The sequence below is a fragment of the Chamaea fasciata genome, unplaced genomic scaffold, assembly GCF_029207755.1.
Source record: "Chamaea fasciata isolate MVZ Bird 193981 ecotype frontalis unplaced genomic scaffold, bChaFas1.0.hap1 SCAF_4, whole genome shotgun sequence".
Lineage (NCBI taxonomy): Eukaryota > Metazoa > Chordata > Aves > Passeriformes > Sylviidae > Chamaea > Chamaea fasciata.
In genome coordinates this window covers 23200681-23272769 of record NW_027094089.1, presented here as the reverse complement: position 1 = coordinate 23272769, position 72089 = coordinate 23200681, and the positions used below count along the sequence as shown (strand labels likewise).

The 72089-nt window shown below is 38.7% G+C and overlaps 1 long non-coding RNA gene across 1 annotated transcript; it reads left to right on the top strand.

Moving 5' to 3' along the window:
* Window positions 1-22663: 22663 nt before the first annotated feature.
* Window positions 22664-32231, top strand: LOC136288840 (uncharacterized). Its single transcript, XR_010720598.1, has 3 exons — window positions 22664-22724; window positions 22905-22991; window positions 32165-32231. It is a non-coding gene; the product is annotated as an uncharacterized lncRNA (long non-coding RNA).
* Window positions 32232-72089: the final 39858 nt, after the last annotated feature.

Here is a 72089-nt window from a genome sequence, read left to right as displayed (position 1 = left end):
ATGCCAGGCTCTGTAGAAACTCCCTCCTCACTCCCCTCATTCTTGTAATACCCAGCAATATCACTCACACCCTGTTTGGCAGCGTCTAGGGCAGAAGCCCATAGAAACAGGCCTGCCTCCCAAACTGCTCCTTTTCGTATGCATTGCGGTTCTTTTAGAGGAAAATGCTCTAATTCAGCCACCACAGGACAGGAATAATCTGAGACATCTTCACATGCAGGCATGACTTCATGAACCAGTTTTGTTGGGATGCTGGGACTGGTACCAGATCTTCACTCCATTCCACTGATTATGGCCACAACCAAAGGCCACAATCATTGAAAGTGCTGCTCCTTAAATTTCTTCTCACATCAGTTCCCTTTTTGAAAGCCTTGCTTGTCTGTTTTGCTCACTTACCAAAAATAGGTACAACTGAAGGAAAAGTTAGTACTAATACCCCTCCTGCACTGGCCATCCATGCCTTGTCTGACTTCTGTGACTTGCAGGGGGATTAAAGAGCCACGCTGTGGCTGGTAGTTTTGTCTCCAGCAAACTAAGGAGAAAAACAATATTGGCCTAAGAATGAGATCAGCTATTCCATTCCTTGGTCTAATAAATAAATAAATAAATAAGTAAATAATTTTATGTAATTGTTTTTGTTTGTTTTAAGTAATGATAAAGATTTTTTTCCCACTCTTTTTCTTTTTCTTTTTCTTTTTCTTTTTCTTTTTCTTTTTCTTTTTCTTTTTCTTTTTCTTTTTCTTTTTCTTTTTCTTTTTCTTTTTCTTTTTCTTTTTCTTTTTCTTTTTCTTTTTCTTTTTCTTTTTCTTTTTCTTTTTCTTTTCCTTTTTCTTTTCTTTTTCCTCTCTTCTTTTTCCTTTTTATTTTATTTTTGTTTCTGCTTTTTGAGGGTTTTTTTTGTTTGTTTGCTAGGTTTTTTTTTTTTTTTTGTCCACTCTTTCCCCCTTCCATTTTTCTTTTGTTTCTTTGTCTTTCTCTTTTCCATTTCTTAAAAATTAGGATATTACTCTTGTTCTGGAATATTCCCTTTGTGCAGATCCAGGAACACCCTGATTATTTCACCCAGCTTCAAGATGATGTGGAGGAACCCCACAGTCAGGATTCATTTCGAACAAAGGTTGATGTTGTTCCACAGTTGTGTACAGGACAGGAGTGAGGGTCCAGTTATGGTATATTGACCTATGGTATTCACAGAAAGACAGCAAGAAGATGCTGGATTGACTTGTGAGCGGGCAGAGGGGGATGTGAATTCCTTGGTAATGTATTCAGAGTGCAAAAAATCTTGTTACAGAGTCACTGATGTAATTGAAGCCCAGCTCATTTATTTATCTTAGGCTTTGCCTGCAGGTGTGCAGGCAAAGCAACTGGCAAACCAACAACAAACCTCTGTATTTCCCTACACGTGCAGGTAAGTGTTTATACCCTTGCCTCTTGAGAAGAGATTCAGCCTTGAAAATGAGTTAGTACTTGAAAAATCTTTTCAGGAGACCCTCACAGAGGACAGATGCTTTGATGCTTTCACTAACATTCTCACTCCTTCCCAGTTTCTGCGAGATCCTGTTTGTATTAAGTGGGTCTTCCAGTGATAAATTACCCATACTGCTCTGAATTCAAAGTAGCTGGCCTTTCTTCTGTACAGCTCCTGAAAAAGTGCCAAATTGCTCCACTTTACATAGCTTGACTATATTTAGTATGTGTTATACCATAAACTCTAATACGGCTTGTGAATCATGCCTTTTGTTCAAGAGATGCAGAGTATTTTCTCAATCAGAGGCATGTTAACATGCATTCACATCTCCTGGATTTCCACTTCATCTCATGTTGGGGTCGAAGAAAGCCTCAAGCTAAGGCCATGGGTAAAAATCCCCCTGGTCAGGGTGAGAGAAATCTCACCTGCAAGGCCTCATGGCAGCTTCCTATGTAGATTAGACTAGAAGGTTCTCTGTACCACTTGTTACCATTGATTACTTTTTGTAGCAATAATTTGCATGTACCTAGTCCTCTCTCCTGATTGGTTCCCTGCCCTCAGACTCCACTCTTATAAAAGTTACTGTTAACCCCCTGACCCTGGCAGTTTTGGTTCACTCCATACTCAGTTTGGTTTGCTGTTTGTTGTTTTGCTTCTTATTAAAGTGGTTCTTTTTTGCGTCCCAGATCATGCCAATCTCTCATTTATTTTGCCGCCAAAGAGACTTTCCCACCCGAAATTCCATGGTGTCACCTGGCCTTCCTATCTGGGCTCGGGCTGTCAAAATCTCTTTCTAAACCTTCAGTACTGTGTCCAACATAACAGCAGACACCAGTTCATGCTCAGTTCTAAATACAGGAGAAAACTCTAGTAAGAATTATTTATTGAAAGTATTACGATTATCGTGGCAGTCCTCATCCCCACAGTTTATTTTTCTATTCATTCAGAGGAGATAAGTGAGTACTTAAGATGTGAATTAGTTTTTTCATTGAACTGGGATAGTTTTTGAAGGCAATCACTACTTTCTGGTTTACCACTTGCTGTTTTGTGGTGTTTCATAATAAGAAGATTTCATTTTTGAAAAAAGAAGCAAAAAAAGTGTTTGAAAACATGAAAATTGGGGGATTTTTCACCGTAGTGTTTTCCTTTCCAATTACTTTAACATTTATTGGTGAAAAATGAATCATTTTGTGGGAATGTGTTCAGACTCCTATGGAACTCCAGTGGAAAGCAGGCAGCCTTTCTGTTTATTTAGACAATCGAACTGGACTTATTTCTTGGAGTATTTGGGAAATGTTGGCATAGTCATTGTGCTACTAAGCACCAACAAATTCCCTTGTCTTTAACTGGATGGTCCCAGAACCCAGTGATCCCAAATTAACCAGTTAGCATTTCAACAGTCTTGTAGATGTGGTCTGGGAATTCACAGTTTCTTACGCTTTAGTATTTAGAAGCTTTGAAAGTTTTAAAAATATGGAAGTTGTTTTGATTTCTGGAATCTGGAAATTTTCAGATGGCAGTTCAGTCATACTTGCATGACCTTGAGTAGGACTGTTCATGGAATATAGAGAGGTTTGGATTGGGGGGAGCTTTAAAGATTATCTAGTTCCTGTTACCCCGCTACAGGCAGGGAGACCTTCTGCCAGACCAGGGTGATCAGTGTGTCATCCAACCTGGCCCTGAATACTTCCAGGTATGATACATCCACAGCCTATCTAGGCACTGCCTGATCAGCCTCTCAATAAAGAATTCCCTCTTAATGTCCAACCTACATCTACCCTCTTTCAGTTAAAGCCACTTCTCCTTGCCCTATTACTGCATACCTCTGTAAAATGTCTCTCTTTGGCTTTTCTGTGAGCCTTTATGTACCTTTTAGGTACTGGGAGGCTGCTCTATGGTCACCCTGAAGCCTTCTCTTCTTCAGGCTGAGCAGCCCCAGCTTTCTCAGCCTGTCTTAATTTAAGTGCTCCAGCCTTCTCATCTTCTGGGTCTTCCTCTGCCCTTGCTCCAAGAGGTCCATGTCTTGTGCTTAGGACCACAGAGCTGGATGCAGTGCTACAGGTGGGGGATCGTGTGAGCAGAGAAGAGGGCAGAATTCTGCTGCCCACACTGCTCCGAGTGCAGCTCAGGATGCAGTTGGCTCCCTGGGCTGTGGGTGCACGTTGCCAGGTCGTGTCCAGCCTCTCTTCCACAAGCAGGACATCAGATTTGTTGAACTCTCCTTCCATGCTAGAAAGTTAGGTTCCCATTGACTCATTTTAAAACCTCATGCTAATTTGTAGACTCCAAGACTAAGCAATAAATGTTCGTGGGTTTCACATTTTTCAAAACTTGTCTCTGAGGTGTTTGCTTTACATGCTTAAGAAAAGCAGATTTTCAGAGAACATTTGAAATTTGAGGAAAATCCCTTATATATATAGAAACATTGAAGTGGTATATTCTATTAAAATAACAAACTGAGGCACATGGCTTCAAGAGCATCATCTTATGTAACTTTTTAGGATCATATATTGGCTATGAGCAAGAGAAGGTCTGGAAAGGTGGACCATATGGTGCAATAATTTGGGAACCAGCTTGCTTTTTTTTTGTATAAGAGGGAGAGCTAGTCCAGTTTAGCACATTTTACAGGTTTTACTGTTTGTGTGGAATTTGTGAAAGATCTTCCCAGAAATGGGTTCACAGACACAGATTCCCAAAGTGGCACATTTGGAAAGCACCTTGAAAATAATTACTGTGACACAATTAGAAGCTCTGCTAAGAAACTTAACAGCATATTTCAGCAGCTGGCAGTGTCTTCTGATATATTGGAAGTTCAAAACCTCAAAATTGTACTCACAGTGCGAAGCTGATCCTTTCCAGTTGCTCCCAACTTCTCTCTCTGAAGCATTACCATTAAAAGATCTAGGGCAGTTTCAGCACATCTGTGCTTATAATTTAACACCAAAAACCTCTCTATTATTCAAATTTTATCTTTAGCAGCTGAGGATATGCACAAATAGAAGCAGATGTCCTATGTGAAAAAATACTACCAGAAACGTAGGAACCAATCTAGATACTTTGGGAATCCATGTTTGCTCTCTTGAGTTTGGATGGTCCTGCTTTTTGCACAATAATATTAAAGGGAAATCGTGCTTGCCTTTGAGCCAGAAAATGTTACTGCACTTGGAGCCAATGCAAAAATGATGCTGCATTCAGGAGACACGCACACCTCTTTTAGAAAGTGAGACCTTTGTCTCTGGAGAGATGGCAATGTCAGGTTGCTGCTGCCTGGGAGAGGGACAGCTTAGACCTGCCAAACAGCCAACCCTTTGGGTGGCTCAGGAATTTCAGTGATGGGTTTGAAACAAAGCCCTGCTCCTTCTTTGGCTTGTAGCAGAGCCCACATGATGCATGAAACTACTGAAGATGAAGAAGATAAAATGTAAAAAGGCAAGGCCATTTAAGAGTCTACAAGTAAATGTTCCTGTAATTATCAAATAACTGTACAGTGTCAGAAGTTCCAGACGTCATGAGGAAGATATTAAAGATGACACAATTCAAAGAAGAATGACATATATTTTCCAAAATTTTATTCTTTTCCTCGGTCTGTATGGAGCTCAGCATGCATTTTTCCTCCCACTCTGTCTCGCCTCTTTCCTAATTTCCCCACTATATGTAAAAAGCATTAAAAAGTTAGGAATTCCTGGACATTACAGTTGGATGAATTAATGTCAAAGCTCTTTCTGTGGACTTCTATTTCTATATACAACCATGCCATCTTAGTGAGACATGAATTTTTCTGACTTACAATCTTCTTCCCACTAATCAGAAGGAGTCACTTATAAGTAAGTGTTTGCAAAGTGATGCTGAGCCTCTCTGTACATACAGGCCAGTGACCCAAGAGGGAAACTCAGTTTTCCAACAACCCTTAAATCAATGAGAAAATGGAAAAATTCTAAAGATTAAATATTGGTTGATCACTATCTTTGTGATCTGTGTGATGTATTAGATCAAAATATTAAATTATTTTTAAATCTGTGGGCAGGGATTTATTTTTGTTCATGCATTATCATGCTTATGGAGATTGCCAGCTTTGTCTTACATTTCTCATTCAATTGCCTGTATAAAGAGCTTCGTGCAAAACTGTGGTGAACTTCCTAACCTCCTTTATTCACAAGGATGAGATGCTTGGGAGATTAAATACAATTCCTTTTTATTTTAGTGCTAATCATAATGAAATGCAGATGTTTGATATTCCCCATTTTCATCAGTGACTCCATTTCACAAAGTTAGATCCAGCAGTAGAGCTGTTACAAGTATTAATGTATTTCCAAGGGCAATCCATTCCAAGTGCATTCGGTCTGAAAAAAAGTTTGTTTCCAGTTTGCTCACAAAAAAAAGCATGCAGTTGAAAAACTGTTCATATTTGTGTTGTATGGTCATTTGACCTTTCCCACCCATGCTTAACTAGAGTATCATTTTTAAATAAAAACCGTTTTTGCCTCATGTTGCTAATCCCAGATACTGTGAACTAAACAATAATGTATCAGCCCCTCAGAAATAGAGAGCTCACTCTTAATGGTCCTGAGAACAAAATACTCAGCTTTAACTAATGAAAATGGTTAAGAGTTTAGCTTATTTTCAAGTTAAATGGCTGTCAAGTTAAATGATAATCAAATTAAATGATATTTAGGCCCCTGATGCTTTTCCTATAAACCTCCTGATGGTTTGGTAACAGGCAGGAAGAGAAACTGGATCAGATTGATCTGGTAAAGCACTTTTCTTTATGGGAAAAATTAAACATCATTTAAAAACTATTATAACAGCAATTTGATTCTTAAGAGGAGGGACTCAAACACATTCTTGCACATCAGCAGTGTCAGGGCAATGTCCACATGTGTACTAGTCTGTGGCAATGCATAGGAATTTATATGAGCTTGGCATTCTTTCGTGAAGGCTGAGCTAATTGGAATTACTTCACCTCAGCCTGGGGCAGGGAGAATCCACATACATAGTTAACTCAGCCAGCAAACAGCAGCTTTGTGATGAGTGCCAGTGAAATCCAACTGCTGATGGCTGTTTTTCTACGCAGAGCCACAACAGAGCCAAAGTGTCCTTCCACCATGAGAGTTTACTTCTGAATCAACCATTAGAAAGAGATGACAACATTTGGCATAGGACCCTGATGAGACTTGAACTATAAAATACCTTATAACCAGGTTGTAGTGATGGCTTTGACCTGGGCTGCAGTGTCTTTATATAAAATTATTTCCTTTAATTGCATAGGATATTATTTGTAAACCCAAAACCCCAAACCTATGCCACTTTTGTGTTAAACAGCACTTATCTGGCAGAGCTCATTTGAGCTTGATTAGCATATGACAGCAGTTAACGCACAGCTATGACTGGTGACATGTAAAAGCACAAATGAGTTAGTATCAGATATTCCTGTTCTCCCTACAGCGTTTCTGTGTGGAGATGGGTTTAGCAGGACTTTAAATGTGCCTTGTAATCCTCAGCAAGTCCCTTGTAGTCTTCTTCCCTGGGCTTGCTGTTGGAGTGCTGTAGGCACAGAGCTTCCCTGGACCCTGCTGCCAGCATGGCACCTGCAGTGTCCCGAGCTCATGAAGGCTCCATGTTGCTGTTCCTGCTCCTAAGGATTCTGCACCATCACTGGGAACAGCACCATGAGCAACACTGCCAGAAAATCACAGTACTGCAGTCCCTGGGAAACGTGAACCTCATGCTCCCAACACAAAATGTACAATTTCCAGAGTGATGAGCAAAACTGCCACTGTCATGCATATGCATTTAAGAGGCTTTCAAGTCATAGGACAGATTTGCGGTGTTACAGTGTGTTAGTGAAGACAGCAGCTGAGTAATTTCATAACAAATATGTTGCAGGTAAAACACAGAAGAAGTCAAAGTGGCTTGTTATGTAAACCTTGGATTTTTCTTGCTTGTTGCTGGCCTGCTGTTACCCAGCTACTACCTGGTGAGAGAAACAATCACAAGTGACAGTGATTTCTTCCAGTGCATTAAATCATTATGCGTATTATAAATGTCAGTCTTCATTTAGATTCTGGGAAGCTGGTGATGGAATTGAAAGCTTATTATGTTTTCCTATCACCCACACCTAGATACACATGACCCAACCCAAACATGCATACTGTTTTGGTGAATTACTTGTCTTAAAAAGGATTCCTTTTAGCACATATCTGATGGTGTTTTTTCCTTACATCTACCAAATGAAAGATTATGCATCCTTGCTCTGAAATGCAAATGACATTTTTCCTTAATGTCTTTCTTGCCACAATGGCTGGGGTTAAGGAGCTTCAACACATACGCAGGAGGAATTTTGGGTTTGTTGATGTTTAATCAATACCTTAATTTGGAGTTTGCATAAGATTTGCTTTCTCTGTTGATTTTCCATAGTTTCTTGCATTTGTGGTATAGTTAATCTTACTAATATTAGAAATGTCTGGTACCGAAAAATGTTGAAAAATTGGAAAGAAAATCAAGAAATCTGCAGAAAGATAAATACACCTGAAGGCATGCAGATAATTATCATTTCTCAAAATTCAAATCGACATAAGCCCAGGTATTTTCCAAAATGAGGTGAAATGAAAAGTAGAAATACTCATCCTTAGTTTTTATGATAACAAGAAATTTGTTCCACATATTGCATTGCTATCTTAAACATATTGGCCAAGCTTACTACAACACATGCTGTCAGATGTAGATTTTCATTAGATTATTTTTTCTCTCTCCCTTTTTCCAACTTCATTTCAGAGTCTCTTTAAATTTAAGACTCTGGTTTCCCTTGGTTCAGCCAAGCCAGAAAAACTACTGCAGCTTTTTGTCTGTCTCTGGTATACAAAACACCCTAAAACATACATTACACATCTGAGTTATGTGAAAATGACCTGATATTGATGACTTGAATGTGCTTGGATTTTTCATTGAATTCTGTTTGCTAACAAGTAGATCTCTTAAATTTGCTTCCTAGACCAAACTCTGGGAAAAAAAGTCCATGTTTAAATTGGATGAAATCTGTAACTTTTCAGAATTCTCAGTTTGAAAGGTATGCTGCAAAATGTGGGGCACTTCCACAGAAAGAGAAACCCAAGAATACACTCTGTGATCTTTGCAAATTTTTTTTTTTGTAAGATAGAAAGTGAAAAGCAAAGTATTGTCAGGCAGTTGAGAAGTGTTATAATGACTTGGTAATATAAGCCTCAAAGTGCTTTAATATAGTTATAAAATGGATCTGTGTATCTGCAAAAAGAATAAGTAAAAAAGATAAAAAAATCACTAAATAATTTCCAAGTCTGCATCACAATGAGCTTATGTCATTCACTATAACTAAAAAGACATAATCACAGAATAATGATTCATCACTAGGCCATCAGAGTTCTTGAGTTTACAGGGCAGTTAGCAAAGTGAAAAAATGATAGAGGAATTTAGGTTTAGCAACTGCCCCACAAGAAAAAGCCTCCTCCTTCTTATCTAACGTTTTGGGTCATCAACTGTATAGCTCATCATACTTCAAAATCTGACCTACACATACTTTGGAGTAAAAAAAAAAAATTATATATATATATATATATATAATACTAAGCAACTTTATTCTGTCTCAGGAAATTTTATAGCTGAGTAAAACCCTGGTCATTCTTTTTCTTCAAAATGAATGTTACTTTTTTCTGTAGCAGAAGTCTTTTATCCCAGAAAACATTGTGTGTTTCAACACTTGGCATGAAAGTTTATGACCTGTTCTGTTCTACTTCATCATTGGTATACCATCTCTGAATCTTCTCATCCCTTTTAAGAATAAATACTGTGTCGGGAAAATTTCCCTGGTGTATACTTACTTTTATCTCTCAGGCCTTTCTCAAGGCTTTCTGAGGTTTTTCTTTCCTTGAGAAAAACTCTTTCCACTTAATTCCAGTGAAAGACCATTTCCCACATCACTCCTGTAATCTGTTTGATGTATTTGAGGCACATATATGTTCCAGACACTGCATTGTTGAAATCAATTTGCTGCCTGCTTAGTTTAATTGCTAATAACCCCTGTAATGCATTAAATAAAATTTTCACTGGTTCTAAAGAAGTAATAAAGAGATTGAAGTGCAAAGTGAGATACTTGGTGCCAAAGTCCTTCTCTAGACACTGTAATCACAACTGGTTTTAGTGTTGAACTTAATTGAAATTGAAACCAATGCAGGCTTTTCAAAGTAGAAAAATCACTGCAGTAATGACTGTGGGCAATTAGTATAAAAACGTGTGTTCCCTCTTGCTAAATGACATTTACTTCTTATGGTAACATCATTGCTCAGCTTCACAAGAAGATTTCTTAGCTACTTTTCTGCAATGCCACATCTACCCTTATGAGGAAGTACTGAAATATGAGTCTGCTTTCAGGGTACTAAAGATCTGGTATGATCAGTCACTTAGTGATAAGTAGTGGGAAGAATTTCAAGACCCTTCTCCTCTTTAGTTAGAGCTACTGGAATGAGAATACCAGTAATGGATCCACCATCCACCCTCTGTTATTTTGGTGTTTCTGATGGTATTCTTCTCAAAGAGGACAATTAAAGCCTACAAAATAACTGGACAAAATTTATATTTTTCAGGCTCATGATCTTTTAACAGAAGAGACAGCTGGCCATTGTGATTTTATTTTTTTCCTGAGAGAAGCCATCAAGCAGACCTAATGTCACTGTAAATCTTTCTGGATGGGTGGTCATCTTTATCTTCTGCTTAGGGCAGTGTCTGGTATGTGGGAGGCTATGGCTCTTAAGTACTGAGTCACTTAGGCTGTAAGAAAAGGTAAAGCTATTTGGCAGAAAAGGTGGGGAGTTAAGTGATATGAATGGTCTCACAGTGGGGATAGGACATCAACAAGAAGGGCACCCTTATCTTCTGACCAGTCCTCTGTGACTCAAACACTGGAAAGAAGCAGGTGTCATGCTGCAGCTGGGTTTGTGGTTCCACATCCCTCAGGTAGAAGGAGCAAAATGGAAGGCCCAGGGCCAGAACAAATCTGGTGTAGTTGTTGTTGTGCTGAATATATATGCTAGGAAGGACATGTAGCCATCCACATATAAGCAGATTTCTGACATTTTTTATAGTGGGTTCTATAAATAAGGGAGTTTAAAGAGATTTACTTATTTTTGTATATGTCCATTTTTGTATATGTCCAGGAACATAGTAAATATGGTACATTCCTGTGATAATTCTGATCATTGCCCAAAATTTCCCAGTTTTCTTGAGAAAGGGAAGGCTGCTACTTCCAATGTTAACAGCAGGAATATCTTGTAACTAATATGACAGCTGTGAGCCGAAGATGGAAGGTAAATATATTAAGAAATCAAGCGCTGACTTCACGAGGTAGAATAATGAGTCAACCCTATGAGGAATGAAGGTAATGAAATCCTTCCCTGCATCTTACTCAGGGAGTTGCTTAGAAGTGAAACTTGAAACTGTATGAAACTGACTTGGTTTATACTGCATTGCAGTACTTTATACTCTGAAAATCACTTCAGATTTCTCAAAACAGGACACAAAAAGCCTGTAGGAAAACTGTGTGGTTCCATGGCTCTTTCAACCAGCAGAGACCACAGCTGTGTGTCCAGTGGCTGCATGGAAGCACAGTGTGGCTCTGCTTGCCATGGTCTGGCCACCACAGAGCTGTGTCTGCACAGCCCGAGCCAGGAGGCCCTGCTGATAGACCACAGGGCTGTGTGCTGTGCCCAAACGAGTAATGAAAAAGGAGCCGGCAACTAGGCACAAATACAGAGCAATGAAATGCTTGCATAAGTTTGGGTGTGAGGCAGTGAGACAACCTCAATAATTTTCTTGTTCATGGGGTCCTACAACAGCATCTTCCAGTAATCTGCATCTGCTTTCTGGCACAGCTTTTTGGCACACTCTGCTTGCTTTTCTATTAATGAGGGATTTTTTTTCTGCTGAGACCAAAAGGCTCTACCTTTGATGAGACAATGATAACTGAAATAAGGTAAGCCCTTTGTCTTCCATAGTCAGAACAATCCTTGAAATTTTCATTGTCATAGCATGTCTCTGAGATTCATGTCTGCTGCCTCCTTCCAAAACCTTCATTAAATCTCAACAAACTCTAAAAACATGAAGAATGAGGGGTTAATTTCCCATATGTTGCTAATTTCCAGGGAAGTTGTGTACCTCTGAAGCTGTTTAGACTGTGCTCGGAAGGAAACCAGGCACTTTCATTTGGGAAAAAACAATTCATCCTAAAATAAGTTATCTGAAACAGGACGAGTGAATTGTGGGGTAAAAGCATCTGTTTTGTTCAGTTGACTACAGAAGGTTGCTGCCTCTTCAGTCTGACAGATGTTTGCAAGTGAAACCGACCTACTCTCAATCCCTCTGGATGCATCTGCATGAGAAGTGTAGGGAAACCTAACCTGTCTCCAAGGAAACCATATTTGATTTAAAATAGTATAAGATACTATCTTGTATTTCTGTGCCTGTTGTTTAAAGGATAGATAATCTCATCCAAATATTCCACTGAATTTATTTGGTTGGACACAGAACTGTACAAATTGACTTCACTGCAGGTGTACATAAACTGGGATTTTGTACCACTTGGGGAAGATTTACCAGCACAGGTTGGAAGTAGCTTGAGAAATCTTCACCAAGCATTTCACATGTAAGACATAAACCTGAATAACCTCTCACTCCCTTCATTAACTGTCCCTTCTCTGTAGGTGAGTTGGAGGAACATATCAAACCACATTTGATTCTCCTGAACCACCTTTTCTGATCAAGTGTTTGTTGCTATCCTTCAAACTGAGCCCAGGAGTTTGTTGGTGGTAGACTTCAGGGTTTTCATGGGTATCAGCTCTTTTTGCAAGAAGCAGAGGACCATTCTGAGCATTCCTTGACATCAGTGACATTATTTTCCTTTTTATTTCTAAGCAGATTACTTTCTTTTGGTCTCTTTTATTCTTGCAGTAGTTAATTTCTTCATAAATGACACATTAAGGACCTGCTGGCAGTCATTCCAGAAGCCCTGGTGAACAAACCATAGGGTCTTATTATATGCATACTTTCATAGATTTGGAATTTTTAATATTGGTCAGCTTATCCACTTAATTTTTCACCTATGCCAGTAGAGTGGGAAAATGAAATCTCAGAACTCAGTATTTAGTTGCATTAGGAATCATTTTAGTCTCTGGCTGGGCATGCTCACCGGGAGGGTCAAGTAGGGAAAAGACTTCAACTAACCCATTAGCTTCAGCTACATGCTCTCCATAATGCTCAGCACCACAGTCTGATGGTGTGCCAGGTCCCAGTGAATGGGTTCTTCTTTCCAGGCACATCCCAGGGGGTGGCTTTAACCTGAGAGGGGCTCCTGCATCTCTCCAGCTTTTGCTGCTTTCCAGGAGAAAGAGAGCTTAATAAGCATGGCTGTGGCATGACAGGCTAGACTTTGCCCCACCAGACCTCCCATGCTGCCTGCACGGGGATAGGTGAGTGGGATGTGTATTACCTCTTTCAGATGTTTCCCTTCTGAAAAGTGGTCCATAAGATGTGAGATATAAATTCTTTTCCTTCTTGGATGGTGTTATTGCTCATTTTTTAAATCTTACTAGACTGAATATATTTTTATATTCTTTTATTACCCCAGTGTCAGTTTGCTGAAGGAAAATGGCTAATGTACTCACATGTATGTGTACATAACTTAAAATACTCATTTGTAGATCAGTTATTTTCTAAAGAAGAGCATCTAAGACCTCAGCTATCAGTACAGGCACTTAGATTACTTTCTACAGAAACTGAATACACATAGTGACTTTCTGAAGGTTCAAATCATTTAATGCCTGCATTGAAGATAGTCCCCTAAAACAACCTCTGGTCCCTATTTTAAGAAAGTTTAATACATCTTAAAAACTTTCATCTGTTCTCAGTCTTTAATGTCTTTAATATCACTTAAACAAGAGTTCAGAACCTGATTCCCAGTATTGACCTCAGCATTTCTTGTTCTGCAAAGCAGAGAGGGAAAATAAAAGTGATGTTAGCACTCATGTATTGAACTCCTCACCTTCACTAGTGAAAAGCAGCATTTCAGATTATGCACGCCATTGCATTTCCCTTCTGTCATTAGAACTGAAGTTTTCTGCAGCAGCTGTTGACCTATACCTGAGTAGTGCTTGCACATCATGTCCTTCCTTGCATGTATGAATTTCATTGACAGTTCATATAAAGAAGAAAAGGTATAAACACACTCCCTGCTGGTAACTGACTTACTAGAAATATTTTTTTTCCAGTAATAATTCATCTTGTTGGTAGTTTTGTGTCAAATATTTGTTGTTCAGTTGCAGAAGGCTCTTATTGCCATGGCCTTCCCTGGCTCTTCTGTGTTCCTTCTTTTTCAGAAAAAAGTCATTATGAAAAGCATTTTGTACAATTTTTTGGCTGTAAGTTTAGCTCATAAGACATCACACACACAAAAGTTCTGCTGAGTTCTGCCCTTTGTTCACATGTATAGCTGTGAAGAGGACTTTGATTCCTGCATGGAGAAGCATAAGATTATATGATGTTCAGAGAGCACAGTGGCATAAAATGTAGGAAATCATCTAGTTATTTCCTTTACTAAGTACCAAATATTGTATTTGTTAGTCATTTAATTATGATTTCTGAAATGAATTTTTAATGATGGAGGGAGGACAACATTAGTCAGTAATTAGGGAAATGAGAGACCTGTATTTATTCAAATAAGCACAGCCCTTCTGTTTCCTGGATGGTAAAACATTATGGAAATATGATTTCATAAGGTATGCTAATTTATTTTGGAAATATGGGGAAGAATTGTCCAGCCAAACCTGAAAAAAAAATAAAATTGGCATTTTAGTGAGGCTACCTTATTCTGCTTACAGAAATTCTGCATCCTATAAAACACCTGCAATTTCAATTTTGACCATGATTCACTAGAGTACACGCTTTCTTTTTTAACCTGTAAACATGTTAAAAACACACACAGACAATTGAACAAATGGAATATAAAATGAAAGTTAACATTTCATTGAATTCAGATTTTTGAACAGTTAATATCATAATGGAATATATTCTAGTGAATTTTAAAAACTTTTTTTTGAACCAGATCTTTTCAGTTAAATGTCATCTTCATTGTTTTAGTTTATGACACTGTTATTAATTATCCTAGTGCAATTGTATTTTTATCCTATCCTAGTACCTAGTGCTCACAAGATGCATTTTATTTCTGTTTGATTCCTGTTGGTCGAAAGTCCCCATTACTTATAATCCTTGATTCTACAAAAATCACAGTTATCCTAATTCCTAAATAAAGTTAAAACAAAAGGAATTTTAAATTTTCTTGCTGCTATTGTTCTTACTCAAATAGGATGATAAAAATGATGTTACAGATAACTAAATGTGTCACTTATCTACAAGAAATTATCTCCATAAAAGGAGTATAGCACTGAGCTATAATTGTCTGCAAATATGCATGAGGAAAATCTACATAACCAAATCCATTCATTGGCAATCACAAGAAATGAGTCCAAGCGGAGCAGTCTCAAGAGCTTCATTATTTCTACACTGAATACAGAAACAGGAAATGAATGGCGTTGTTATATAAATGAGCGTAATGCCTTGGACAGAATGAAATTCACATGATCAGGCTGAACATTATACAAGTAGATCTACTGACTTCATAAATGACATACAGACGTAATTAGGATTTCCCAATCCTTGTTTATTAAACTGTCCACAAACTAGAGATCTTTAAAACAAAACCCCAAGTGGTGAGATGCAGTTTGGTGATACATATATGCAGTTTTATGCACATATTATAAAAAGTTATGTTCAAATTTTGGTTTTAAGTGGGACTTTTTAGACATTCTAGAAGAACTAAAGCATTTTTAAAACCCCACACATTGATTTTATGTAAGTTTAATTGTGTCATCTATACAAAATTTTTAAAGTAGATTTTGTAACAATATTTTTACCATGCTAAAATCGTCATGCACAAATAGAAAGACTACTAAATGAGGCAAATTGCAATTGACTCTATCTCTAATGAACTATTTTCTTTTTCAGTTTTTATTTATTTGTTTGGGTTTGGGGGGGGGTTGGGGGGGGCGGGGGGAGGGGGGAGGTTTTTTTGTAATTGTTAGATATTTTTGAAAATCCCAAAACTGTATTTTGGTAGTCCAGTCCACAGAAGAATTTCATCTATGAACTCCACAGAAAATGCATGTAAAGAAATAAATAATTGAAAGAGTAGTCAGATTTTCTGTCACATCTGACTTGGGAACAAACAGTACAAAGTGCTTTCTCATTCTGTGCAACACAAGGATTTAATAAAAAAGTGGAGTTGGCCAGTGAGTAGCGGTTCCGGTATATAAAACATTGATGTTTCAAAATTTGTTTTTATTCTGGGTTAGAATAGAAAAGAAATCATGCAAGCATTTTGAAAAGGAATTCTGTTGAAACACTCCTTTTTAAACTGAAAAGGACTGTTTCCTTAATTTCTTTTTCAATGAAAATGAGCCTTGAGTTGAAAACTGTAGTGATCCACTGTCACCTCTGCAAAGTGTGGGCTTTGGCAAAATATTATATTTCATTAAAAAAACCCGTAAAAGTATAGGTTATTGAATGTCCTACTAATTTCCAAGACAATGTAATCAGCAGAAGCTTAGTGATTATACTTATAGTAATCATTACATATTACAGCGTCTTGGCTTTGGATTTTAAACTAATGACTAAAAATTCTAAAATTTGAATCCTTTTTACTTTAAGAAAAGGGCAGACACCATCCAGGTAGCACAAACATAGTCTATTATTTCTGTTCAGTTATTTGGTCAAAATATGAAAGCTTTTGTCATCAATCTTTTCCACATGGGGATGATAGTACTCAAATGTAATGACAGTGTGATGAGAAGATGTTTATTTTATGACTTTCTTTAGTACTGCCTACCTTTTTAATAGACCAGAAGCTGTTAACCACATGAAGTTGGTCATGTAAACCTGCTCACCATTAAGTACATTTGCTCTGCACCCTTCTGTAGAGAAGAAACCTTTCTGCTAATATGTCCCAACAGTTTGAATGCTCTTCACGGAGCCATACAATTTTAGTCAGGCAGCATGTGTAATATTTTGTGTTTCTGATAATATTTGAAAAATAACCTGAGAAGCATGGTGTCTCTGTTGATGGATTCAGCTGTAAGAGCCAAGATCTGATGCAGTACTGTTGTGTTTGATGTGCATGCTGGCTCTCAGGGGTCTCGTGCCAGAGGCCAGGGTCCAGGTGTCATCATGGAAATTGGAGTTTCCATGGCGTTATAGTGAAACTCCAGCTGAATATCGCAGAGTGAGGATGTTGCTGTCCTCAAGTAGACCATGGTATTCCATGCGCAGAGAAGACCTGGTTCAACAGGGCATCCAGGGACCTAGATTTCCTCCTAGTCTGGGAGTCTAAATTAGGTGCCTAAACCTAGTCAGATACTACCTTTCTGTAATTTCTTGGACTTAATTCTCCTCACTCCCCTCAAAAATCCCCAAACCCTACAACAGAAAAGCTACATACTTCCTTTCTTGTACTTTTCTAGTGGCAACAGTTGCTGGCCTCTGACCAAAACAGCAGAAAGGTAAATAAGACCTTGGCAGACCCCATGCAACTCTATCTTCATGCTTTTTGCTGATGGACCCATCTGTCTTCAAAGCAGAGGCACAGGGTGTCTATTCAATCTGCACAGAGATCTGAGTAATTTATTGGTTTTGCATGCATCAGCTGCCTTTTCAGAACTGCAGGGCTCCCTGCTATCACAAAATTTTCATCCTTGCCTTTCTAATGAAAAGTGGCTTTACACTGTCAGGTGTTATGGATGACAGCTTCTGAAACTATTTTATCTTTAGTGATGTTGACATTCCAATCTGGGGTACAAATCATTGCTGTTTCTTTGAATCCTATTGAATCTGTTGGCTTTAGTCACAATACTAAAGAAAGATACAGGAAGGGGAATGAATACAACATTCAGTGTGATCACAGCTATGTCTTACAGCCTCATCAGCTGCCCCACAGAGCATCTTACAAGAAGCAGAACTTCAGGATAATTTCCTTTTTATCCTCTAGTTCAAAGTCATTAAGAGAATCAAACCTCAGAGGTTCTTTCTAACCACATACTCTTAGGGCTACTTTGAGCATTAATGTCTCCCTCTGTAATTTGTAGCCTTCTCTGTATGCATTTATGTAATTAGTAACAATGATTAGACTTCACAAAATGTTACTTTGAAATGGATCTGCATCTCATATGCAACATATTGTAATACATTTTGTGAATTTCACAGTCCTTCCCAGGGCTCAGCCAGGGAACTGTTAGGCTGATACTTAACAGTTCTATTTCAACATATGTTTTGAAGGTGTTGTGCTTGTATAAACCTCCAAAAGTATTTGATTTTGTCCATCCTACAGAACACGAAGATATCATTTCAATCTGTGAAGAGCTGAGATGAGCAACTGGCCATTGTGAGATAACTGGTGCAAGACAAAAAGTGTATCTGAGTGGCTTCTAGCCAGTGGAAATATATTTGTGAGCTGCTGCTGCCCATGTGAGCTGCAAGTAATTTTCTGGTAAGGGTAAGCCACTGAACAGGACTCTATGAAGGATAATACGTTGTTATCTGACTAAATTATGCTTTTGGACAGATGTTGGTATGTAGTGAAGGTCAGATTCTAGGGAATTTTATCACTAGACTGGATTTAGGCTGATTTAGTTGTGACTGACAGCAGTTAGCCATTTTTGTCAGCCAATGACATTGCTGACCGTGTTGTATGTAATTTTTCTGCATATTTATATTCATATTCATAAAAATACTGCAGTTATCACTGGTATTTTATAGTACATTTCAAAAAATGCGTATACCCCAGGCTCAGGAATTACATGTTACCAAGAACCAGCTCCTACACAATGAAAATACCAAGGCCCAGGTAAGAGATTTAGGATATTACCATGAAACCCAGAATCTCAGTTCTGAAGGAAGTCCCTTCTTCTTTACAGCTGTTACAGTCAAGCAATATGATGTCTGTCATAAATGCAAATAAATTAGGAGTATAATGGCTGTTCTAACCCGGACCAGGATTCAAAGCAAGATAGTGCTGAGATGATCCTTGAAAAATATCTTTGACGGAGAGAAGTCTGCCTGATCTTAAATAAAAGCTACGTGAGTATCACAGAGGCTGTTGTTCATCCTGCAGTTGTTCCTCTCACTGCCTCATGTTCAAACATATAAAAAAGAGGATGGGTGGACTTTCCTGGAAAAGGAGGGAAAGAATCCTCAAGAATACAAAGAATGTAATATCAACATATAGAATGAATGGATTAAAATCAAACATTCTGAACTTAAACATGCTATTTCAGCTTCCACCAACTAGTCTTTAAATATTTTTTTCCAAATATCATGTGATGAAGTCTTCGTTTACATTCTCATAATTTTTAACATGTGTGAAAAAATCTAAACCCATGCAGTTGTATCAGCTCAGTCAGAGTTCATTTTATCCTTCTTTTCCAGGTGATATTTGGTTTGGCTTCATTTATGGTGGCTCAAGTTCAGGGTGGGAAAGAGAAAGTTTCAAATCAAAGATGTGACTGTATAATGAAAATCATTCCCTTGTGCATTTGTCTTCCAACTGCTTAATACTTTTGGGGAGGGAGGACTGTTCTGAAGGGCGAGTGGTGGTTGAGGATGACACAGGTTAGAGGCAGGAGGTGGCACAGGTCAGCCCCTCTCTGGGTGGTGGCTGTGCTGCTGTGCCAGTCATGCACCCTGTCTCAGAGGGGTCGTGACCTCTGAGTAACAAGGGGCTGGTGGGCAGTGTGACTGTGATGTTCAAGCCAGGGTTACATCACAAGACAAATGGTGGGTCTGGCATAGAAACTGCTGAGGAATCAGAACTCTTGGCAGTGACAGATGATCCCATCTGATCTGCTGAGGCAAACATGGTGGGTTGCACTGGGTATGAGCTGTCATGTCCTCTACATCATCCCCCCCTCCAGAGAGCAGGGCTCGTGGAGAGATGTCAGCAACAACAACATCAGCCTCCTCCTACATACATGGAGGGCAAAATTTTGGCCTGGGTTCATGGCCATTAAGCCATGACTTAGTGAGTTATAGCTTCATTTTGGGTATATGGGACATTTAAACATATGCCAGAACAAGGGAGCTAACTGTGGTCAGGAGCTGCCTAAATATTATACAGGCTTTTAAAATCAAGACCTCTTTTTTTTTTTTTTTTATGTAACCATTCAAAATTTGTGGTGGTTTTCAGTCCTGCTTATTGCAGTACATAACTATGTGATGTTGTAGGCTATCATACATAATTGTACATAATTAATCTACATAAATTGTAAAAGAGGTACCACATTATCAACATTTCAATGTCTAGAGTATAGAAATTACACATATGTTTCTATACATGAATATAAATGTGCATATACCAAAAGAATGAAAGAAGCTTATATAAGCTCTTTCTTGTACCCACTCACTGTTCAGGAATGTCACAGAGCACTAGGCAAGCATAGTAGTTATGTAAATGATTTTCATAGCTTAGTTTAGAATTATTCTGTAATCTGTGAACAAAGTGCTAGTTATAATGATGTTAATAGACACATAAACGTCTGTTGAAGCCCATAGTTCTTGTAATATTTTAGATAATCAACTTAATCTGTGATCATTGCAAGTGGAACTTGAAATGTGGTTGGCTCCTAATAAAGTTATGGATTCAGCTTCACATCTGGAAGCAAAGCCAACGTGTTGCTCTCTTGAAGGCGTTTGATTGAGCAAGGCTGCTTGTTTTCTGCCTATGCATCCTGCTAAGCTTCCCCCCTGATCCTCTGTATGTATATCCTTTAAATCCCCAAAGAAATTATTCGAAGTACATCTTATTGAATGTTAAATCCTTTTTCCAAGAAATGTAAATGGAATTTTTAAAGCACTTTTTCCATTCACTTTCCATGACAAAATTAACTTGGACATTAAATTATATAGTACCAAAAAAGACATAAATTCCCAAAGTAGGACTGAAACACAATTATATGCCAACATATGGCATCATGGTTTGGAAGTTCTCTATTTAATTGTCATTTAATTAATTTTTTTAAACTCTGCAGTTGCCTTGGTTTTTATCTTAATATTGTTTAATTGCTTAGATTTGCAGCTCTGTTAATTTCTAACACTGCAGTTGTGTCCATGGCACTAAGAACTTGAAATTTACTCAGTGTCCAAGCTTAATAGGCATCCCAAAGGGAAACATTTCTCTTCTTTGAGGCCTTGAATAGATTTATCCAGGAGATATTGGGCCAGCAGCAGAACTGGGCACCTGACAAAGATTTCTGAGACTGTCACTTTAAGACCTCACTGTGATTGAAATTCAGGATTTCTGCTCTTGACTGCATGCTCTGTTTAGCAAGACAGTCTGTCTTCCTCTCGCACACATACACACATACTGTTTTAAAGTTACACTGGGCTATAATTTTTTTCAGGTTTGTACAAAATCACCAAAAAGTGTCCTTCACATATGTGCCAGAAGAATTGATAGACTCTGGTTAGGGCATATTCCCAGGCAAATGAATATGTAGAGCTGACGAGTTCCAGATAACCCCATGACATTTCAGATCCATGTTTTATCTATTAGTAGAATGTTCAGTAAAAGTGGTGAGGTAGAAGAAACAATGAACAAAACCTATAGCAGTTGCAATTGATTGCAACAGTAAGATTGATTTGTCAATAAGATTCAGCCTGTCTGGTTTCACCATCTGCTTTATTTATGTTACCACCTGCGTACCCCATATGACAATATGGACAATTTATTGCAGTGTAAATGAAGATGTAAAAGAATTTTTCTTAGTGTTGCACAGAACACAGCAGGAAAACAGCAGAATAGAGTAAACACTGATGGACTTTTGGAAAAAAATTATACCGACACTGTGAGGGCACCTGGGCTGTGAATATGTATGGGCTGGGACACTCCTAAGCAAATCTGTTGAGGAGTGCTTTCATCACATCAGTTTTTGTCACATGCTCAGTCAGGGTGACTGCTCTCTGAAAATAAAATTCATTACATTGCCTGTTCTGAATGAAAGTTTTAGGCATCAATGTTTCCCAGATGTCATACAACAATGCAAACAGTTCTGTGTTTCATGAAGAATTTGTCTTTAGAAAATCTGATTTTCTTTGGCTTGTTGGTTCATGTTTTTGTTTTGTTTTGTTTGTTTGATTTTTTTTGTTTTGTTTTGTTTTTTTCCTTTCACTACATTTTCTTTTAACATCACTTGTAGTGGGACAAAACACTGAGCATCTTTTTACTTGCAGTCTTAAGAGTCATAAAATAGCTCAAGTTGAAAGGGACTTCTGGAGGTTGTCTGATGCAATATCCTTTCCAAAGTCATTGAAGTTAGACCAGACTGTTCCACCTCCTGCCCCTCAAAGGGTTTCAGCCTCTGAACAACTTAGTAGCCCTTTGCTGAACTTTCTCTGTTTCATCCTGGTCTATCAGTATCTACTGGGAAAATCAATGCTGGACACGCTATTCCAGGTGTGGTCTGAAGAGTGTTACATGAAAGTGAATAATCACCTCCCCTGATCTCCCTGCTGATTCCTTATTCACACAGCTCTGTGTGCAGCTCTTCCATCCTCCAATGGCACACTGCTGTCCCATCCTAAACCTGTTGCACCCCAGGGTTGCCCAGATTCTTTTCTTCAAGGTTCCTTTCCAGCCAAGTAACTTCCACAGTGCACAGCTGAAGAGAGCTGATCCATGCCAAGGATAGGATTTCACATTTGTTTTGGATGAACATAATGAACTTTTGGTTTGTCCATTTTTGCAGCCTGTCAAGACCCCTCTGAAAGACAGTTCTGCAATCCATTGTGTTGACCATGATAGGCTTTTTGGTGCCCTCTCCACCTTGAGTTCTGTTCTTAGGCCCAGGTGATTCTTAAAATCTCAGAAGTATTGTGCTCCTTATTAGCCCCTAAGCAAGATCAGTCACAAGTAGTGAGTCACCACCTGGGCATCAAATCGCTGATCACTACACTTTGAGTCTCATTGTTCAGATAATTTTCTACCCACCTGGGTAGTCCACGCATGTGGTTCATATGTGCCCAGTTTGGCTATAAGGATATTACTGAAAAGCAAGTTAAAAGTCTTCCTAAACTTCAGCTAACTGATGTCCACTGCTCTCGCCTTGTTCACAGAGCCTCCTGTATGAAGGCTAGCCAGGTAATATTTCTCCTTGGAAAGTTCATGCTGGCTGTTCTTGTTCCCCACCCTCTTCCTCATGCTCTCAGTTCAGTGAGAGATATTTAATACTTTGCATTAACTGAATGTCTAGAATTCGGTCTGTCCCTTGAAGACTTCAGGTAAAGATTACCCTCTAATTAGCTAATTTCTCTGTCTTAGGCAAATCTAAGTGGGATACAAGACTTCTACGTGAGAAATCTCACAGGACAAAACTGCAAAGGCTGCTTTACCAGAGGAAGATATGAGGTATGTACGACTGCTAGATATTATCTGACCAGAATGGATTTATTTTGCTTATGATATAAATAAATATGTAAGGTGAGGGACATTTGAAAACATGACCCAAAAAGCCATTTGCCACTTGATTTAATGATCAAAAAGCAAAAATGGATGAAGAAGTTTGCCAGTATAATTACCTATTTACATCCACTTATATGCAAATTTGCAAGCTGCAAAGCAAAGCTTGAAGACTTTTCTGAAGGAAACTCATGAGCAATAGGGCCTGAGCTGACTGAGGAAGTTCAGTTTTGTTCTGACAACTGCTCTGAAAAGTGCTCTTCCAACAGTGGCCAAGCTGGAAACACTTTAAAGGAATCAGTAGTGTAGACTGGCTGCAAATCAAACCATTTCATTGCTCATTACCTTTACTAAATCATTGAGATATGTGCTAAGTAAATCTGTTGCTAGCAGTAAATGATTTATGAGGCAGAGGGAAGAAGGCTAATAGGACTAAATCCCCCTTAGTACAACTGCATGGTATAATCTGTCATTGCAAAGTGGAGGAGAAGCTCTGCAAGTCCTTCCCTAATTCAGCACTGAAACCAAGCCCAGACCGGTCTCACATACAACTTTAGGAACATTACTTGTCTTTTATCATGAAGAAAACAGATTTTTTTTTCTAATAATTTTTATTTCTTCATGCAGGTATTTTGTAGTCATTGGTAATTTTGTTCTCTCCCTTACTGATTAAACTTTACATTAAGAGTAGTATACACAATATTTTATATATTTTCATTGTCTCGATCTATTTGAATCTCTCATCCACAATATACCATACTCTGCAGTGGAATTCACGATAAAATATAAATGCATTACATGTGTAAAGGTTGCAGGTTTGTTCAAGTGCTTTTCCATTTTAAAAAATTAACAGATGAATGAAATAGCTAAGGTCTAACTGTTGACTTTCTGCAACTTCACACCTTTCATCCTTCCTCTGATTTGATGTTCCTTCCAAAGATGAAAAGAATATGTTTTACCATTTTGCTATGTGATTGCATTTTGCCCCTTGGCAAAAGAGAAGAGTATTAGGCTTGTCAGAAAAAAAAACAGCTGCAGTCTAACAAAAGCTGCACACAGAGCTGGCAAATACTCTACTGCTGAGGAGGGTATGAATATAATTCCTTTTATTATTTTGTAATATTAGGGTAGAGGTTGGTGTGACAGGAGATGTGAAAGCTCCACGTAATAGATGAATGGGATATTTTAATTCAATATAATTGTCTTTACATATCATTATGAAACTTGATTTGATGATATAGGCTAACAAGGTCAGTTTAGGAGGGCCTGGATTTTTTAAAGTTATTTATACTGCCAAATCATTTGGACATATATATTACTTTAAATGGACCGAAGCTGTGGTTTAACCATGTTTTTTTATTGCCAGAAAATATGAGAATTCAGTACTGAATCAAATTAAATATTTACAAATCCAAAACTGGACTTCAGTAGACCTAAATCACCTCATGAAATACCACCCAGTCCCCTGATGTTCAGTGGGCACCCAACAGTACCAGGACCCAAGCTCACACAGTGCTTCCTTTTATAACTTGACCCTTCCCAAAGTGTCTCCGGTGCTGTTTTTGAGCCTGTGCGTGGCTCTCCTACAGTGGACGGGCAGGTGCTTGAGCCCAAGGGGGATTCAAAATAAAGTGTGAAGGCAGTTGTCCAACCTGTGTGCCCTTGTGAAGAGTGAACACATGAGCCTTTAGGCTGGTAGTTTCAACATGCAGCAGGAGGTGAGAAAATGAGTTTTGGTGCTTCCCAAGCTGGCTTCTGTAACATCCCATGGCTACTGAATTCAGCAGAGATTATAGGAGTGGTTGCTGTGATCAGGTAGAGATGAGAGAACTGGTCTTAAATCTCTCCAGGTTGGGAAGGCAATCGGATCAGGCTTCCCAGGTCCCCAGGAGCTCTGAGGATCCTGCTATCACATGAAGCAAAGGCTAGTTCTGACTGTGCACCAACACAATAATTCATCCCATTAAGTCATGTGAAAGAAAAACAGCACAACCCTCCACAAGAGGATTTGGGGCTGCAGGCCCTGAGTGGCCTGGACAAACCCCTGTGCTCAGTGGTTCCCTGTGCCAGTCCTGGCAGAGCCTGGCTCAGTGTGCAGGGATCATGTTTCCAGTCTTCCAGCTTTGCCTGTGCCCAGCAGCAGCTGGGCACCTCTCAGACCTGCTGGGCATGGTACTTAAAAGCTACCCCACCTATTTATTTCTTTTGCTTAACTGGACAAAACCTTTATGACCTCCAAAAATCTAAATTTCTCCATCCAGTAATTTGCTGTTCATGTGAGAACATTAGGACTTTTAATTATAAATCAAAGTTGCCACAGGTTTATGGTACCACAGAAAGAGATGAGGGAGCTTTGAAGATTCTTGTGCTTGCTTCATATGTAGGGATAATCCTGATTCAGCAGGTAGTGGTGTCAAAGACTCATTTACACGAACTTCAGTATATTAAATATCCTTTCCTGTAATTTTCCCAAAGATTATCTGAGCAACATGAGAGGTTGCTTGTTTTTCTTTCTTCTTCTGTAAAGCTGTGTTTGCTCTTTGCCCGTTAAGAGGCATGTCCATTTGTTCGGGGCATGTCCACACAGAGATACAAACGTCCTTGATTTAAGTGTTAGTCAGTAAAGACAAGGTAAAAACTTGAGATTTTTCTCATGAAGGACCAGGATTTGTAGTTACATTACAATATTGTCTGACTTGACCGTAGTTTTTTAACATTGTGACCATTGGTATAAGCAATGAGTAACAATTACTGCAAGTGAATGCAGTGCTTGATGCATGAAATTTAAATCAGAGAATATTAAGTACTCTATACCCCTGCTAAATTATCCCTTGTAATTATTTGGAGCAAAAAAAGAAGAAAACTGATTTTGAAACATGTTTATTATAATTTTTCAAAACAGACAATTGTGGTGTGTTATAAAAAATGAGTTAGTCATGGCAACTTTGAACAGATGTTACCCCAAGACAGAGTTATGACACTGAAAAAATTCCAAAAAATGTAAAAAAAAAAAAAAAAAAAAAAAAAAAAAAAAAAAAAAGAGAGAGAGAGAGAGAAGAAGAGAGGATGTCAGGTGCCAATGAACTCTTTGCTATCACTGTTACCTTCCTTGCTGTATTTGATGTAAAATACAGAGTTAGTGGCTGTCTGTGAACCACTGAATATGATCCAGTCCTTAACTGACACAGCTGAGTTGGCTTTCACATTCTGTCAGCCATAACACAGCTATGGCAGCACAACTCCCACATCATGAGACGGCTTACAGATCACAAGATTAATTTTAAAGCATAGAATTTTTCTCTCATTATACTTTTCTTTCTCATCCATGGCATCACAAGATTGGCTCTAATTGCAGAGATGCATTTTTCTTTTTATAGGCAAACCCTGTAACAGTAACAGACTTTTGTGTGGAGAGAGGGGCCAGGTGAAAAAACAATTATTAATCTATCTATACTTTGTGCTAATTTACTAAAAAAAAAACCACCACTGTCTGAAAACACAGTGATTATTGTCCTGACCATGCAAAACAATGTAATGCTTATGATTCAGGAAAGTTTTTATTTGTTTTGATCAGTGAAAAACATGGTGGTCTCCCTCAATGGACAGAGGTCTGGAGTTGTCCTGCTGCCCTCAACGTCCCAGGCAGAGTGAATGAAGGGTTAGTAATGGCTAATATGGGAGATGTGCTCCAAATTCAAGCTCCTTATACAACCTGGAGGAAAGGTCTGAGTCACTGACACAAATCTGGGATGGGACAGAATGGTGGGAAAGGAGAAGAAAAAATCAGTTTGGCTGAGAGAGGTGCACACATAAATCTGAAACCAGAATAAATGTTAGAATCCCCCACTTTAAATTAGAAGCAAACCAATAGTGAGTGAAAGGAAGAGGGCATGATGCATCGTGGATGAGGCCATGTGCTGACAGAGATGCTGATGACTCAGCTAAGTACATGACTCAGGTGCTGGGAACTCTGACATTGACTCTTCACCACGATTCTGGGCGAGTCCCAGCTTTTCTCTGAGTTGTGTCCGACCTCTGAGTAAGCAGATTGAATTCCCACCATGCTCAATGCAGTTATGTTTACAGATGTTGGCTTCATATGTCACAATGCTTGACACACATCTGTAAATGTCTGGTTTGTTTGAAGAGATGCCAAAATATCTCCTTCTATTACAAATTCTAATCTGGAAAGGCCAAGTCCAGATGGGAATAAGAGGGAACTGTGCTAAGAAATGTCACTATCAGAACAAGCTACAGGACTCTTAATCCTGGTTAAAATCACTGATCCTGTTGTTGAATATATGGAGCATCAGTTTGCTACTCTGAAGTGCCTCAGGAAATCAACACCTCTGTCAATCAGTCCACACGCTCCCCTTTTGGGATGTTAAGGGGTTATTAAACTCCACTGTGTAGTCTCAAATCACCCAGCTGTTCTGCTTTATTAAGTTAGTTCCCTTGAACACAGAAAACAATTTTCTTTATGTTTGTTTTTTGGCTGACTTTTCTACCTTCTGATAATAAACCACAATTTTATTTTTCTCCTTACAAATAATTCTTTCCCTTTTGAGGATTATTCTTACACATATTGCCCTTGGGCCTCTGAATCTGTCTGGATGTCCAAGACAACACTGATCCCAGCATAAAGCTAAATTTATGTATGCTTGACAGAGCTCAACAGTGGGATTATTCACTGAATTTCTGGGGTAGTGATGTGCTCCAATCTCATTCTTCAAAGCCAATGTTTATTTGCTTGTGCCAACTAGAGCATTTCCATGTAATTAATGCCCTTCTGTAACTGGAACTTAAGAAAGAAACAAAATTCTCAATCTGTCCAAGTCTATATCTGCATCTTACAGCTTTTGGAATTTAAATGTCATTAGCAGTGGTGTCATTAGCATGGTTCCTGGCATGAGGCTCTGTCTGGTGTATGACTGTTCAGAGAGTTGTGAACTTAACTATGTATCCTCCAGTCCTCCATCCTCAAATATGTGATTATCTCAAACTAGTTTTTTTGGTGGTGGTGGTAGGGGTTTTTTTACATCTTAAATATTAGAAATAAATAAACTCCTAGTTTTCTGCACTTAACTGATTTACATGCAAATACTTCCCACCCCAGGGTACAATTCCACTGACATCTGAACTTGTCTGTGTTGCACAAGTAGGAGCAAACATATGATTACCTTGTGAAAACAGAGATTAATTAAAAAAAATAAACTAAAGCAAGAAATCAAATAAACTCTAACAAGTTAGTGTGCTTTCCACAGTGTCTGTACAGCTAAGCAAGATGACTGCATTCCCAGAAACTAAGTTCACATAGAAGAATGCCACAACAGAGGTGACTAAGTGCTATCTCAATGTGTGAACACCACACAATAGTAATTTCCAAACTGACCATCAGAGAAAAAAGGATATCGGAAAAGGGAAACTTGACAAAATAGGAAAGCATGTAAAGCAGTGAACTGATATGTTTGAGTCAATGAAGCACTGAACACAGCTGACTATCATGCCCTAGAGACCATCAGGAGTCTGGACAGTCCTGGTGACTCACTCTGCATATGCAGATGGTTGGCTTAGGTGAAGATCCAAGACCTCTCTGTTAATGTCTCTCTGTTTTTTTTGTCTAATATTAAGATTTTCTATTTTTCACTGCCTGCTGTCTCCCTTTAGTGCTCTGTTAGTTTCAAGTACCAAATCCTAAAGACAGTAACAACTAATCATTTATCTTTGTGAAGTTTTTCCTATTCAACAAAATTCCCAATTTACATGGACATTAGCATACAAAATATTAATATGAACAGAAATGCTGTGCTTTCAAAGAATTCCAGGCATCACACATTAAAATAGATCAAGGAGTTTTCACTTTACAAATGAGTCTTGCTTTCTCTAAAGTTTGATAAAAAACTGAAATTTGGTTGAGACTGTCTCAGATGTTCTTGTTTACAATGAATAAGCACTTCTTGGAAAGCTTCAAAGAGAGCAGTGTTTCTAAGATGCATAAACTAATTCACAGCTTTTTGACAATCAGCACATGAAACTTACTAGTTTGACATGGGTCAATCTGAAACCAAGAAAGGCTTGGAATTTTTGTCTGACTTTTGAACTTAAACTTGGACTTTTTTCAATCAGTTTCACATTTGCATCAATCAGAAAAACAGCTGGACTGCTGTGGAAAAAGCACTATGTGTACTAGTGGATCATGCAGTGCTGCATGAAATGACATTCTAAATCTGATACTTTTTTCTTCTAAAAACACAAGTAAGAAGACCGAATTGTTACATTTATTGCTTGGTTCCTGTTGGAAATAATTTTATATTTCAGAAAATATATTTTTTTGACTTGCACACCAAAACTTGTCAATGCCTCAGAGAGAGAGAGAGATTGAGAGAGAGAGAGAGAAACAGGTGAGATTTTCTAAAGCAGAGAAAGTTCTGCCCTAGCTCTTCCACTGCAGTCGGCAAAAGCCCTAACATCCCCTTGACATCCAGGGACAAAGACATGAGCCAAATGCTGAATATGTTAGAAATTCCACCCAGCACATTTCTGGTTCTGACAAAGAGACAGCATCCCTTGTATTGATGGAAAGAGTGAAGAGGTCAACAGAATGTGACAAGTTTATTTGTGCACATGTTTTAGGAGCATAAAAATCCTTCTGTCACACAGTGAAATTACTTGTTTTATTATACCTTTTAATATTATCCATTAAAATTTAATTGAAAGCTTTTTTTTCTCTATAAGGACATATTCCATGACTTTTTTTTTTCCTGGTAATCATTCCAGACAATGATTCACCTGTCCAGATGCCCTGAAAGCAGTGCCTTTTACAAGTCTTTCTGCTCTTCAGATACTTAGCTTAGTTGCTTAGGTGTAAATTGGAAAAAAAACATAAGAAAAGCAGATCAGTTAACCAATAGTGCTCATCTAATGTGAGTCTGAAGAATTTATGATAGTTTTGGGGAGCCATTTGAATACTACAGTTCAAAGAAAACTCTAGTAATGAAGTTCTTGATTTGAATGCATTAGTCTGAAACAGTCTACATACTTTCCCCACTGTGTTTAATTAGGAAGAACTCTGAGGATTAAAGGAGTGACATATGCACTCTTAGCCAGAAGTGTACCTTGAATTTGACCTGTGACAGCACCCATCATCACAGAGCAGAGTCAGCCTTCCAAAATTTGCAGTTGACTAAGAAGAGAAGGAGAAGGAATGGCACTTGTTATAGTAATAAAAGAAACCACACAACCCTGACAGAAGACATAGGTGATCATAAAGCAAACTGCAGAAAGGTCTCCAGAAAGTCTTAGCTGTAGAGCCTTTTCTCTTCTCCGGTTCCTTTACCTTCTCCTGCTGAAGCCACTACCAATAATCGTTTTCTGGCCTTTACTCTCTGTACAATAGCACCATGTTCAAAGTGCATTTCCATAGTGGTGTCCACCACTATGTCAATTTTACTGAATTTTACCTAGGATCTCCTTGGAGACAAAATGGTCCAGAACAAGGCCATCTCAAAAGTCTTGGAAGTGATTAAATTGCACAAGAAGCATAGGCCATTGTTCAGGTCATTTTCTGGACCTCTTTAAATTATTATTATAAATATCTTAGTATGTCCTGTAGATGATACAGAGCCACATCAGAACATCTCACAATAGTGAAGGAAATGCCCACAACAGTTTTTATGATTTCTTAGTTGAAACATTATTAAAGTTAAAGGCAAAATCAGATATTAGTGGATCAAAAATTTCAGCTAAAAAGCAAAGAAATATCCCTCAGACTGAAACTGGATTTGAATGCTATTCAATTTTTTAACGAAATTCAAACTCCAGCAATCAATTTGCGTTCCCTAAATTCTGGGGATAGACAGTGTCTTATGAAATGTAATTTTCAAATAATTTACTTGCTTGTGTTACATCAAGCACTTTTCCCTTAGCATTTTAAGAACTTCTGCTCTGTAGAACATTGTTGTAGAAATGGCTGAGAGGAGAAAAATTCAAAGATACTTGTCACAGGCTCTGTATAAAATGGTGAAGGTTATAGCAGCTATGTATGTTGATTTTCTTCTTGTCTGGAAAAAGAAGAAAATGAGAACTAAATTTTGACACTGTATAAATGCTAAAAGTCTGTTCTCACCTTTCTTTTCACCTCCATATTTCCTATTGAAGATGTATTATAATTCAATCCATCATTTAAGTGACAAAGCCTCATCATCTCCTGTGGTTAGGATATTGCATGGTTGATACCCATGGGATATAACTTTTAATTTTATTTTTGTTATTTCACTATTCAGTGTGGATACAGATGGAAGCTAAAGTTTTTCTAAACTGTGTCAAAATACTTTCTAAAGGTTTTGAAAGGAAATTAATTTTGGAAGTAAGGTGGAAAATTTTTTCCTTTTCAGGAAAATTTTAAATGAAAATGCCACAAAATATTTTGTTTTGACATTCAGTATTAAACTTTTTCTTGCTTCTCATTTGCTGTATTGCTCTTTCCCTTTCCTTCTCCTTTGTCCTCTCATGCTGTGGAAAAGAAGGGTTGGAGAAAGAAGGCCAGTAAGAATTGGCAGAAAGATTAAAGATGTCTACTTGGAAAAAACTGAACGTGTAGAGGGAATATTTTCAGTGGATCACTCCAGTTATGGTTAATTATATAGTGAAAAATTCAACTTTGTAAAAGTTCTGCATGTTCCTGCCTATAAGATGTGCAGTCCTTGTGTGCATAGCTTTGGAAAATCATGTCACTGCAAGTGTGATGGAGTTTTCCCTTGCAATGTCTGTTCGTCTTTTTTTAAATCTCTCTTTACCATAGGAGAAATATTTATTTTCAAAAGAGCAGAGAGTAGTCAAACTCATGCAAGCTTTTGTTTTGTAGCATCTCTCAAAAACCAGACTACATCATGCCAGACACTAGACTGTGAATTTTTGGCATGACATTATATTGGGACTATTGATGGTTAATATCTTACCATTTCTGAATTCAGCAAAAGACGTCATTTATTTGTATGATGCTTTGTATTATTTGGCTTCATAATGTATTAGTCAGCTTACTGTAGGCTTCAGCATTATGTAAGTGCCATAAAGTTTAATTGGGTGCTATTTCCTGTACACTTTCTCATGCTTGTTTATGACAGGAAGTTCTATCTCCTTCTAAGTGCAGAAACATCCTTTGATCAGGTAGACTGCACAGAAAACTGCAGGTAAGCAGACTGCGGACTCAGAAATTATAATTTGTCTTGGTTTTCACCCTTATGTACTTCCATAAATTATTTTGTGTTGTCTCTTTTGCTTTCTAGAAGTTGAAAATGACCATATGTAAATTAACCAAGCAACCAAAAACGTATTATTTTACAATCATGATTGAGACATATTGTAATTGCAATATAAATTAGGACCTCTTACACTGAATTCAGTGACGGTGGAATTAAGCATCCATATGGAGGCACAGGAATCTTCATTGACTTGCATGGTGTTAACACTGCAAAACCAGTGTAAACAGATTTGAATAAGGATTTGTCTAAAACTATAGTGCCGCCACATATGGAGCAAGAGGTTGTCTTTCAAAAAAATAGTAGTTATGAAGCATGCCTTGGATCCTAAATGGAGCTAAATCTGCTCATGTTGTCACTTGAATATATTTGGCCTTCCAAAGGTACCTGGGATAACAGTGGGACAAAAGCCTCTCAGGTGAATAGAGAGATTTTGTCTCAGAGGTGATAATCAAATTTGTGCAGGAGAAGGCAGTGTGATATAGACACAGCTAGACAAGAAAAACTGAGTCAGTGTACTCTCACTCTCCACTGCAAATCAAGATCTAGAACAGCAAAAATCCTCTTGATACATTTTATACATCTGAAGCCTTTTGTGTCTGTGCTGCATCCATCCATCCATCCAGGCAGTTTCTGGCCTCCTTCACTGCTGTTGTTACAGCTGCACGGCTGCCAAAAAGTGAAATCTCCTTTATCTTCCTTGTGGTTAATGGAAATACCTTCCCTGTTAGGGTTTCAGAAGGTCAGCTGTCCAGTGAGAAGGAGCAGTCTTCTTGACCGTGCCCCCTCTGGTATGACCTTGGCTGCTTCTCCACTGCTATCATTATTCCCGATTTCTCAAAGGAGCAACAGGTGACTTGTAAAACAGTCTGTTGACTTCAAGCTTCTTGGAGTGGGAAAGGGTGAAGGGGCGTGTTCAGCAGAGCTGCAGAGGACTGACAATCAATTCCAGATATCTCACTAACAGCAAAAAATATATTTATGGGCAATAAGTCTGTGTCTTAGATAATGAATCAACCCTTTTCCTGATACCTATTCCCAGCACTGCTCACTTCAGGTCTAGGTTATGATTGCTTTACAGTAACCCCATGTTCAATGATTTATTTTCAGGAAATGCTCAGGAAATTCCTCAAGAAAAAAAAAACAACTTTACTGTCAGTGTGGAATCTGCTGTGTGTCTTTTGGTCTGAAAGTACATATGTTGCTTATAATTGTTCATAGCAGTATTGGAAGAAAAAAGTGAATAGTGAAAATTATTAGCTGCCATATTCCATTAGACTGAGAAGACTTGTGTATACTGTGATTCTCACTGTTCACATCTCTAAACCTGGCATGAAGTTTGGGGCAAGAAGAGATTATGTGCTCAGGTTATAGGAGGTTGCTAAAGTTGCTTCGACATGCTTCTATGTTTGTTCATGCAGAAAATAAACAGGATTTAATCTACCATATAATAACATTTGTTAAATTCTCTGAGGTGTGGTAGCAAAATAAAGATTGATTGTTTCCACTGCATTTTTAAAACAAATATCTGTGATTTATGGGAAAAAACCCATTAGTCCAAAAATGATAGATTGTTAATGTCTTATAACATTTTGAAGATTTTATCCTGATCTCAGTGGTTATTTAGTCATTACAGCTGATCCTGGGCTGGAAACAGTCCTACTTAGAGCAGGAGGCTGGCCTAAATGTTCTGCAGAGCTCCCTGCCAAGAAACGTTTCAACAACTGCAATTCTTTCTCTCCCAAAACCTCTGAGAGCTGTGCCTCGCTGTGTCATACCAACTGTGCCAGCTTTCTTGGCTGTGAAGAGGAAATCAAACATATCAACCCAACAGGCACATGGGGAGGAGGAGAATGTTTACCGGTGGTATGAAAATGTAAACTAGGTGTCAGAGGACTAGTCTGTGGCATTGCCTTTGCATTTGGAGGGGCTCTGTGTAAGGAAAATAATTCGTCCTTTTCTTGCTCTGTACAAGGCTTGGTGATAAATATGATTGAACTATTTATTTGTTTGGGCAAAAGGCGATTTGCAACCTGAGAAGCTGCTGGGGCACTTCTTTCCAGCTGTCCTAAGTCCAACCCACAGATATGAAGTGGAGGAGGAGGGGATCCTACTGTGTGAATTGAAGTGCAAGTCTGTGGGTGAAAACAAACCCAATTTTAAAGCAAAGTCTGCCACACACCCACTGTGGATTTTGGAAAGCTCCTTCAGGCCTCCTGGAGGTAGGAGATTGTGAAATGTAAGGGATGTTTCAATAAAGTTGGTAGTGTGGTTTGCCTGCAAAGATTATTAGAGACTGCTTAGAGCAAAGAGAATTCAACTGCTTCTTTTTCCATGGGATCTCCATTAGGAGAGGTGCCCTCTTTGGTGTCAACGGGACTCTGGAAGTGGAAGCCTTGCTGTTTGACTGTGCTGTCTCACCATGCTTGGTTCAGGTCTCTGGCCCAGGGGGCTCTTAAGGCTGGCACAGGCCAGAGCTACACAGGAAACCTAGGAGCAGGGGTATGGTGCTTACAAATGTATTTCCAAGTATTCTATTTTGAAATCTTGAACCTTGTTCACAGAACTCTGGTTTACCCACTCAGTTTTTCAAAGTAACTGTGCAAATACTCTGTGGTCCCATTTGCTTTATCCCTTGCAGATGAATGTTTCCCTGCGTCCACTGCTCCAGACAAAGGAACGAGGTTTGGCTCTTCAGGGGACTGCGAACAGTCCAAGAGGGTGAGACAGGTGGGTTTTTTTTGAGAACAATTCTCATTGTATCCAACAAGGAAATTAAATGAACATTCGGAGGACAAAAACTTAGTACTAGGCATGAGGAAATCTTGTTCTAATAAATTCCAGCCTTTAAACCCTTCTTGACTCTGCTGTTTCTCATGATGGTTGTTGCTTTTTAGACTAAAGGGCAAGCTCACACCATAAATATGTTGCTGGAGTCTCCTCAGCTAAAAGCAAGTTTCTCAGCCTAATTCTGTTTTAGTTCCCTCCTAAAGCAAGACCAGCCATAAAGGAGGGTTACTCCTCTGCACTAAAATTTTCTAAGGAAATATCTATATTCCCACCTGAATGATTTTTTTGCTAGAAACAGACAACATTATGTTTGCATACAGAATGTCTATATAAACTTCCTACATAATTTCACTCCCTTTCTTCTCATTTTTCTATATTGCAACAGCATTCACAGGCCTTAACTGAGAAGAAGTCTCCATGGCACTAGACAGCATACAAACATAGAGGAAGGTTCCAAAGACCTTGCAATCAAATAAAGCAATATTATGGTGCCTTTTCTTTAGCTACAGGAGAAGAGACTTAGGACCCAATTAGATTAAGATCATTCTTAGCCCCAGTCTATGATATTACATTTGCAGACTCTTCCTGACACTCTATCTCTTAGAGAGCACTAGCATTAAATAAACCATATTATGGATTATAATATCAACTATGTTAATTCAAGTGGAAAAAAATCAATATGAGAACTAAACAAAACGTTGTGATTGTCTCTGCCTTTTCATAAATCCAGTTATTTGCTTAATCTTTTCTGTGTTTGAAGGCTATTAGTTCATTATAGGTTGTCCTCATGTAGCTATACTTTCAGAAAAAATTAATGGGAATCAGCTGAAATGAGGTGGGGCCTGTTCTTGGCTCTGCTGATGCAGAAATATTAGTGAATATTTTCAGAGTTACATGACTACTATTTTGGCTACATGGGCATCTGACCTGGTATCAACATCACAAAAGCAATCCAAATAAAGAACTTTAAATATGTTTCATAGTCAAAACAGGCTAATAGAAAAGGACTAGCTGCTCAGATATCTGTGAAGAATGGAACACACTGTACTTTAATTCACAGTAAACTTACCTTTGAACAAAAAACCATAAAATAAATGATGCTTGTTTTTGCCACACAGGCTATTAAGGATGGCACTGTATTGACTATTGTATATGAATGAAAAAAAATTATCTATTTTACCCCAAATGTCCCAATAACAGAGAAAAAACTGTTTGCGAAAGTGAAGTGAAAGATGCATTTTTATTGCACACATCCAGTAAAACTAAAATACACAGAAAACAAAGTGTAGCAAAACAGAATATCCCCTGAAGCTATAGTTAAATATATTTCCAGTTACTAGTATGGACCTTAGAATCTCTGTTCATAAACATTCAAGGTATTCTTAGCAACTTTTTCCATCAATTAATAAGAAACAGGTTAAGGGAGGTATAAAGACACATTCTAAACTTGATATGTGTCAATTAATGATGCAAGAAAATTGTGTTATCCCAAAAACTGAAGAGAACTAAGAATGAACAAACTCTGTCTGCCCCTAATCTTTCTCAAATGGAAATGGAGGCTTTCAAGTTTTTGTTAAATTGCCAGAACTGTGAATAAGGGAGTTAATTTATTGTTAAAGGAGTTTAATTAAGCCTAACCTTTGAATTTTGCTTGCACATTTAGAGACCCACCCTGTGCACAATCTCTGATCTCCTTCAGAGCTGATGGAGACATCCTACTCACGCTGGACTCTCCTCTGTTCCCATATGCAGCCTCAATATTTGCCTGTGTGAAGTCTTCAGCTGCTCCTGTGACATGAATTGTCCCAAGTCTGCAATAGCAGCACAAACAGAATAGCCACAGCTGTTAGTTAGGAGTGGAAATTCTTTTTACAGCAACATTGAAGAGAGATGTCTAATGTTCCCATTCCTGTCAACAATGACACAACCTGTGTGAACAATTGCAATCCCATTACTAGGACTTTCAATATCTTTAGATGATTTATCAGTGCTCCAGTGCAAAGCAGATACTGTCACCTGCTCCAGCTGGAACACACTGGTCTATGTGCTCTGATGGTGTTCGTCCCAGGATACTAAAATGTCAGGACAACTTCATTATGGGACCTCCCTCCGTTATTTTGCAATGGCCTTTAGAATCTACGTAGCACACAGGTGACTGAAAACTGACAAATGTTGTCCCTACTTTCAAGAAGTTTAAGAAGGGAGATCCTGGTAATTTCAAGCCTGTCAGTCGCACCTCTCTGCCTGGTGATACCACACAGAATGTTATTCTGGGAGTTACTGAAAAACACTTGAGAGACAAGGCAGCCTTTGGTCATAGCTAGCACAGGTTCCTGAGCAGGGAGTCCTACTTAAATAAATTTCTTTCATGACAAAGATCAGCCATTTAGTTTAAAGTTAAACCAGTAGCTGTGAGGTTTTGGATTTAGCAAAACTTTCTCTCCTATCTCTCACTGTAGCTTTCTGGAAAAACTGTCCTGCACATGGCTAGACATGTCCATAAAATGTTAGGAGAACAACAGGGTGATGGGTCTGGCTGAAAGCGCTACAGTAAAAGCATGGTTACATCAGGCTGGTGGACAGTCACCAGTGGGTGCCCCAGGCCTCAGTGCTAGGGCTGGTGCTCTTTAATGTTTTTGCAAGTGATCTGGACAGAGAAGTCATATGTACATAAAGTAACTTTGCTGACCTTACTAAATGAGGAGGAGCTGTGGACTCCCCTGAGGATAAAGAGGCCTTATAGAGAGATCTGTATAGGCTACAGACCTGGGAAGTTACCAACCATAACAATTTCAGCAGGAGCAAGTGCAGTTTTAGGCACCACATTAGAAGACTAACATCAAACTGTTGGAGTATAACCATAGGAGGATCACCCACATGAAGAAGAGTCTCAAGGACAAGTCTAATGAGAAGAGGCCTAGGTCAGTTGGCTTGGTCAGCTTGGAGAAGGCAGAGGGGGGACTTCACAGCAGAGTAGACCTTCCTCATGGTGGGCAGTGGAAGTGCTGATCTCCTTTGCCTGGGGATGAGCTGCAGGACACAACCAAGTGGAATGAAGCTGCACCATAAATTTCAGGTTGAGTGTTAGGAAAAGGTTCTTCACTTGGAGGATTAGTCCCTGGAACAGCCTCCCCAGGGAAGTGGTCACAATATCAAGCCTGTCAGAATTCAAGAAGCATCCAGATAATGCTTTTAGTGAAACTCCTAGTTTCATCTAGTCCTGCATGAAACAGAGAGTTGAACTTGATTATCCTAATGGCTCTCTTCCAGCGCAAGATGTTCTGCTATTCTATCATTCTGCCTTTCTGTTTGGGAAGCTCACAGCTCAGTGCCACCTGCAAGAAAAACTGAGGGGCAGTGATTGGCACAAAGCCCATTGGAGGAGGAAATCCCTCCCTGACCCCCAGAGACCCCCTGCAGTTTTACCCTGAAAACTGTGGGGGTGGCTGTCTTAGTCTCTGTTCTGTCCTGTCCTCACACCATGTCCTTGAAGATTTGCTAGTGTCCCTTGAGCTTCCATGAGTGCTCCATAACATTTGCAGCTTCTGCCAGTGCTGCCCAGATTGGACAAATAGAAGCAACAAAGGGAGCCATGGGTGCTAGGGAGGTGAAGAGGTGAGGGAAAGCACTACAGGTGATGCTGTTGAAGCAGGGAAACATAAGACCCAAATATTTTTTATTATTCCTTGGCTAAAGAAAGCTCTTGTCCATGATGCGTTGTCTAGTCATATGCTATGAGGCTTAGGGGGGAAAGTAGCTCTTGAAATGTCTTGCTAGATGAGCCCACATCCTCCTTCTACTATTTTATCAGTGTCCCCATTTCCACATTTGCATGCCCACAGGAATCTTGCTGGACTATAATTTGCGAAGTTGTCACAGATATCTCTGCCTTTGGATGATAGGGCTATGCTTGGAGAAAGTAGGGTGACTTTAGGTTTCTGTTTGTGGTTATTGAACAGCTGGTTTAGATCTTGTTTTCATGATGTCCCTCACTGGAATTTCTGGAGTGGCATGACTCAGCAAATACTATCTCTTTTTTTTTCTTGTGTATGCAAATAAATAAAGCAAAATCAAGTTTCACCATGGACTGAAATTTGTGCTAAAGTCAGCAACACCTCTGAATCTCTTCCAGTTTTGCTATTGGCTTCAATTCCTAAAAAAGTTTTTCAAAAGGTGTATGAAAATGAGAAGATGATGTTGTCACTCAGATTACACTGGTGTTGGAAATAGTACTACTTATATTTTTTTAAACAATTTTATTCTTAAGTTTAAAGTTTGGTTTTTTTACTAGGAATTATGTACATGATCAGAAGGATGCTAATATTCTACATGTCTAGTTATAATATCAAAGTGCATGATGGATTTATTGTTGTGGAAGAGTCAAGTCAAAGCTAATCAGAAGGTAAAAAAGGGATTTGATTAATTGGCAGGAAGATGTATCAGTAAGCTTTAATTATTCAGGAAGTCAATGAATAGCTGTTAATTCACACACTCCATTTTTTTGGTGTTTCTCTGATAACCTAAAGTTTAGCTGTCATGGACATCTAGGTATAAACAACATACGGTAAATTGCAGCATGAATTACAAAATTTTAGAGAACTTCATTAATAGGAGGTATATTAATCTTGTATGTGTGTCTATGTGGTGTGAAAACACAGCCAATTAAATTTTTATGTGTAAATTAGTCATTACCATCTCAATCTATGTGTTGAGCATCCTGAGCTAAGATCAATATAAAAGGTAGACACCAAATCCAAAGCAGAACACAATCACCCCTAGTTTAGTTACAGTGTTCTTGGTGTACAATCTGATGTCCCAGATTCAACACCTGGTGTTTGTAGCAAGAATGAGCTGCATCCAGATGTCAATACAAAAATCTGTGCATTGAAGAGAGAACTGCCCAGAGCTGGCCAGCAGGGAGGTGCCAGGTCATCCCACCACAGTGAACATAAACCCCTGGTGTCTAAAGTGGCTGTACAGTCCAAGATCTTTGTCTCTGTGGGATGCAGACCACAGTAGTGGTTCCGAGGAAATGCCTACAGGCATTTTTTAAAACATGACAGCAGTACAGAAGCACCTGCACCAATCTTTCCTGGAACTGGAGACTGCCTGAGAATATCCAGCCTGCCAGTAGACCCAAAGGGCTCAAGCCTGTTTTCCTGCACCTGAGAAGAATATTCTACATTAGCCTGTGAGGCTGCCTTGGCCAGGGTATTTTCTGTGCACCTCTGCAGGGAGGTGATGAATCCTACACATCCTCCAACTTTGCAAATCTGCTTTTAAACAGAGGGTTGCAAATAGGTACTGGTGCTGTTTTTCAGCTGCCCCTTTTAGATTACAGCTACTGCAGCTACTGACTTCAGCACATAAAGTTTGCATGTAAAAAGCAGCACCTAGGGCTCTCACTGCTCAGTTGAGTGCCTCAGGGACTCGAATTACACTTCTTTTGCCTTTTTTTACATGACCTATTATCTTTAACTCTTATTAAATGTATTCAGCACCCCATTCTCAGAGATTGAATTGTGTTTGCCAACTTATCTTGGTCCCAAAAACTTAGTGTATTATTATTTGGAGAGAAGGGGGAATAATTTGCAACTGCTTGTGAAAACAGTATTAAAATATCTTTTTATTTGTTGCTGATGCTGCCAAATATGAGGAAATTTCACTAATATCCCTTTTCTACCCAAAAATGCACATTTTCATAGACAGAATTTTCTTTTGTATGTTCCACTGATTTTTTTTTCCCCTGGAAAACTCAAGGAAATGAGTAAGACTGGTTCTGAAGTATAAAGATCACAGCCTAAAGTAGAACAAAACACCCACTGCAACATATCCTCTAGATAAGAGTTGAGATGAAATCAAATATGAGGAAGGTAGTAACGATCTTTTCAATCTGTTGACATCTGATAGAAATGGAGATGAAATATTATCAAGGGTCAAGGTTCTGACATGTTTGTTTATCATACTGTTTGGTCTGGGGGTTTTTTGCTAAAAAACATACACACCATAAATTGGAGAGATGTTTCCAGTTGTAATAGAGTATAGAAAATTGGACCAGTATAGCCATTTTAAAATGTATCATGATATTAATATAAAGTAGAAGCTGCTAGCAGAAAAGCTGCAAAGAAGGAAAGATGAGAAGCAGAGAAAGCATGCAAGACTGTGTCTAGTAACATCTGAAATACAAAAATCTTTTTAAGCATCTCATGAGAGCAAAGGGTCAGAAGAATTTAGTAAGGTCATCCTGTGTGCAATAAAATGTATCAGTTCACAATGTTACATTCTTTCTAAGAGCTAAAATAACAGAAATGTGAGAAAAGCTTGAATAATTTATCAGAGCTGTCATTGGAGGAAAGAGCATCTGACTGCAGGGCATCGTGCTGAGGATGGCAGCAGCAGGAACCTAGAAACCTGGCACAGGGTTACAGGCTAATATATAAAATCAGGATGACTATAACCTGACTCAGGATGACTATAACCCTTAACTCTACGTGATCAACTAAAATACAAACAATTTTTGCCATATTTGAGGCTTAAAAAGGGGGTCTATATTTGAGGCTTAAATCTTCTGTATTAAGGTTTGTTTAAAACTCAAAATGTGTCTGCTGAAACAATAAGGATCTCTGAAAGAACCAGGCCTTAGTTTTGTCAAGAAGCTTCTATTTCTTTAAAGACATTACAATGGAAGATTCAGCTCCATGTCACTCTGATTTTTTTTCAGTAAATACATTGTGATAGTAAATCTAGTTCTAGTGCTAGAAGGCCTTAATAAGTGAATGAATACAAAATGATTCTATTTGAATGGTTGTGGTCATTTTCCCAAATTATTCTACTGTAGAAATTCTTGTAAATATGGATTTGTCTTGGTAGATGCACACAAATGTAATTTTAAAATGCACTTTTAAAAGGTACAACATTCAGCTATTCAGAAATCACCATGAAACAGAAAAAAACCCCAAAACAACAAAAACAAGCAAACAAATAAACACCCCAACCCCCCCCCCCCCCCCCCCCCCCCCAAAATCTAAACCAAAATGAAACAGTGAAGCACAGCCAAGTACAGAAATCCTCAGTACCATCTCTGACTAGTTTTAACATGAAAGCGTCAGGAATGTAAGTGAATATTCTAACAGAGGAATCAGTACTATTGAGCTGAATCTGTTTCATGGGCTGTTCCCAAGCAGCTGATCCTTCTTCACACACAGAAAAGAGAGTAAATACCTGCCCCTTGTGTTTGCTAGTTTTAAATCAGTTTTTGCATGAGCTTTTAAGTAACTGAGAAATAGGCAAATGTAAGAGTACACAAATGTAGCAAATGCACAAAAGACACAGATGTAGCTCAGAGTGTAAGTTTGTGCTGTTTGTTTAAAAATGGACCCATAATACCACTTTCATGATAAGACCAGTGAGGACATTTTAGAAGAGCTGATGAAGAAAAAGAACTTAGTCTGCATGCGAAGTGATAGGTTTCCAGAGGCTGAATTGCTGATGGTAATAGAGAAAGCAAAGATCATTCACTTTTAAATTTTTTGTAACTTAATTTGTTTGAAAAGTAGTGCTTTTAAAACAACATAGGGATCCTCAACTCTATCTCAGTGTAACAGAGTGGCAAAAAGCAACTGTTGAGAGCCAAGGCATGAACAGGTTGGTCAGGTTCACCAGAGGAAGAGCATCAGCAGGCACACCTCTTCTGCACGGTGCAAAGGTTCACAAAGGCCAAGGAGAAGGGTGGGGAAACCTGCACAAAAGCTGCTAGTCATGCCAACTTTATAAAAAAGACAACTGAAGTCCTTATAGTCATCAACCTAGTACATCTTTTGGAGAAGTTGCTTGTTTCATTATTGTTTATACCCTTCCCTTGGTCTAAATTATGCCATTCTGGCTTTGCCACATTCATTCATGCATTCTTGCAATGGCAAACCCATTACTAACCCCCAAGTTATTTAGCCATTTCTACTTTAGGAACTGAACAATCTCTTTTTAAGCCTCCTTAAATCATGCAGCTAAATTATTAACTCTGAGGTATGACAGTTGAATTTTACTATGGCCCCACAAGCTTCAGGATAGTGATTCCCAGTTTTTTGAGGAGGAATGCTTTCCCAGTGACATTATCTGAGAGCACTGCAGGAATAAAAAGTGAGAGTGGCTTGTGCAAATGCATCCCTGCTTGCAAAATATCCCCTCTGCCCTTCAGGCCCTAAGTTTTGCTTCAGCACATGAAGGTTCAGTGTCTGGCTGGAAACATGGGAATCCCAACAAATGAAATATGCTTGCTTTAGTGGAGCAGTGAAAGCAACCCGAACCTGAGATCTTTTGCTAGTGTAAAGCATCCAGTGGCTCTATACTGAAATGTATTTACACAAAATTTGGCACATGGTCTTTGCAACTTTCAAGAAAAAATTACACAGAAAAGAGGTCCAATGAAAATAACAATAACAAAAATTTTTACAGACATGGAATAACATAATAAACTGCAAGAGACAGAAGTTGCAAAAGAGGAAATCTGAATTCTGGATATTTTGCAAGTGGTGATTTCCCTTCCCCTCCCTGCCCTTTGCTCCCAACACACAGGCTCAAACAATCTCCTTTTCACTTTCCCCCAGAAGGAAAACAGATTTTGCAATACTTCCCTGCTGTAGTGAACTCTGACTGACACAAAGAATCCCACTAAGATATCACAGAGATGAGGAAACTTTACACAAAAAGGGAGGCTGGAGAGGCAAATGAAAGGAGCTAAAAGATGTTTGGGACCATTGAGTGTCTTTGCTCTGAGTACATGAATACTTCATTTGCCTTTATTTCCCCTGTTCACCTTGCTTCTGAATGATTTTCTGAACAGGACATTGATGGCTATTTGGGTTCTATATCTCCATAGGTAACTTCATAGGTAAAGTGCCACTTGACATGACTGATATGATGAGAGACACTAAGCAATTTCTAGAATACATTTTTAGACCTTTAGAGATTTTGACCCATAGTCCTGACAAGACTCATCAAAAAAACCCAGAAGAACAACCTTCATTTCATCTGATCCATGTAGTCACATGATGTAAGGTAACCAAAGATGTACAGTGACCACCAAACCTGATGAACTTGGTCATTTTGGTACGGAATTTACAGTACAGAATTTGAGGAAGCTGTCCTAGTGTAAAAGAAGCCCAAACCAAATGAAATCATCAGAGGCATTCCTTGATTTTCTGTTAGTTGGTAACTGCTGTCCATAAAAAAGGAAAAAAAACAAATGGATTGACCAGATTACAAACTTGCTAGACTCACAGAAATATGAAGGAGTATATCAGTATCTGCTTATAAAAACATTATTGACAAATATGTATTGTTTTAAAACTGATTTTATTCAGCTAAACATTATGTTTGCAATATAATGCTATACGTATTTGCTCCAGTGTCTGGACAATACATTTTCCCAACTCTCTTTAAGGAAGGGCTGTGCAACGAATAGTATGAGTTCCCCAAATTACTTCTCAAAAATTGTAGTAGTTAAATTTACTCAAAATTCAGTATAAGAAAGAAATGTGGAGGAAGAATTTCACAGTTGAAGCTGTTTTGTTTCCTAATCATTTAGTGAAGTGAAAGATTTTTTTGTTGTTTTTATGAAGGAAGTTGGAAACTATCACATGCTCTTCCCAGATGTATAATAACTCTCCCTGCCAGATAGCCCTGGCAGTTCAGCTCATGAGAACCTACCGTGGGATTTCCTGAGGCTTAGAGGTTTGGTTTTCTGCACTAAGCTCTAGAAAGTCCGTCCCAAATTCTCCAAATTCTACAAATAGATATAACTAATGTGCTAATCTCATCATCCTGAGTACCCCAGACATTTTTTGATATTTCCTGTATTTTACTGGCCTGAAAATATTATCACAGCATCTTTCTTCAGAGTTTTAAACCACATCTATGCCCAGCTCTTGCTGCAAATATGTACGATATATATATATATATAATGTAGGATAGCAAAGTGTCATTTATCTCATTTTGGAAGTTATTCCTGCTGATACTTTCATTCCTCAAAACTCTTCTTTGGCTCAGGCTCATGTAAGACACAAGACTGAAGCTTTGGAAAGCTGTTATCCAAAGCCAAGCTCTACTTTGTCCCTTTGCAAGTGGGTAGAGTTGGCTGAGGCCAGGGGATGTGTGGTGAGCCCTGCCCGGTGAGGCTCCACTCAGAACTCTTCACACCACAGCAGCAGCTCTGCTCAGGGTGCTGGGGAACACAACCCCTTCTGAAATTCACTCACTTGGAAGTGTGGGGGCATTTCTTTCTAAATCAGGACCCCAGTTCTCGTGGTTTCATGGAACTATCACTCTAAGATGTATGGCTATGGCCTTGGCTTTGCAGCTGGAGATGTACTTCAAGGTGCTCACAAAATAGGGGGTTGGGGTAGGAGTTCCTTCCCAGAATTACAACAGATGACACAAAATAGCTTTGCCCCAAAATAACCTCTCCTAGCTTAAATTCCTATCTTTTCAAATCAGAAACTTCCAAAACATTTTAAAAAAATTACTATTAAACTGATTTTGTTACATCTGCACATAATTTTGTTTTTAAAGCTGCAGGATTCAATCCTTGATTTCTCTGTTAGAGATACAGATGGTCTGTTTTTAATTTTTTTGTTGCATCCAGTGCCTTACAGACACGAATCATATCCCCCACCACTTGCCATATAATTGTGAGGGGATATAGTACATCTTCATTCATCTTTGTTTCATGATGCTTACAAAACTTGTACTATGCACATGTAACAAAATCATGTCAGCAGCCAACACTGACAAGAACCACTCATATTGCATCAAAAATTGATTCATCACTTTCAATTCTAAAAAAAAAATTCCATTTCTTTGGCTGTAGTTTATTCACTCCGAAGAGAAAAAAACAGTCCTTTGGAATGACTATAAATATCAGAAAAAACAGAAGAACCAGTTGTTTTCTCTACTTTGTTGTTCATAAAAGAATTTATATTGGTCCATTGAAATTAAACAGTAATAATTGGTAGCTGTGATCTACAAAAAGTCTAAACCTTAGAAGATTAGTCTTGAGGTTATAACACACATAATATACTCCTGTTATGGGGAATGAGTGCACTGGTTGTATCTACACAGCGATAGCTGAATCTGGCCTGGGGGATCATCGAGGCTTGAAAAGTGTCACTTAATTCAGATTATATATAAACCTGCCCTTGTAGTGATGTATAATTTTGTGTTTTAATACCCAGTGGTTTGTTCCTTCCCCTCAGGGTTCTTGGTTTAGCCAAAGTTGCATACCCTCATTAAGTTGTCCATCTTCCCTGATACCTGCCCCTTATTCCCGAATATTCTCTGTCAATCCTCCCTTGTACCAGCCCCTGCCTAGACTGCTCCTTTGGAAATCCCCTATTCTTCGAGGATCCATTGATTTGTTTATATTAATTTCCTCCCATTAGCCTCCCCATTGGTTTGTGCTCTGTAAACTCCACCTTGTGTCCTGCCCTGGTCTTCTTCCTATTGGTCCCTTGACCCTAAACTCCACCCCGTTTCTGCTCCTCAAAACCCACTCCCCTGCTTTTGTTCTCAGTCTTCGTCTCTGTTCAGTGTTTGAGTTATGTTAAGATTTATGCCGCTCTGGTAAACTGTTTCCTCAGCCTTGCGTGTGAGGCCCTCTTTGCTCCTCCTGCCCTGATCCTACGGCGACTGCTGGGACCGTCCAGACCCCGGGGGTTGTGTCGGGCCCCAGCCACGCACCAAACCACCAGAAGCACAGCCTCGTGCCCTCAGAGCAGGAGGTACTGGTGCTCTTTGTTGATGAAGTCATGGCCGCTTCACAGTGCTGTCCTGTTACTGAAAGGCTGGATGACACGTGTGGGAGTGCTAAAGCATTGCTGGTAGCCCTTGTAGGACAGTCTGCAGGGCCATGCCTGCTCATCCTGACCACCCACGAGAGCTGCGGGGCCCCTGCCAGCCTCACACTCTTTTCTTTCTCTCACACTTTGAACCACCAACCCTTTGCTCGCTATGACACATTTTCAAGGGGGGTGAGAGGTGACAAATATTTCTGACCACTGTCTGACAGCTCTCCCAGGGCAGATGCAGGCAATGGATTTAAATTCCCATAGACAATGACAAAAACTGAAGCTGGATCTACCCAACTGCAAAATTAAAGCAGTAATGCCTTTTTTTTTTTTTTTTTTTTTTTTTTTTTTAAATAATCCTTTGGGTTTTTAAAGCAAAGATATTACCTTGGGACTAGGTAATGAGATCCTTGGTAATGAGAGCCCCTGATTTGGCCTAGGGGATGCAGGTGACCTCAGTTGCCACTGGGCAGCATATGCTGATCCTTTCCCACTTCCTGTCTTTTATTTCTTCTGATAAAGCAGCTTTTGGAAGCACATTTGGACACTTAACCATAGAATGTACATTGTTTCAGAAGACTCGCCTATGTTTTACTTTGTAAAATTCTGAAGAGAAGTGTGGGGTTTTCTGCTTTGGAATATTTTCTTGTATTTTGCTTTTAACTGTGCCCAAGCAAAGAAACTGCTGCAACAGGATGCTGAAAGCTTCAAGGACAGAGTCTTGTTATTCATCCTGATACCTTACCGTAAATAATTAACATATTTTAATGGTTTAAAAAGAATGCAGAAGCATGAGTTCTCATTCATCTGTAATAATAAAGGAGGAGGAGGAGGAGTGAGTTGACAGGAGGATATGAGATAGTATGAATTAAAGTTAATAACTAATGCCTACAGTGTTAGTCATCAGTTTTGCCTTGCAAATCTCAACATCCCATATGCTGCACATTGCAAAGTCTTACAAGCATTTTGAAATGGGCTTGTTTTATGTGGATGAAAAATCATGGTTTGTATTTAATCAGACATTCAAAGAAATCATTTCAGATGGGAATAAAACAGAGGGAAATAAATCTAAGTAAACATTATTTTCTTTCACAGTTTCTTTTTATTCAATGTGATATGATTCATAAATATTTGATGGGCTATGCCTCAGTAAATGTCATTTTCTTGGCTCTGAAGGGAATTTGGAGAGTTAATCAAAATGATGTACAGTCTTTCTGGAAAAAGTAAGACAATGCTGTATATCTGAAGGCCAGGTCTATCAAAATAAATCACAAAGCCTCAATTGTATTCCAGGATTAAAAGGGGAAAGTTGTTGGGAAAACATAGGTTAAAATTTTAGCAATGCTGTTACAGTAGAAAAATTTCTCTGACTTTTCTTTAGGTCTTCACTTGCTGATACTGGAGAAGCAAAACTTCTGTAAACTACAAAGGTGTGCCCAATATTATGAAAATTAATTAAAGTGACTATGGTAGTTTTCATGGTTGTTTTCCAACTTCCTCCTGCCTAAGAAACAAATTTGTTTCCTCTGACCTCATTGATGTGTTCACTGTAAACCAGGACAAATCTTCTTCTACATCTCCATTGCCTTCCCTGGACCATACTCTAAAGGTGAGAATCAGGTCTGACCTGAAATGAGAGACACAAACTGTATGTATTTTATCAGGCTCTCTGTGATTTTTGGTGGGCTGTGCAGCAACCATTGAATAGCAGAAGCTGGAATTGAGGGGCTGGTGCAGGCAGTTTCCAGAGTTTTGTGGTGAAACACTCCACCTCTCTATAGTTTGGAAAGACAACAGAGGAGGATGCAAGAAGATGCATTAATTACCTGTTTTGTTGATTTCTTTTGCTTACTTGTGAGTTATATCTCCTCCCCTCCCAAGAGATACATAAGTCCTGAAGCATGGGACAAGCAGATTACTTGAGCAACAGGCAAATGGGCAGCCTTCCCAAACAGAAATTCTTGATTTTCAGTGGAAATATTTTTGCCTCAAAATTTTCAGTTTCCAAAATAACAAAGAACTGATGAAGCCTTTTCCCATACAACTACAGCTCCCTCACTAATACAAACAATATGAGAATTCAGAAAAACAGAGGAAGAATAATAATGTCAGAGATATCAGCTCCTACATACTTAAATATAATTTTTCTTTGATGAATTTTTTTTTGTTTCATTCTATGAGAAATGAAAGTAGTTAGCAAAGAAATAGATTTACTTTCAAATAATTTATCTTGCTCTTTAAGACATGAAATTATCCCTTTAAATGGGTAATTACTACAAAAATATTTAAATACTTGTTTCCTGGAAACCTTGGCTGTTACTCTGATACAATTGCAAATGCTGGTTCTTGTATTTGCTTTCTACAAATGGGTTCTCAGACCATTTGTTTTGACATCCTTGGAGATGTGAATTTAACACTTTCACCCTTAGTAATTGAATTTATATCTGTCCACTCTTTCTTTCCTTCTTACATGAAATCTTTAATTGCTTCACTATTATCCTATTGAGGAATGAAAACAGGGAAGAAAAGAAAATAGAGGAGGGGATCCAAGAATACCTCCCCTTTGCAAGCACAACCTCCCCCCCCCCAAAAAAAAAAACAAAAAACAACCAAAACCCAAAAAAACACCAAAACAAAACCAAAAACAACCCCAGAAAATTACTGCCTTTAAAACATTTTGTAGCAGAGCATGATGGCCTCAGTGCATCTTAGGTGCCAGCTTGCAAAGCTGCCTGGGTTTGAGCCTGTGGGGAGTTCAGCAGGAAAGAGGCCAAGTTTGGGATGTGGCTGGGATGAGGTATGATGGTTGTGCCAGCCACCTCAGCCCTGCCGAGATGCAAGGCAGTTCTGGACATGCTCAGAGGCACTACAAATACGAGTAGATTGGCTGTTAAAATCACGGGTTAGAGTTATGGTACTTAAATTTTGCTGAAAACCCATTTTAGAACCATAAAACTTTCTGGGAGTGACAGGGAAGGAGAAGAAAAGGAAGATTTAACCCCCATTTTCCACAGCTTTTGTTTAGCCAAAGACTCTATTATCAAATTTATTGATTGTTTGCTTGGCTTTATAAAACAATACCAGTTGGATTGGTACAGTCCTGCCAAGTTTTTCATGAATAGGTGATGACATGAGTTGATTTGGAAAGTTTTGTATTAAGGGAAGGTGATTTTTCAAAACTAATTTCCTTGAGATCCTGTCCCAACCATTAGGACCAGACAAAGACCATTTCCATCCCCTCTCATGCCTTTGGCAGCAGGCAAAGAGATCAGATTTCAAAGCTCCAGAAGCTGTTTTGTTCAGTCATTAAACTTCAGGGGAAAATTTTTATTCCTGGAAGCACAGAGACAGACAGCTGTAACTAGATTAAGGAGAATATCATTAGTATTGATTAAGTGCACTATATTTTTGAATTGTTTTTTTAGCTTTTGTACAGGGTAACCATATATAAGAGTGCGCTTTGTGATACTGGAACCTGGTAAAGAGAACCATCATTTTTTGGTAGCCTTTGGCAGCCATTCCATGGTTCATTATCCATTGCTGTCCTAAGGACACTAAACAATCCCATATACTTTCATCACCTGGAAGTCCCCTGTGGCTAGTTTTGTTCCTTTTGGTAAACTGAACTCTGAGTTTTGAGTGGCTTTAGCAGGTAATGCAGAGCAGTTGCAGCCCCCTTACACAACTCTGATGACAGCAGCTGAGCATAGCCTTTACTGACAGCATCAGCAATGCTTCCCAAAGAATGAGTCTTTTCACCACTTTGGCCACCTCACACAAGGTAGAAAAGTGAAAACAATAGAAGGATCCCTAAAATCCCATCTCTTATGAGAAGGATATGTTAGTGCAAGCCATTTGGAAGGCTGCCATGATCCACCCTGCCAGTGGAGACTTCTCAATCCAAGCTCAGGGTGTGTGCAGTGAATCCTGGGGCAAGCATGACAGAGGCAGGACGAATTCACCGAGCACCATGGAAACCCTGGACTGCCTGGAAACCTATAAGGCAAGGCAAGGAGACAACAGCCCCAGTGAGAGGAGAGACATAGTGGGTATGCAGAACACACACAAAACTTCTCCAAAGGACTCCAGTTATGTAACAAAGGAAATGACTTGTGTGGGGGGATGGACTGTTGTGGAAGAGAAATAAAAGACCTGATGATAAATGACTAATGATAACCAACCTCTTACCTAAGAGAGGCTTAGGTCAGATCATCAGTGGGAAAGGGATCTTACTTGAAAGGGATCACAGAATTCAGGGGCATAATATGAATTTACATCAGCAGAGAGGTTAGTATCACATGTATATTGTAAAAATGCCTTAAGTATGTCCATGAAAGATGAGTGAATTACCCTGTAGCTGAAGAGAGATAATGGTGTAAAGGGGTAAGTAACTGAAACAGAAATTATGCTGTGCATTCATGTCCCCAGCATATTTTATACATTGGCTTTATTGGAGTCATATGTGCAAGGCAGTCCTGTTATCAGGATCATCCTCTCACTTGGGTGTCAGAGCATGTATGATTTTTATTTCTTTTAAGGCCAAAGCCATGGCTGAAGGGTGTGCTGTGCTAGTAGAAGAAATTGTATGAGGAGAATGGAAGGACAGACAAGCTGAAGCTTATACATGTCTGACAGAGAGGCGCTGTAAAGAGCTGTGTGTGAGTTGTTCATCTCTCTGTAAGAGATAGCACTTCCAAAGAAGGTGGATTTACCCCAAGGTTGCAAGTAAATCATAGTGTTTAGCTAAGAGAGAAATATTCACCTTTCAATGTTTTTTGGCCTTCTTTAGCTGGATGAGAATCATCAGGAGAAGAAAGGAAATTTAGTTTAATTTTGAAGTTGTGCAGTTATTTCAAGCAGTTATTGGCCATGGGAAAATAGAGAAGAGGGACTTATAGGAGAGTGTAAACACTGTCCTGGTTACCAGGGCATAAGTGAAAATGAGAAGACTTGTGGAGTCCCTCAGGACAATGGAAAGAGCAGCAGAACCTCCAGTGCCTCAACTCTGTGACAGGCATACCAGCAGAGGAAGTTGCTTCTTCAGTGGCATATGAAGACATTACAGTTGCTGCTTTTTGAAGAGACACTGGAACAAAATTTCTAGTTCAGACCTGCTCTCACGTTGTGTACTCAAGCCTAAAGGTATTTAGTTTAATTATATAAATTGTTTTGTAAAACAGAACACGAGAAGTGGTATACAAATGACTGACAGAACAGAGTATGAATGACCATGTTGTTTTCATGGACTAAAGGAAAAGGAAAGTTTATTTTGGATAACACTTTGAGAAGAGCTATCACTCAATTTCAGGCAAATAAGGAAAGATGTGGCTGCATCTTATTTCACTACTCTTTTATAAACCAGTCTAAAGATTACCGACTTAATCCATATTTCAAGAAAATTACTTCTATGATTCCCATTCTTATCCAAGTGCTTAGGATAAGTTCTCAGGTCAGCACTATGGAGTGTGGTGGAGGAACACACATTATTGTGCCACAGATTATTTTCAGAATGTGCACAGTAATTTTGCCTTGTGAATTGTCCTGAATTCAGGAGAAATATTCATATGAATTCCTAAAATCTGTTGCAGAATACTGAATCTTCTTACAGATGCTTTATTTTTATAAAGATATATAAGTGGAGACCAGAAATGTCAAGATTTCATTTCCGTGGGTGCTCCTCTTAAATCGTGATATATCGTACTAATTTCAGGCTTGGAAGGTGCACTGCTTACAATTTCAAATTTGGAATTAGGATGCTGAAAGATTTTAGCTCCAGCATTTTAAAAACAAAGTCTTAAAGAGTGGAGGAGTTGATAAAAATAACTTTTTGGGCTGCCCCAAGCCTCCCCCAAGAGGGAATGATTATAGGAAAGGTCTAGGTCCATTTTTAGATGAATCATAAATTATACACTCTATCTAGTAGTTAAGGAGGGAGAAATGCAGAAAAATGTAACCTTTTGACCCTTCCTTCCCCAAACAGCTAAAGTTCTCAAGAAAACATGAACTACTATAAATATTAGTCACTCCCTTTAGAGCTTAATTTGCTGCTTGAAATCCTGTTACAGAGCTTATTCTTTGTGCATGAAAGAGGGTATATGCTACTTTGAGATCAGGACTTAGGGAACATATTCATAGTATGGAAGGCAGGCCTTGCTATAGATGATCGCACTCAGAGGTAGGAGAGATGGCTTAATTTTTAATCTGGATGTTGACCCAAGAGATGTGGGTCAACAAGTGCCAAGTTAGTACCAGTAATGAAGTGCAAAGAAAGAATAAATCCTCTTAACAACCTCATGGTTTTATTCTGAGTTCATGAAAGGAGCTTGATGGGAAAAGAGGGAAGGGGGAGAATGTCAGCTGATGATGGAGGAGTATTTTAAATCACACTGACCATGCAGCATACTCTACCTTTACAGCTGAGACAAAACCTCAAGTTGAATTTAATGTTGCTCTTAATGACTGTTCTCACACGTAAAAATCAAAGAGAAAATTTTCATCAGGCAGTTGAGGGTCCAAGCTCTGGGATGAGGTCCCTGATGACTTGATTGTGATGCTGGCAGCTGAAAACATACCACAGGCATGCCCAGACAAATGGGAAAAGATTTCCCCTGTGAGGGTGGCACTGGCACTAGGGCAGCAGTCTGAACTGTTGATGTTTTGGAGGACATTTCTCAGAGCACTTGAACTGGCAGCATGTAAGCTGTCTTTTTATGAACTACAGATCTTATTAATGGGAGGGGGGACTTGTCTTGACACAGGTCTGGTAGTATTTCTTAAAACAAAGCATGTAACACATGCCAGGTGCCAGACCATAAATGTGTACGTATTTCATCCAGATAATTTTATGGATTAAAAATACATGTTCCTCCTTAACATTCTGCATTTTTTCATTCAGACACAGAATATGCTTCCACCCGCAACATTTTCCATCTGTATCTTTACCTGACTGACTTGTCTTGGTATAATCTTGTATTAGCTGTCAGGATTGGTGTCACACTTGTGAAATTTGCTGTATCTTTGTTCTTAGCAAAGTATTCCTTAGTAAAGTACTTCTTTCTAATGAATATGGAAATTACTGCTTTTTAGATCTGCTTTATTCTGCTCCTGAACCAAGTTACAGGTATGACAGAGTGTTGCTGTGTGGCACTTACAAACACCCAGTTCCTTTTTGAATGAACTGATCCCTTCAAAAGCACAGCAGGTCACCTCAGTAATTGAAATGTCGAATTTCTTGGAAATAGCATAGTCATACATCTCTCAGAAAAACAGAATCTGTCAACCTGCTGTCAGTAGAGTCCCATATAATTAAATGTATTTTAAGTATTCTTGGAAAGAAACTGTTGAGAAAAATATTTAATAAATGGGCATTCAACACACATAAAACAGAAAGCTACTGGCATGCATTTATTATTGTTTGGAATAACTTAGTTTGTCAAAGGAGTCAGCAAAGAATTTAAGTAATATTTATCTTTAGGGAGGAATGCCTAATAAAGCCATTCCACATTTTTCATTGCTTTTTTCTTTTTTTTTTTTTTTTTTTGAAATTGGAAATGTTCAAATATAAACTTCTCATAATATTCAGTCCTAACTTTATGTTGCTGAAACTGAGATGCAGGTTGATACAGCAAAGGATGTATTGAAACAGGAACCTAACAGTAGTTACTGAAAATATTTGGATTTTAAATATTTTTGAAACATAAAATGATGACGCGCCTTTGACTAAAAATGATGATTATAAGGGCCTTTTGATTCAGTGGTGGGAAGAAACAAACTCATTATTTTGCATATCATTTTCTGGGAATATTCTAGGGGACAAGCTTCACATTCCTTCTTCCATGGAAAACCCTCTTTCAAGTATTTCAAATACTTCAAGTATTAAAACACCAGATGCATAGAATTTCTGAATACAACATACTTGCTCTGATCCTAAGAATGATCCATAATAAGGTGGAAACTAGTACTTAAATATTTCAGAGGGAGCATCTTGGAGCCATTTGCAGCTGATGAGTAACAGCATATAGATTAGAAATCTCTTCAGAAACTATTCCATTCCAATGGGTCTAAGTTGCAGGAGCAACTTAGACATGGACACAAACCACAGGCAAAATGAAGGAGTTAACTTCATACCTCTCCACTAGCAATGAAGTACTCAAATCTGAACCCAAAAATAGGTTATAATTCTCAGTTTCAGATGTTCAAAGTAGAGAGCTTAGTTCAGGTACGTAGGTAATGCAAATAATGTTCTTAAATTATCTTACTTGAGGTGGTTTTTATTACTCAGCCTGTTCTTATATGGTATGTCTCTCCTTTCAGTCAGGCATAACTGGAGACTTGCAGCTAGACAGCCAGCTTGAGATGAGTGGTGTTCTGGATGGAACAAACTGTACTGTATGGGGGAAGTCTCTTTAGATGTTCTTGGTTTAATGCATTTAGTATTTAGTCAAACTCATATGATTCAAATTATCTTACAAAACCCATTTTCAAGAAATTCCATATATTTTAACTGATCAGTTTAAATAAATGGGATGATTTGGCTGCCAAAATTAAATTCATTCATCAGAATTGCAGATAAGGAGGGTGGTGACTAAAGATCATTACAGTAAAAGGCACAGGACAGATTTTCACTCACTAGTTTATTCAAAAATATCAACTAGGACATAAACATTTAGTCATGAAGTAGTGTTAAAAAAGGTTAACAAACCTAGCCAGGTATTAACAGATTAATAAAAGGTTTTCTGGTGTCCCCTGATCAAACTCCTGTAGCAAGGTGGGACATGAAGTTAGCCTAATAGTCAACTCAGCCCGTTATTGTAGAAATACCAAGAAAAATAAAATACATAATGTAGCAGAATCAGGGGCACCACAGACTAAAAACAGTGTAGAGCTGAGCCACACTGAACATTCAGCTCACTCCTTTAGACTGGTGGCTTATGGTCACACCTGCAGAGGTTGACCTGAGACACCTGCCCTTGAGGTTGGCCAGGACAAATGTCAGTGCACAGGTTATTATAGTAAATAAAAGAGACTCTACAGAATAAGAGAAAGCAGCCAGATTATTTTAGATTTTTCAGTGATCAAAAGATTAGAATTATCAGAGCATAAAAAAGGCTAGCAAGCCAATTTTCATTTTTTCTGTCTGGTTTGATGTAGAAACAAGTACAAATCTGTTCAAAACATACTACTGATTTTTTTTTCTCTGCATACTTGTCTGCAGCAGTTCTCAGAGGGTATTCATGCTAAATATGCTTAGAGACCCACCACTTCTCTGGTAAAGAGAGATATGGTTGTCCACTCCCACTGCTCACCCTTTCAAAAGAATGCCTTCACTATCCCCTGTTCACCACGGAGACAGCCTGGAAACAGATACCTGGCTTGAGATAACTTATGGCTGCTTGGACAGAATTCTGTAATTCTCTTCGTCTACATATCTGCTTTCTTTGGGGGCCTCAATCTGTTTCGGAGAACAATTAAATAACATATTCTGACAAATCTATAATGTACTCCAGTCTGATGACAAGGCTAATGCTTTTCCCAGTTCTGTCAAAAGGCAAAAAATTCAAGTCCCAGAGACAGGATTAATAACTGTTCCTAAGCATAGAGCAGAATTTTGATTTATCTAAGAACCTATTGGCCAGCTGGCCCATCCATTGCCCATCTCTCTGCCTGCCATTCCTGACAGAATACTTTTGCTTTTTCCTCCCCAGTCTAGACAAAACCTTCCGAGGTTGCAGGACTGTATGCTGCTGCTCTGAGCACAGTTGGAGGGACTTAGAACATACACACTGACAACTGACTACACTGGAAATAGCATTGTGACACAGCATTATATGTGCATGCACATGCATACCCTGTTTGAGCAGCATCTGTCTAGAAATGAAGTGAGTATAAAGGGGAAAATGCATTGAAGTCTAGACGTGTACGTATTTGTCTGGCTCCAAATTTTGGTGAGTTTATTAGCACAGGGTTGAAAAAAGGTTTTCCACTACAAATTGTCTACAATGAAAAAAACCAAGTTTTAAAAATGTCAAATAATTTCTCTTTAACTGAGTCTTTCAGTGGCTAAATTCAATCCTATTTTTTCCACATGGAAGGAGAAAGGGAAGTGGAGGTTAGGGGATGCTCCAGACATTGTCACTGGCAATGAGGCCTGGCAGGATATATCCCAGACATCCTGGCCCCAGTGCAGCCAACGGAGCATCCTTGCCCAGAGAATTAGATGGAAAGTGCTTTATTTCAGTGATGAGACTGAAGGCCCGAGCACCCAAAGCACTGTTTCACTTCAGCCCATGCCTTTGCATATGGTGGGAGACCATGCTTACAGTTCCCATGGTTACATCTGTGCTCTAACATGTACAACTGAAGGTGCCACCAGTCACCAAGTTTAGACCCCAAAACTGCAGATAACTGTTCTAAGCTATAGGTCACTTACGAGATACTTAACTCTGGCAGCCAGCAAAAAAGTACCCAGTATGCTTGTAGAGAGTATGTAGAATATTTTAACCCTACCCCCGACCTTGAATTTTGTATCAGTTCACAAAGAAGTCCACAAAATCTTGGACTTTTGCAAGAGTAGAGACAAATGGCCAGGTGGAATGTGCCCTGTCAGAGCTGTGCTACTGGCCTTACTCTGTATGATGGGCAAAGGTGAAAGAAGTGCAAACAAACCCTGAATTCAGTAATCCTACTCTTGTACCTGGAAAATTCTTAGGAATTTAGAACAAATCTGTCAACTGCTCTTAGCATGCTAAATAAATAAAAGCAGTGGAGGTCTTGAGGTGTCTCAGCAGCACCATTACAAACAGGAACATATCCCTCGCACTGCCTACAGAAGCAGCCCTGCCAATTTTAATACTCTTAATGGTGGAATCCCTCTTCCTCCTCGTCTCTGGAGAAATGTGTGAAGGGAGTTTCTCACAAAGCCAAGAGGGATAATCTCTGCCTATCTTCTTGTCTGCAGTGCTCTCTCACACACTAATCTTGAAATGAGAGAGAGAAATTTACCCCCCTACCAACCATACCAGGGAGTTTTATGTACTACTAGCTGGAAAACAAATGAACAAACAAACAGCAAACCTCTTTGTTATGAGTCACTGATTTAACAGATTTCATTTGCAAGTGCTTCTGTATTTTGAGGTAAATTACAAGTGCAAACACAGGTGTGCAAATAAACTAGTCACCCTACCTGTGTGTACATGACGAGAATCAAAGTTAAGAGAGTAATGATATAGTTTTCTTTGTTTTTTCCTATTTAATTAATATCTAACTAAGATAAAAATGCAAAAATCTCACTACACATTCACTTAAAATTAATTAGTTCCTTTTTCCTGTTCTACATGTTTTTATACTCATTTATTGGTTACAAAGGACGATATTAAAAGTGTCTACACATTTGCATTTTGCTTGTCATGCTATCTATGGTACAACTATTGTGTTGAGGTTCCTTTCCTCCTAATTGCACTGAAGTAGCTCTGGGAGTTATAACAAAAACAAACTGCATCCAATTATTAGTGCATCAGAATTAACGTTCCAGACTAAAGTAAACTTCCCATGCCTCAGATATCATTTACAATTCTCTCTAAGAGAGATGTATGGAAACGTCTGTCTGTTTGGGTTCTTTTTCATTTCACTCTGAAAATCACAATGAACAAATGAATCTTCACCTGGGAAACAAACGAAACTGCTAATGAGCTCAAATGAGCACATGGTTGATTTCGTATTAAAGTGGCAGCTGATACAGATTTAGAACCACAATGAACTTAATGCACAGTTTAGGAACCTTGCCTGAAGTTTAGTCTGGCCTACATTAGAAGAGACCTTTCCTACTGTGAACATTTTTCTTCTTTTTTTGGCCTGGTGAAGAATTCTCTCTCACTAATGAAGGTGGGATAATGAAAAAACAAGGTTAAAAAGAAGGAACTGACAAAAAGAATTCATACAGGTTTCTCACCTTTCAGACAAGACAGTGGGAGAAAATGCTTTCATCTGACATGTAAAATTTTTTGTGCATTTCTTTTTTGTGAGGGCACAAAAAACCCCTTAACATAAGCCCTTATGAGAAGCAGTGCATGAGAAGCACTATGCAGTCAAGTCAGTGGTTGCCACTGTCTGCCTTAGTTTCAGTTAAGTAAAAGTCCGCTTGTTCACTGGAATGACCAAAAATAAGGGAAAACCTGTATTATATTGTGTTAATGGCATATTTAATGCTTTATAAATAGCCCCCTGGAGTAATCATGCTTTGAGAGAATCAAATTATTTAATTTTAAAATAACACTCTAGAGCAGATTCTGTAAAGTTATTAATGTGTTATGAATAGCATGGAAGGGAAAAAAAAAGAGTCAGCTATGAATCTTATTTTAATATTATGGTTTTCTTGCTTTAGAGCCTGACACATGTTTTTTATGATGTGAGTCTGGTCCAGCATGTTGCTGTCTCTTGATTGCTTTAAATAGCAAAGGTGGACAGACGACATAGTTTTTTATTTGGGAAAGAAACCAAAGCATGGGTCTCCAGATAGAAACAAAACAAAGCAATAAAAACAATACACACACACACACACAAAAAAAAAAACAACCCCAAAGAAACAAACAAAAAAAAACCTAACAACAACAACAAAAAAGAAACTACAGTCAAAAATGGTAGCAGCAGGATCCTGAGAGAGTAAAAAAATGAATTTATTGGTATGGCCCCACACTTTTTGACTTCTCAAAGAACAAATAATGCAGAATCCAAATGTTCAACTCTTGACCTGAGTCAGTGTTTGACTGCAGACTACGTTCTTATTCTGTGTGTGTATGTGTGAAGTTTTGAGTAAATACCATATGCCACATTTCATGTGACCATTACAGAACTCCCTTCACACCATGTGGGTAAAAACAGTTATTTCATAGTAACATCCAGTGAAACTGAAGCAATCCCTCACCCAAGCAAAATTAATATAAAACACTTAGAGCTGAATGATTCCACCACCCAGAGCAGGCCAGGCTGCAGACAGGCCCCAAGCAATCAACCAGGGCCTTGAAAAACTTCCCATGTAGAGCAAAGTACAGACATCCTGTCAGGATTGCACACACTCCGATGACATGATTGTCCTGTTGACCATCCCATTAGTTGTGTGTGTGTCCCTTTGCTGTACTGCGGTGCTTTGCTCTTTTTACCCACTTTGTAATCCTCATATTATCCTCACCTACTCCAATATCCTCCCAAAATCATGTAACTGAGGCAACTCTGTCTCATAATGGGGAAGCATACAGGTGATAGTCCCAGTCTCGTCAAAAGGTTGAATTTAGGTATCTTACAAGGGGTATGGAGAGGTACCTCTATATTCTCCCACTGCCCTGGTGGATGTGCAATAGCATCCTGATGAAAACTTTAATTTCACCCCTGTTGCTACAGAATTAGGTTCCTTCAGTTTTTCCTGTTGAACTTGCTACCTGTTTTGTCTAGAAAAGAAATCTTAATTGACCCAAAATCAAAAAGAATCACTGTATCACAATTGTAAAGGCAGTAATTTAAAGAGAAAAACAGTTGGAGTTGAATTAGTAGCAAAGGGAGATATTATTAGTGGCTTACAGTCAGGCATTCCATAGCCTGGAGGCCTGGCTAGCCCACCTGCAAAAAATGGTCCCTCAGCATCAGGGTTCTTCAGTGCCTAGGTCTCTGGAAAGAAAGAGTGTTTGGAAGAGCAATAAAACATATGCAGAAAACACTGAACAATCCTGCTGTAAAGATTGTAGGTGAGGTGTTCACAAATACCCACCAACTAAAACGTGTAGGAGAGGTGGAATTGTCAGCCCTCCCTGTCAGCCCCAGAGAGCTTGCAGTTGGTTTTGGCTGAGACTATTGGATATTATCTGTCATCACCTCTACATGTTTTTAGAGGCAGATCTTTCCAGAATTCATTTTTCTATGAAATTATCCAAGCAAGAACAGCCATGAAATCCTATATTGACTCCTGGGTGTGGGTGTGTGATGAAGCCGACTGGTGGTTGTGCTCCATGCTCAACCTAGTCAAATTGTCTGTGATTTTCATTGCATTACGCTCTCATGAAAGGATCTAGTTGAGGCTGAGTGAAATATCTGGGGTTTTCTGAGTCTGCGCATGGTTCATGGTACTTCTCAAAAGCTGTAATCTTGAATGCACTTTCAAAGTACCACGGCGGCTTGGCAGTATTTTCAGAATCTACTTTGGCCCTGGTCACCATGGTGGCAGGTGGATGATAAAGCCTTTTGCGTAGCTTACAAATACTGTTTATCAAATGCTGCCTTGTTTAGCCTATAGGTATTTGCACAAACTGAAATTTTCTAGGGTAAGCTCCAGGACAAGAACCTGGATAAACACAGCAGTTCTCTGTCTCTAACGAGCTAGCAAACATCAGCATTGGAGATTGTGGAACTTCCCTGCTGGTGCCAAACACAGTTTAGAAGGTTCATGCCCAATCTTGTACTGCATTTAATGTTTTGATGAATGATTGGTCACAAGTAAAGGAAGAAACATGATGCTGCCCTTCAACTGACAAATGCTAGCATAATATTTCAGAAATAAGTGGTGAATCTAGTAGTAACAACTTATCCAGACAGATAGAAAAAGCAGAAATCGCTCCTTCTGACTGCACTTGGGAGTTCAGCCTTTTCTTGGTACAGACTCTTGAACGATAGCAACATTTTCTGTGTGTGATGATACCCTGCATGTATGCTGTATTTTGGATCAGTGAGGCATTCTGCAGGAGTAGTCTTTCTCCTTGTAACTTTCACTAACACTTCGGCTTATTTTTAAATCACTCACTCAGGAAAACTTTTGGCTCAGATTAAAACTAAGATGAAATTTACTGCTTTACATCAGCTGGCAGGTGGACTTCCCCTTTACAGTCTCAAAATGGAACTCTCCAAGAGAGTATTGATGACTCTCTTCAAAGACAAGTGCCAGTGCTTATAGACCTGCACATAGCAGAGACCCTGCAATCAACTTTCAGATGCTTGGGTAACACCCTAACATCTGCCTAACTGCTAACAAAATCAATTCTAGCCAATTAAACAGAGAACCAGGAAAGGTGCCCAGGCAGTGGGACTTGCTACCCAGACAATTGAACTATTCTGGTACAAATCTGTGTGGAATGAAGATGACCATCTCAGATGACTCCCTGATCTATAGCTAATAGAGAGTTAGGTGAAATGCATGCACACATTGGATGCAAGTACACTGTACTGAAGTTTAGTGATAGGGGGTCTGTGCAGTTGGCATTGATGCTAGGCAAAAGTCCCGAGTGTGTTTTATTTATATCACTGAGAAAAACAAACCCCAAAGAATTTAACACTGTGCTCTACTTATGAAGTATTCTGTTCTTGTCCAGATCTTGTAAAGCCCAGAGTTCACTGGCCATATGTACAGCCGTGAGAGACTACCAGTCTAAGAATGCAAAATTATCTTGGTAAATTAAAGCACTATGACTTAATGGGGGGGGGGGGGGGGGGGGCGGGCGGGGTGAGGAAGGCAAAAATCCAACAAAACAGAATCCAGATACAATGAACTTAGGCAAAATACAAGATTTCCTTTTTAAAGGACCATCAGCTGTACCAGTTCAATGTGGAGTGTCGTAGTCTAAGAGACAGTCTAGAAAAAAAGGGTCTGGAATGTAAGTGCAAAAATAGACATGAATGAGTGGTGACACGGCCTTGTGAAAAAGGTAAACAGTGGCTCTAAGAACAGGAACAATTTTACTTGGCCTTAGTAACACTCCACAATAAATTGTTAAATATTTTGTCTGTGTTGGGGAAATCCAGGGGATTTCCTTCTTCCTTGTCATTCTTTCCCTTTTCAAATCACTGTGAAGCAAGTGTAGAAAATGCAAAGAAAAAATAGAAAGACTAGAACACAAAAATATCTAGAAATATTACCTCTGCAGAGAAATTGAAAGTGTCAACAGTATTCAGTCTAGACACCAGAGGACTAAGTCTTCAGATACGGAAAAGCCATCAGGAGAGGAATTATCTCTTTTTCATATTGGCTTTAGATAGGATCAGGTGTCACAAATTTCCTGCAACACTGGACCATGTTTTCTGCTGAATGTGGAGATGTACTGAGGGGAGTAGGATTCCCATAAGAGCAGGCTGGGCAGAAGTTTTAAAGAGGAGCATGAACACACTGATATGAGTGATGATCCCTTGAAAAATCATGACCTATTTTCTGTGATTTCCATAAATATTTCCACCTCATTGGTGTATGTCTGAAATCCTGCTAGAACTAATACCTGACTCTTTATTCACACTTGGAGCATCTCTCTGCTCAGTGGTGATTTCTCGCCATTTTTTTGACACTCAGTTAACTAATAATTGAATCCCTAGTGTTAGCTTTTCCTGGAAGTGTATATAATGTGGCACTTTAAGTCTCACACACATTATAAAATCTCTGGTATATAGTATCCAGACAGTTACATCAGTTTGCTTCTTGGTTCCCAAGACAGTGCACTCAGTTCTACAGACTAGATTCTTCTTGAATCCTTCAGCAGTCAGAACTTTTTCTACCTCATGGGAGTGGAAGACTTTTGCCTCTGCAGTACTTAGAAAGTTGCCAGTGGAGATTTTGTCCCTAATCCACCAGGCATTTATCAACTGCTTTTTGACAGGTAAAAAGGGTTTAAAAATGGTGGGAACATCCTGAATACTGAAATGTGAGAAAAGTAATAGCATCTCAGTCTCTCTCTCATTCAAATGTAGAGAATAATTCTTAACCCGTGATTTCTATGACATTCTCTGCAAAATCACCAGAGAAGAGATAAATGTGCTGTGTCATTTGGGCACTTTGAAGGTCAGGTTTCAATTGAAGTTTCATAAAGGAGACAGGAAGGACTGAGAATTCCTGAGAGGCAGAGAGAAATATGTTCTCCCTCTCTCTCTCTCTCTCTCTTTCTCCTTATCTCTCTCTCTGCAACAGACCCTTCCCCCCATTGGAAATGGGAGTCATGAACAGCTGCACAGAATGAGCTGCACAGATTTCAGCTATTCCAGAAGGAGCCAGTGTCCCCCTTGCTCTGAGATTTTTTTGCAATTCCGACATAGGGTCCTTCTGCTGCTTATGAGACAAAAATATAAAGGAAACTACCCAGAAATGGATGAGCTCCAAGTAACAACTTTTATTAGCCATATTGCAGTTGCTCATATTTTTTACTATTCTGACTGGCTGCTGCCAATTTCCAAAAAATAAACTGTTCACTTGTAAACTAATAAAACTGCAGTCTCCTCTTACATAGATTAGCTGGTAAACGTAACTCTCACATGGATCAGTCTACAGTGCAAGAAACTCATTGTATATCAGATACAATGACTCAGTTTGCAGATCCTCATGTTTCAGTGCCCACTCTATGCCTTTCATAAAAACTACTCTATTTTTTTCAAGACTGCAGTGTGCTATTACAGTCAATTTCAAGTAAACCTTTTGCACAGAGAGAGAGAGGAATGATTGATTTATGTCAAAATGTTCAGGAGTGACAGCAAGGCTCTGAGAGTCTGCTTCTCGATAACCTCCAGACATGATGCATGAGTTGAGCTATGTCATATAATCTCTAATACGTATAAAACATCGATAATACTATAATTTATTGCTAAACTGGATTTTGGGAGATAATTTTATTAGCATGATGAAGTTCTTAGACTACAGAGCTCACAGCAGTACAAATATCTAGATAGAAATTTTCCAATAGAAACCACTCAACTCCCCAGGTAAACTGAGTCTTAAGGGCAGAATTGTCTTTTTGTTTGTTTAAGAAAAAATGGTCTTTTAAGGCAAACAACAACAAAGTTGAAAGTTTTTGCTAAATTATGTTTCTTCCTTTATTCTCTCTAGTTTTTAAAGTATCAACAAGTTTATCCACCGTTTTTTGTACTTGCATTCTGATTTCTTTCTGGTTTAATTTTTTTTTTTTTGAGATTTTTTTGAGATTTTTCTAACAAGAGAGGCAGGTAGCATTTTGCACAGACCAGACATATCTCCCTGTTAACAGTGCTGCTCATTAGGTAAAAAATAAGAGCTTTGGTCTTTGACTGAAGAGGAAGTGTTCTCAAAAAATGCCCACGTGTCTCTGAAAACAGCAATTATTTTTACATAGTGTGCCTGATTCTGATATTATCTTGATCAAAAGAACTAGACAGCAAACCACAGAAAAGCATTTTAAATCATCTATCTTCTTTGCTTTATGAGTAGGCTCAGAATAAGAGCCATCATTGTTATATCACCAACACTTTCTCTCATTTCTTCACCCATCAGGAGTTTCTCTTGTTACTTCCTTACATCCCCTGCAAAATGTCCATGAAAAATGAGGAGGTATCAATTTGTGCTCCAGGTAATGCCCTTCTCAAAACCAACTTGCCCACATTTCACGGTGCAGGAGGGTTGATTGACATGGGAAATGCAACTTCAAGCTGATTTCACTAAGTGCCAAATGGGACAAAGAGAGTTTTTGACAAAGCCTTAGAGGAATGGAATGGAGATGGCCAAGGTCACTTTGTTTGAGTCATTGCACAATCCTTACATGGTAGCTACTTCAAACATATCCTTAATGTAACAGGAGAACATCACACACCCGACACTGATAAACAGAGCTCACCACATCCTGATTTGCATCCAGACTCTAGAGTTAAGCTCTGTTCATTCCTTTAAGCTGTGGTTTCTTTATACAGCTCTTGGAGGAAAGAAAGGGGTTGTTCAATTGACATGATATTTTGCAAGACAAGTCCCTAAATTACAAGAAATTGAGCAACATTTTGGCAAAGATTTTGGCACTTTCTTTCCTTCTTTCATGCATTTATCATTGTCCAAAGTAGATCTTCTCCATGACTCTTCTGTCTCCACAAACGACTCTGTTTGCTGAAGGAGTCTTCACCTACTTTTAATCCATCCTGAACTTTGCAGCTTCCTTTTTGTTTAGTTTTCTGTAATAGATAATGTCTTTTCCTTTTTTTCCCCTCCCCAATGATTTTCTTCTGCCTTCTGAGGTTTCTCCCTTAAGATGTGGCATGATTCCTATATCCCTCCAAAGGCTTTAGCAATTTTTAAAAAATTATTATTACTATTATTATTTTTTTTCTTAGCATGTCTCCTTAGACAGACTTTTACTAGTAAATTTCTGTGTTAATGAAAATACAAGCAAGAATGGACAAAAGCCTACAAACTAAAACCACAAAACTGTTTTCCAGTTTTTCCATTTCCAGTAGATTTTTGCATTATTGGTAGTTCTGAGAGTGCAAAGGGTGATTTCCTTATCCATTATCCCTTGAGAATTACATCAGTGAACAGCAATCTTAATTTCTCAGAAATTCTGTGGGAGAAGTACAGATGGCAGCAGGAATAGGAATATCATAGTCATCCTGATCTTGTTCACTACAAGCTGAAATGTTTTGGGGTGAATCCATGCCACAGACAATGGAAATCATTAAGTGACACCCGAGTATAAAGAATAAAAAGAACAGACCTACACACTGAGAACTCTTTTTCAGCATGTTTGGACAGTGAGAGTAAAGGCCACTGTTGAAAATGCATTTTATGAGAAAAGAACACAATCACTTTTCTGAAGCAGCTAACAAGCTCTCTTCATTTCCAGCAGGAAAAGAGCAAAATGTTATTTGAAACAGAAAATGAGCTGAAAGCTCCTGTAACCAGATTTGTAGAAATGAGGCAGAAATCCTTGTTTCGAGAATAATGTTAAATGAAGTCCTGCACTTCCACAAGAGTTCTTTGGGCTTGCAGGTGGTGCATGTCCACACCTACTTTTGAACATGCCTGTCTTCAGTGACATATCAGGAGTCTGGGTAGAAATTCTCAGAAATATATTGACATTTTAAGTTTGGCTTGATATCTAATAGGCTCAGCAAAAAATTACCAGGCAAAGCAGGGGGGTTTATTATATCAGATAGATGTTTTAACTAATAACATTTAGTTTGATAAGATCAGAAACATTTTATATTTTTTACACTTCTTATGTATACCTTTATGCAGATGATGAGTACTGAAATATCTGCTTGGTTGACTGTTTTTGACATAATGTAAAACACTTCAATTAATCATTTCTTTGGATTGCTATTTACTTGTGAGGGAGTATAGATGGTACAGCTATCATTTAGTGTATTTATTATCCTCTCAAGCCTTTGTGGTGACTTTTAAAAACAAGACCATGGCATGAGTAAATAATTCCAAGTGGTCTTCATATTTCAATTTATAATTTAACTGAACTTGTGTATATATATCTAACATGTTATTTTCTTAAAAAATATGAAATTGCTTTTGTTGTTTGTAGAATTTTCCATGAATGTGACCCAAATGAGCTTTTGGACTAATCAGTAATGGTAGTAAAATCAAAATCATGTCCTTAGATCTTACTGAAAGAGTAAGTTTCAGAATTAAAAAAAAAAAGAGAAAAGGAAAATAATCATGGAATATTACAGTTTTATACCAATTTGCATCAGTAGGGAATTTCTTATTCCAAGCTTTGTCCATTTTTTTACCAAACAGTACCAAGTATTTCAAAACTGGTAGTACAGAGCAGCTTGGATGACAGTCTTTAATTAAGCAAAGTTCCATGGCTATTTTACCCTTTATTTTCTTGAAACCCAGTGCATTCTATGCAATGCCTACAGAGATATCACCAGGGATTTACTCCAAATAAAAGCTCCCGGCAGCATGTGCTGCATAACACTCCACTGCTAAGATCTCTAAGACATACAACATACACCCTGAAGAGTCAAAAGCCCAGGCTTTTGTGGTAGTGATGAATGTGGATAACAGTCCTGGAGGTACCACTGTGACAGGGGTGGGCTAAATAGGAACTAAGGAAACCTTGTCATCTGGACTCTAAGAGTCCTTGCTCCCTCATTTTTTTTCTACAGCAAGGGCTTTGGATTACATTATAGTGCCTGAGGGAGCAATCTGATGCTCAAGGCTTCCTAATGCACAGAAGTTGCACTCAATCTGCTCATAAGTCATAAGTGGTGCCCCAGTGAGCACTCCTTGGCAGTGACTACATTTATTGTTATGCTCACACACATATTCTGTTCTGTATGGAGCTGTAGAGCCTGAGTTGTGAGGCAACAGGACTAAACAGATACAGAAGAACCTAAGGATCTGTGAAATATCTTATGTCTGGGGTAGTTTTAAGCCAACAGGAGATTCTCCACAAAAAGACTTTTTTACAGAAGCCCATAAGTATCTTCCTGCAGCACCAAAGAGCTTGCTGTGTTTGCTGAAAGAAAGTGACACTGTGTTATCTGTCTCTTGCATCTACTCATCAATAGCCATTAATATTTATATAAAGTGTTTTAACCTACCATCAAGTAAATTAATCACAAAATTACAAACCATTTTACTGCAGGACATTTTTAATCTTCAGTGGAGGGACAAGAAGGACATGTTTATGAGAAGTGCCACTGAGGTTCACTATCATTATCCTTCTATTGTCCTTCCTACCATCTCTTAGTACACTGTCACTCAATATAAAACATGACTATCCACTTAACCTAACCTTGATTCTGACATAATGCCATGAAGTTGCCTTTTCAAAGCTCAGCATCTCTCACCCAACAAAAGCAGCCTTCACCACCAGTACTTCTGTTCAAGCATGTGTGGAGATTAAAAAAGAAACAGACTCTCAGAGAAAAATTCATGCAGGAAAACGTGAGGGAGCTCACTGCTTTCTCACATGCTGAGTTTTTTTTTTAACTCTACTGTTTGAATCTCACGTGTTCTACCTTAGTTTGTTGTCAAAGATTGGAAATAAGATATCCAGAGAAATTATCCTGCCTGTGTAATATGTTACTTTCTGACAGGTTGGTTAGGTTTTTATTTTTGTCACTGTGTTTTAGTTTGTTTACTTTTTTTGTTGGAGTTTTTGTTTGGTTGATTGATTGGGTTTTTGCTGTACTTCTCTGTTTTGTTGCTATGTGTATTTAAAATTTTACGGAAACCTTTAGCTGGAAAATTGTGTACGTTTGCTGTTAGAGTGAAAGGCTACTTCCTTCCCTCTGTGTCACACCTTCAGAGCAGTATTTGCATTAGCCAGAAGCACCATCACGTCATGCCTCCTCCCTTTTTGCATTTTTCCAAACTGATGCGTTGAAAACCCCACCACTTAGGGCAATATTATCAGAACTTCAGAGTGGGAAGAGATGATCATTAACAGGTACACACAGATCAGGCTGGGGTTTCTCGTATCCTTACAGGTTCGCCTGTACGCCTTCAATACACAGCAAGAGTTCATAAGGCCTTGTGTGCTCACATTTATACAAAGGAAAAAAGACCATGGACACAAGTGGCAACAAAAGAAATTCCAACCAGACATAAGGACAAAGCATTTCACAATAAGAGTAGTTCAGTGCTGGTACCGGCTGCCCACAGAAGCTGCAGAACCTCTTCCCTGAGGTTAAAATAACTACATAAGGTCCAAATGGACAGATATGACTGAAGTAGGCCTTGCTCTTGAATGTTGAACTGGAATCCTCCTTCCCCACATGAATTACTGTTTATCCCTATGGTTTCAGAATCAGTCTGTGCTGGTGGATTGCAGGAATAAAGCAAGAGTGCAAGTAGGTCTCCAAGAATAGGGGTGAGTATGGTCAAGATTTGACACCTGCTAGTGTGGGAAGGATGGGAAGTAATATTGCAAAAGAGACTCTGGACTGGCAAGAGATTGGGATGGGAGAAGGTGAAGGGAGAGAAGGGTAAAGCAAATAATTTTCTCATGACTTTGCCTAATTGGGGTATCAGACCCCAGCATGAGGGAAGCAGGCACACTAATTACATATAAACTGATTCCATCTCAACACCTCTAGACATTAATGCCTTGGGAAGGCTGACCTGGAACAGAGACTGGACAGAACTAGAGAATAAAGTAGATATTTATTGAAAGGCCTTTCACCTCAGGCAGCACAAGAGCCTGGCCAAGGCTACACCCAAGGTGGACTTAAATGGTCACAAAATGGACGACTTGTCACAAGGTCTCACACTTCTATAATTTTTGGTCCACTTGCATATTGGGATTTAATTGTCCAATTACAGCTTCAGGTTGTGAGGTCCCATCCTTCTTGTTTGCTCTCTTCAGCCCACTGTTTATGCTTTTGGGCCTGAAACTTTCACTTGTTGTCCTTGGTCTTCAGCAAGAAAAGGATCTTTTTTTTTTTCTACCTACTCTGTGAAGAGAGCTTACTAGCACTTAATATGAGGCTCAGAAGTACACCCCTAGGAAGCACAGAGTCTGAAAAACATGAAAGCTAAAACTTATGGCATCAACACGAATGAGAGATTGGTTTTTTTCACAAAGTCAAGAATGAAAATGCAAACTACCAATCACAGAAAAAACACTGGAAGCATAGCAAGACAACATCGTTTTAACTAAAGCTCAGGAAAAATACATAACTGTAGAGTATGTTTTCAAGAAAAAGTTCAAATGTGAGGACAAAAGCAAACACAAAAGATTTAAAGACATTTAGGAATTTTTTGCAACCACATATTTGGTAAGTAAAAATTCAGAAAAGCGGTGGAGGCAATAAAGGAGAGTGTGTAGTTTGCTTGAGCACAAAGACTGTCAGACTAAGAAAACTGAAATAAACAAAAACATAGAATTACAGAATCACAGAATGGTTTGGACTGTAAGGGACCTTAAAGATAATTTAATTTCTACATCCCTGCCATGGGCAAGGAACCTCATACTATATCATATACTCAGGGCTCCATGTCATATGGCCTTGAATGCTTGTCTACAGGTGGGTCATTGCAACTTCCCTGAACACCCCTTTCCAGTGCCTCACCACTGGCACAGTAAAGAATTTCTTTCCAATATCCAATCTAAATCTACACTCTTTCAAGCCATTAAGATGAGTGGCTAAGAGAGAAAAAGCCAGCTTAGATCAGGAAAACAAGAGGCTATTTTTATGGACTACATGTTTGAATTGGGTTGGGCAGGAATGAAATCATCCCAGGGCACAGTTTATGACTGGGTGAGGCTATAGATGATTTGAAAAGAGCAAAGGAATTTGAAAAATGGGATGAGAGCAGCTAGGACACTGCTGTCTAGCCAGTTTAACATAAATTTTTTGGGAAGTGCTAAAATAAAGAGTTTATCTATTATAAACAAAAACAAACAAACACCTCCCTCCCCCCCAAAAAAAACCCAATAAAAAAAAGGTCTTGTTTTTATCTATAACAAAAATAACAGCTTTTGACAAAAGGAAAGGCATGCTAACTCAGGGAGGATCTGTCTGAACCATCTACATTAGTAAAAATGTTTAGGTGTCAGGTAAAAGCTAGTTTGAATTGGAAAGACCAGAGTGTATTAATCATGGGTTTACCGTCACGCTGTGTAGTTATGTATGAGGTAGTGTTTCAAGAGGGTCTGTCTGGGATTTAGGATAAGCCAGTATTTCCATTTTTGAGTATTGAGGATTCACATTTGACAGCAGTTCCTGAGAAATGGATTTTTAGGAATGAGTTACAAAATACCATGCTGTAGTACACTCGGAAAAATTGACTGCAGGTTTTCAGACAAGGTAATTATTCTTAACACTGCCCAACAACTGTGCCCCAAAGCAGAAAAAGCTTCCAAACTTGCCATATCCAAATGAAGTTTCGTATTTAAGGAAGAGGGAATAATCCTTTCACTTCATGGGCTGCAGGCAAGTTCTCAGCTGTTTCCCAGGAGACATGTAGATCAAGTGGAGAGTGCAGAGGAGAGCTACAAGCAGGTCAGAGGTCTAGAGAATATGACCTGTGAGGAAAGAACTGTATATTTTTATTCTTACAAAGGAACACAGACTATGGGAGACATGATAACAGCTTTCAAAAATCCAAAAGAATATTGCAAACGGGAAGGTAATAATTTCTACTGTGGATAGAGCAAAAAAAATAATGGTTTTAAACTACCAGCTGGTACATTTGAGGTAGATACCAATATGGATTTTTTAATGGTGAAGATAGCTAGGAACAGCTTATCTCAGGAGTTTTCCAAATACCTCTGTCAACAACTATAAGACAGAATCAGGAATGCTTTATGCCTATGTGAAGAATCCTTTAGAAATAGTTGATCCTGGCTTGGAACAGAAAGGTGACCTCTTTAATCTTCTCCATCCCTCTGTTCACACCTTTGCCTTCTCTTACTCTATGAGAATCATACAATGATACAACGGAC